The sequence below is a fragment of the Eleutherodactylus coqui genome, chromosome 3, assembly GCF_035609145.1.
Source record: "Eleutherodactylus coqui strain aEleCoq1 chromosome 3, aEleCoq1.hap1, whole genome shotgun sequence".
Lineage (NCBI taxonomy): Eukaryota > Metazoa > Chordata > Amphibia > Anura > Eleutherodactylidae > Eleutherodactylus > Eleutherodactylus coqui.
In genome coordinates, this window is record NC_089839.1 from 146,945,259 (window position 1) to 147,017,347 (window position 72,089).

The 72,089-nt window shown below is 43.7% G+C and overlaps 2 protein-coding genes across 3 annotated transcripts in view; one reads left to right on the forward strand and one right to left on the reverse strand.

The window, feature by feature from the left end:
* Positions 1-29,395: 29,395 nt before the first annotated feature.
* On the reverse strand, positions 29,396-50,666 carry LOC136621067 (protein shisa-5-like). Of its 2 annotated transcripts, none has more exons than XM_066596276.1 (5): positions 50,501-50,666; positions 41,516-41,678; positions 34,331-34,437; positions 32,786-32,962; positions 29,396-31,420 (listed from the first exon to the last, which is right to left on the reverse strand). In XM_066596276.1, exons 1-4 carry the CDS (start codon positions 50,559-50,561, stop codon positions 32,790-32,792), a joined length of 504 nt encoding a protein of 167 aa, XP_066452373.1. In that variant the 5' UTR covers positions 50,562-50,666; the 3' UTR covers positions 29,396-31,420; positions 32,786-32,789. The 2 variants fall into 2 exon arrangements, with proteins under 2 accessions (XP_066452373.1, XP_066452374.1); XM_066596277.1 differs by having other exon boundaries at positions 32,828-32,962; positions 50,501-50,664.
* A 14,663-nt stretch (positions 50,667-65,329) lies between these two features.
* LOC136619826 (actin nucleation-promoting factor WASL-like) overlaps positions 65,330-72,089 on the forward strand; it is a 7,549-nt gene continuing 789 nt past the window's right edge. Inside the window, exons 1-5 of the mRNA XM_066594567.1 lie at positions 65,330-65,439; positions 67,168-67,210; positions 68,416-68,566; positions 68,681-69,588; positions 71,176-71,275. Of these exons, the coding sequence (XP_066450664.1) occupies positions 65,336-65,439; positions 67,168-67,210; positions 68,416-68,566; positions 68,681-69,588; positions 71,176-71,275 (1,306 nt within the window). The 5' untranslated portion in view covers positions 65,330-65,335. The remainder of the gene's footprint in view (positions 65,440-67,167; positions 67,211-68,415; positions 68,567-68,680; positions 69,589-71,175; positions 71,276-72,089) is intronic.

Sequence of the window (72,089 nt, forward strand, 5' to 3'; positions counted from 1 at the left end):
AAGAGAGATAAATATGAGAGATTGATATGAGCGAAATAGATAGAACATATATAGATATGAGAAATATATATATATATATATATATATATATATATATATATATACACTACCGTTCAAAAGTTTGGGGTCACATTGAAATGTCCTTATTTTTGAAGGAAAAGCACTGTACTTTTCAATGAAGATAACTTTAAACTAGTCCTAACTTTAAACAAATGCACTCTATACATTGCTAATGTGGTAAATGACTATTCTAGCTGCAAATGTCTGGTTTTTTGTGCAATATCTACAAAGGTGTATAGAGGCCCATTTCCAGCAACTATCACTCCAGTGTTCTAATGGTACAATGTGTTTGCTCATTGGCTCAGAAGGCTAATTGATGATTAGAAAACCCTTGTGCAATCATGTTCACACATCTGAAAACAGTCTAGCTCGTTACAGAAGCTACAAAACTGACCTTCCTGTGAGCAGATTGAGTTTCTGGAGCATCACATTTGTGGGGTCAATTAAACGCTCAAAATGGCCAGAAAAAGAGAACTTTCATCTGAAACTCGACAGTCTATTCTTGTTCTTAGAAATGAAGGCTATTCCATGCGAGAAATTGCTAAGAAATTGAAGATTTCCTACAACGGTGTGTACTACTCCCTTCAGAGGACAGCACAAACAGGCTCTAACCAGAGTAGAAAAAGAAGTGGGAGGCCGCGTTGCACAACTAAGCAAGAAGATAAGCACATTAGAGTCTCTAGTTTGAGAAACAGACGCCTCACAGGTACCCAACTGGCATCTTCATTAAATAGTACCCACAAAACACCAGTGTCAACATCTACAGTGAAGAGGCAGCTGCGGGATTTTGGGCTTCAGGGCAGAGTGGCAAAGAAAAAGCCATATCTGAGACTGGCCAATAAAAGAAAAAGATTAAGATGGGCAAAAGAACACAGACATTGGACAGAGGAAGACTGGAAAAAAGTGTTGTGGACGGATGAATCCAAGTTTGAGGTGTTTGGATCACAAAGAAGAACGTTTGTGAGGCGCAGAACAAATGAAAAGATGCTGGAAGAATGCCTGACGCCATCTGTTAAGCATGGTGGAGGTAATGTGATGGTCTGGGGTTGCTTTGGTGCTGGTAAGGTGGGAGATTTGTACAGGGTAAAAGGGATTCTGAATAAGGAAGGCTATCACTCCATTTTGCAACGCCATGCCATACCCAGTGGACAGCGCTTGATTGGAACCAACTTCATCCTACAACAGGACAATGACCCTAAACACACCTCCAAATTGTGCAAGAACTATTTACAGCAGAAGCAGGCAGCTGGTATTCTATCGGCAATGGAGTGGCCAGCGCAGTCACCAGATCTGAACCCCATTGAGCTGTTGTGGGAGCAGCTTGACCGTATGGTACGCCAGAAGTGCCCATCCAACCAATCCAACTTGTGGGAGATGCTTCTAGAAGCGTGGGGTGCAATTTCACAAGCTTACCTCAACAAATTAACAGCTAGAATGTCAAAGGTGTGCAATGCTGTAATTGCTGCAAAAGGAGGATTCTTTGACGAAAGCAAAGTTTGATGTAAAAACAATGTTATTTCAAATACAAATCATTATTTCTAACCTTGTCAATGTCTTGACTCTATTTTCTATTCATTTCACAACGCATGGTGGTGAATAAGTGTGACTTTTCATGGAAAACACAAAATTGTTTGGGTGACCCCAAACTTTTGAACGGTAGTGTATATATATATAGAACATATATAAATATGAGAAATATAGATAGATAAATAAATAATAGATAGAACATATATGGATATGAGAAAGATATATAGATAAATAAACATTAGATAGATATGAGAGAGATAAATAGAATGTATATAGATATGAGATAGATAAATAGATAGAACATATACAGATATAAGAAAGATATACAGACAAATAATTAGATATCAGATAGATTTGAGATAGATAGATATGAGATAGATGGGACATATATGGATATGAGAAATATATATAGATAGAACATATATGAGAACAGATATGAGAAAGATATGTAGATAAATAGATAGATATTAGATAGATAGAATGTATATAGATATGAGATAGATAGATAAATAGATAGAACATGTATGGATATGAGAAAGATATATAGATAAAAACTTTAGATATTAGATAGATATGTGATAGATAGATAGATAGATAGATAGATAGAAGATAGATCGAACATACGCTACCGTTCAAAAGTTTGGGGTCACATTGAAATGTCCTTATTTTTGAAGGAAAAGCACTGTACTTTTCAATGAAGATAATTTTAAACTAGTCCTAACTTTAAACAAATGCACTCTATACATTGCTAATGTGGTAAATGACTATTCTAGCTGCAAATGTCTGGTTTTTTGTGCAATATCTACAAAGGTGTATAGAGGCCCATTTCCAGCAACTATCACTCCAGTGTTCTAATGGTACAATGTGTTTGCTCATTGGCTCAGAAGGCTAATTGATGATTAGAAAACCCTTGTGCAATCATGTTCACACATCTGAAAACAGTCTAGCTCGTTACAGAAGCTACAAAACTGACCTTCCTGTGAGCAGATTGAGTTTCTGGAGCATCACATTTGTGGGGTCAATTAAACGCTCAAAATGGCCAGAAAAAGAGAACTTTCATCTGAAACTCGACAGTCTATTCTTGTTCTTAGAAATGAAGGCTATTCCATGCGAGAAATTGCTAAGAAATTGAAGATTTCCTACAACGGTGTGTACTACTCCCTTCAGAGGACAGCACAAACAGGCTCTAACCAGAGTAGAAAAAGAAGTGGGAGGCCGCGTTGCACAACTAAGCAAGAAGATAAGCACATTAGAGTCTCTAGTTTGAGAAACAGACGCCTCACAGGTACCCAACTGGCACCTTCATTAAATAGTACCCGCAAAACACCAGTGTTAACATCTACAGTGAAGAGGCGGCTGCGGGATTTTGGGCTTCAGGGCAGAGTGGCAAAGAAAAAGCCATATCTGAGACTGGCCAATAAAAGAAAAAGATTAAGATGGGCAAAAGAACACAGACATTGGACAGAGGAAGACTGGAAAAAAGTGTTGTGGACGGATGAATCCAAGTTTGAGGTGTTTGGATCACAAAGAAGAACGTTTGTGAGACGCAGAACAAATGAAAAGATGCTGGAAGAATGCCTGACGCCATCTGTTAAGCATGGTGGAGGTAATGTGATGGTCTGGGGTTGCTTTGGTGCTGGTAAGGTGGGAGATTTGTACAGGGTAAAAGGGATTCTGAATAAGGAAGGCTATCACTCCATTTTGCAACGCCATGCCATACCCAGTGGACAGCGCTTGATTGGAACCAATTTCATCCTACAACAGGATAATGACCCTAAACACACCTCCAAATTGTGCAAGAACTATTTACAGCAGAAGCAGGCAGCTGGTATTCTATCGGTAATGGAGTGGCCAGCGCAGTCACCAGATCTGAACCCCATTGAGCTGTTGTGGGAGCAGCTTGACCGTATGGTACGCCAGAAGTGCCCATCCAACCAATCCAACTTGTGGGAGATGCTTCTAGAAGCGTGGGGTGCAATTTCACAAGCTTACCTCAACAAATTAACAGCTAGAATGTCAAAGGTGTGCAATTCTGTAATTGCTGCAAAAGGAGGATTCTTTGACGAAAGCAAAGTTTGATGTAAAAACAATGTTATTTCAAATACAAATCATTATTTCTAACCTTGTCAATGTCTTGACTCTATTTTCTATTCATTTCACAACGCATGGTGGTGAATAAGTGTGACTTTTCATGGAAAACACAAAATTGTTTGGGTGACCCCAAACTTTTGAACGGTAGTGTATATGGATATGAGAAACATATATAGATAGAAAGATATTAGATAGATAAATATGAGAGAGATAGATAGAACATATATAGATAGATAGATATTAGATAGATAGATAGATATGACATAGATATGAGAAATATATATAGCTAAATAGATAGAACATACATAGATATGAGAAAGATATATAGATAAATAGTTAGATATTAGATAGATCTAAGATAGAGAGACATATACATAGATAGAACATATATGGATATTAGATAAATAGATAGATATGAGATAGATAGAACATATATAGATATGAAAAATATATATAGATATGAGAAAGATAGATATGAGAGAGATAGATAGATATTAGATAAATATGAGATAGATAGATAAAACATATATACCGTATATACCGGCGTATAAGGCGACGGGGCGTATAAGACGACCCCCCAACTGTCACCTTATACGCCGGTATTCAGTGGAGAAAAAAAAAAAAAATTTATTACTCACCTCCCACGGCGTTCTGTCGCGCTCCGGCAGGATGTCGCTCGCTCCGGCAGGCTGTCGCTCGCTCCTCGTCCCCGGCGCAGCATAGCTTTCTGAATGTGGGGCTTGAAATCCCCGCTTCCAGAAAGCTAATACACACGCCGGCAGCCATGACATCATTGAATGGCTGTGATTGGCTAAAGCAGACGTGGCTTCAGCCAATCACACTATTCAATGACATCATTGAATGGGTGTGATTGCTAACACGTGCGCCTTCAGCCAATCACAGCCATTCAATGATGTCATTGAATAGTGTGATTGGCTGAAGCCACGTGTGCTTTAGCCAATCACAGCCATTCAATGCTGTCATGGCTGCCGGCGTGTGTATTAGCTTTCTGGAAGCGGGGATTTCAAGCCCCGCATTCAGAAAGCTATGCTGCGGCGGGGACGAGGAGCGAGCGACAGCCTGCCGGAGGGAGCGACATCCTGCCGGAGCGCGACAGAACGCCGTGGGAGGTGAGTAATAAAATTTTTTTTTTTACACTTTTTTTTTTTTTGTTTTACCGGCGCATAAGACGACCCCCGACTGCAGAGCAGATTTTTCGGGGTTCAAAAGTCGTCTTATACGCCGGTATATACGGTAGATATGACAAATATATATAGATAGATAGATATTAGATAGATATGAGATAGATTGAACATATATGGATATGAGAAAGCTATATAGATAGAACATATACAGATATGAGAAAGATATATAAATAAACAGATAGATATTAGATAGATAGATAGATAGATAGAATGTATATAGAAATGAGATAGATAAATAGATAGAACATATATAGATATGAGAAAGATATACAGATAAATACTTAGATATTAGATAGATTTGCGATAGATAGATATAAGATAGATCGAACATATATGAATATGAGAAACATATATAGATAGAAAGATATTAGATAGATAGATATGAGAGAGAGAACATATATAGATATAAGAAAGATATACAGATAAATACTTAGATATTAGATAGATAGATATAAGATAGATCGAACATATATGGATATGAGAAACATATATAGATAGAAAGATATTAGATAGATAGATATGAGAGAGATAGATAGAACATATATAGATATGAGAAAAATAGATAGATATTAAATAGATAGATATGACATATATAGCTAAATAGATAGAACATACATAGATATGAGAAAGATATATAGATAAATAGTTAGATATTAGATAGATCTAAGATAGATAGACATATAGATAGATATGAGATAGATAGAACATATATGGATATCAGATAAATAGATAGATATGAGAGAGCTAGAACATACAAAGATATGAAAAATATATATATATGAGAAAGATAGATGTGAGAGAGATAGATAGAATGTATATAGATATGAGATAGATAGATAAAACATATATAGATATGAGAACAATATATAGATAGATAGATATTAGATAGATATAAGATAGATAGATGAGAGAGATATTGATAGGAGATAGATAGAACGTATATAGATATGAGAAACATATATAGATAGGAGATATATAGATATAAGAGCGATTGATAGATGAGAGATAGATATAGATATGAGATAGACAGATGAATAGATATGAGATAGTTAGACATACACATATATACACATAAATACACACACAAACAGACATATACACACATACATACACACACACATGTACACATACATATGCACACATATACATACATACATACACACACACATACATACATATACACACACATACATATACACATTCATACACACACATACCCCGGGGTCTGGACCACTTCTCCGTGTGAGCAGAGCAGCAGGACAAGTAGAGGCAGCCGCTGTACAACAGGAGTCAGGGGCAGCACGATGATGACATTATCACTGTGCTTCACTTCGTGCCAGGTCGTGTGGCTGCCTCCCTCCTCCTCCTCCCTCCCCCCTCCTCCTCTGCACTGACTTCCTCTCCGGCTGGTCACAATGTTGGCGGCATGATCGCTGCGGTGCTGCCAACAGAGCGACCAGCCAGTAATGCACTGAATGTGCATAGGTGTATGGAAGAGGGCAGCCTCTGCGCCCCCTCACTGCAGTGGCTGGGTCACCATTGCGACCCCTGTGACCACGGACGGTACACTTATGCCCCCAGCACATGGACTGTTCTCACTAGTGCCCGATCCTGAAGTTGCTATAAGATAACACATATGCAGTTAATATATACTTACACCGAGAACGTCCTGGACAACAGAGCACAATACAGAAGAACTTGTAGCAACAAGCAACGATTCCACCTGAGACTAATAAGGAGATTATGAGGCCGCTTCCAATCACAAAGTAAAGACTGTTGAAAATTTAAAAAAATATTAAATGCATCCATTACACTGGTCAACAAATTTCTGCAAAAGTCGTCTTACTGAAATAAAATTAGTCAGTTCTTATCAATTTTTATGTGCTTAACACAAATATGACAATCAAAATGCAAAATTGGGTCTTTTTTTTTGTAACCTGCAATGATTGTTTACATCACGAAATGCATGCTTATAGTAACAGTCCTATGCTTAATAGCTGTTAAAAATAAAGTGATAGACTACATCTTAGATTTCTTTGCCTGTCTCTTGTACAGCTGTTTGGGTACATCTCTGTGGAGTGTCGAGCAGCGGTTAGCCAGCATGGTAGTGGACCACCTTTGTTCCATTGTTGCAATATCTTGATGAAAACGTTCGCCATGTTCATCACTAACCATACCGCAGTTATTTGGAAAGAAATCCAGATGGGAATGAAGGAAGTGGATCTTTAGAGGCATATTGCAGCCAAGTTTCTGATACTGCATCAGCATGTCTTGTACTAGTTCCTTGTAGTTTTCTGACCTAACATTCCCGAGAAAGTTTGTAGACACTAGGCGAAAGCATTCCATGCATGTTTCGCATCACTCTGCAGCAAGTTGTTGAACCGGTCATCTTTGAAAAGCCCTCGAATCTGAGGACCGACAAAAACTCCCTCTTTAATTTTTGCCTTGCTGAATGGAGGGAATTTTTCATGACGGTGTCGGAAAGCTGGCGAAGTTCGATCCATGGCTTTTACGAAGTTCTTCATCAAACCTAGGTTGATGTGATGGGATGGTAGCAGAATTTTGTAAGCCTCGACCAGAGCTGGGTGCTGGATATTCTTCTCTCCAACTGCTACATTTTGTCTGCGAGTCCATTCCTTCCGCAAGTAGTGCAAATCTCTTGCTCTGCTATCCCATTCACATAAGTAACACATGTATTTTGTATATCCCATGGAACTCGTCTCAATGCAGACCAAATGTTGGGGTAGAGCATTCTTGACTTCTTTTGCTTTGTTGTCCCACTGGAAGGCCGCCTGCAGACGAGCAGGTCGGATCCGGCAGCGAGAATTCTCGCCGCGCGATCCGACCCGAGCGCCTGCAGGGATGAGCGCGTACTCACCCGCGCCTGGCGGCTCCGGCTCTTTCATGTGCCGGCTGCCGCGCAGCCGGCGCATGCGCAGACCGGAGCCGGCGGCCGGGTGAGTGCGTGCCCCGCAGAAAATTAGGACATGCCGCGGTTTGTTTGCCGTGCGAGATTTCGCGCGGCCAAACCGCGGCCGTCTGCATAGGAGTGCGTATTGTAATGCACTCCTATGCAAACTTTCAGCGGCGGAAATCCCGCGGGAAATCCCGCGGCGGGATTTCCGCTCATGTGCAGGCGGCCGAAAGAGGAGGAACCTAGCAGAAGTAACAGTCATTTGTGTGATTGCTTGGCTCTCTCCACACCATGGAAACTGCAAACAGCATTGATGGTCTTTTGCCATTCAACCACTGTGAAAGCTGTTCTTTACCATGTAGCACAGCATATATGCGGGGCCCAAGGCTTATGTTGGGGTTAGGTGTGAGGTAATGAGCTCAGAGGCAGTGACTGATCACATGATGGGGACATCATCACTGGTCCTGTAAGCACACGGCTGCTGTCTGGCTCAAACTGTAAGGATGTTGTTACAGTCCTATTGGATTCATTTACACGGTGAAACACAGAAAATGAACTATATGAAATATCTTCAAAACGAGACCTAATAAAACATTTTTATGGTCATATTCATGTTCAGCACACCAAGATACTACAAATTAGGACCTTTTTAAGTCAGTAACAATTTCAGTGTTTCAATTTTATTAAAGTGAAACATTATTTGAAATACATCAGAGCAAGAACAATTAAAGATCAATTTTACCTGAAATAAGAAGATAACCAATATTAAAAAAACTTTTTTAAATGCTTATTTTGGGGATTTATGTTGTCCTATAATTGTCAATGCGTGACGTTAGACTGTCAATCAAGTTTGATGTCTCTCATTGATAGTGTACAGTGGGGACCACCCACTTGACAGATTCATAGTGCCAGGAGCCGTATACAAGAAGAGCCCGTATGGGCAAACAAAGTGGAGTATGAAAGAAAGACTGGCAGCAATAGAGTCATCAGGGCCACGACTGAAGATTTATACAGCCAGCTCTGCTGTCTTTACAACATGACACGTTCTTTTTAAGGTTTAATTCTAATTATCGTTAAATAATTAAAATATTCAAGGGAGAATTTGTTACACTTACTTATTCAAAATGCACATGAATTGGGACTGGTCTAGCTCTGTGCCTGGTAGAATGCTGCAGTATCGTTGTGTGCAGGTTCCTGCGCAGAATGAAGATGTACATATCTGTCCTTGATGAGAAACGAAGTCAGATCCCACATAAGGTGCGCAGTCGTTACCGAACACTGGAGAACAAGAAATAAATAGGAAAATCAATAATTCATAAGATTAATCCAGCATTATATCTAGAACTGCAATTGTGGTTACTGAGAACCGCACACATTGCTTCTCCATCTTACAACTAATGCAGCGGCAGGGACTAGAGAAAACGGTTTCAGTTCTGGAAAATCCTCTATTGTAGCAGATGTGAGTTGATGAAAAAGAAGCCTTTCCAGCCCTCCAAATCGGATCACGTCTGGATTTATTTCAATGGCTCTAACTTATGAAGTCAGAAGAGACAGGCAACCAAAGAGAAGACAAGTCAGCTTCCTGCTACATTACTTAATAATAATAAACATTACTTAACATGGAATGCTCTTGTCTTCTTGACTTTGAGAAACATTATTGCACATAAAGGTTTTCTTGAGACCCACATACTGTACATATCACAAATTCAGATCAATTTCCTGATATTGCTGCATTTATCAAAGTGTGTGAAGCTAATAATAGACTATCCAAAAAATTTCTACACGTGTAAGGAATTGTACAGTATATGTCAAAAAAAGTTAGAACTAGAGATGAGCGAACGTACTCGTCTGAGCTTGATACTCGGGCGAATATTAGGGTGTTCGGGATGCTCGTTACTCTTAACGAGCACCACGCGGTGTTCGGGTTACTTTCAGTTTCCTCTCTGAGACGTTAGCGCGCTTTTCTGGCCAATTGAAAGACAGGGAAGGCATTACAACTTCCCCCTGTGACGTTCAAGCCCTATACCACCCCCCTGCTGTGAGTGGCTGGGGAGATCAGATGTTACCTGAGTATAAAAGTCAGCCCCTCCCGCGGCTCGCCTCAGATGCGTTGTGAGTTAGCTGAGGGAAAGTGCTGCTGTAGGGAGAGTGTTAGGAGTGAGTGTAGGCTTCAAGAACCCCAACGGTCCTTCTCAGGGCCACATTTATCCGTGTGCAGTACTGTGGAGGGTGCTGTTAGCAGTGTTGCACAATTTTTTTTTTTTCAAAATCGGCAGTCTGCAGAGCATTGCGCCTTGCAGTAATACTACAGGGACAGAAGTGGTGGTTAGGTAGGGAGAGTGTTAGGAGTGAGTGTAGGCTTCAAGAACCCCAACGGTCCTTCTTAGGGCCACATCTATCCGTGTGCAGTACTGTGCAGGCTGCTGTTAGCAGTGTTGCATATTTTTTTCTTTTCAAAATCGGCTGTCTGCAGAGCATTGCGCCTTGCAGTAATACTACAGGGAGAGAATTGTGTAGGCAGGGCCAGAAGACATATATTATTGATTGAATATAGTCAGTGGGCCCTCCGTTTCCAAAAAAGGGAAAAATTGTATTTGTCCTGCAGTCTTGCGCCAATTTATTTCCTGCCTGGGAAAAGTAACTGCTCTGCTGCACTTCATATAACTGCATTTCTGTGCAACACATATCTTATCTGATTGAATATAGTCAGTGGGCCCTCCGTTTCCCAAAAAGGGAAAAATTGTATTTGTCCTGCAGACTTGCGCCAATTTATTTCCTGCCTGTGAAAAGTCTCCGCTCTGCTGCACTTCATATAACTGCATTTCTGTGCAACACATATCTTATCTGATTGAATATAGTCAGTGGGCCCTCCGTTTCCCAAAAAGGGAAAAATTGTATTTGTCCTGCAGTCTTGCGCCAATTTATTTCCTGCCTGGGAAAAGTAACTGCTCTGCTGCACTTCATATAACTGCATTTCTGTGCAACACATATCTTATCTGATTGAATATAGTCAGTGGGCCCTCCGTTTCCCAAAAAGGGAAAAATTGTATTTGTCCTGCAGGCTTGCGCCAATTTATTTCCTGCCTGGGAAATCATTGGTAATACAGCATGCTGAGGGGTAGGGGTAAGCCTAGAGGACGTGGACGTGGACGTGGCCGAGGATGCGTAGGCCCAAGTGAGGGTGTGGGCACAGGGCGAGCTCCTGATCAGGGTGTATCGCAGCCGACTGCTGCGCGATTAGGAGAGAGGCACGTTTCTGGCGTCCCCACATTCATCGCCCAATTAATGGGTCCATGCGGGAGACCTTTATTAGAAAATGAGCAGTGTGAGCAGGTCCTGTCGTGGATGGCAGAAAGTGCTTCGAGCAAGCTATCATCCACCCACAGTTCTGCGCCGTCCAGTGCTGCAAATCCAAATCCTCTGGCTGCTACTCCTCCTTCCTCCCAGCCTCCTCACTCCACTACAATGACACATGCTCAGGAGCGGGCAGACTCCCAGGAACTGTTCTCGGGCCCCTGCTCAGATTGGGCAGCAGTGGTTCCTCTCCAAGCAGAGGAGTTTATCGTCACTGATGCCCAACCATTGGAAAGTTCCCGGGGTCCGGGGGATGAGGCTGGGGACTTCCGGCAACTGTCTCAAGACCTTTCAGTGGGTGAGGAGGACGATGACGATGAGACACAGTTGTCTTGCAGTGAGGTAGTAGTAAGGGCAGTAAGTCCGAGGGAGGAGCGCACAGAGGATTCGGAGGAAGAGCAGCAGGACGGTGAGGTGACTGACCCCACCTGGTGTGCAACGCCTACACAGGACAGGTCTTCAGAGGGGGAGGCACGGGCAGCAGCAGGGCAGGTTGCAAGAGGCAGTGCGGTGTCCAGGGGTAGAGGCAGGGCCAGACCGAATAATCCACCAAGTGTTTCCCAAAGCGCACCCTCGCGCCATGCCACCCTGCAGAGGCCGAGGTGCTCTAAGGTCTGGCAGTTTTTCACAGAGACGCCTGACGACCGACGAACAGTGGTGTGCAACCTTTGTCGCGTCAAGATCAGCCGGGGAGCCACCACCAACAGCCTCACCACCACCAGCATGCGCAGACATATGATGGCCAAGCACCCCACAAGGTGGGACGAAGGCCGTTCACCGCCTCCGGTTTGCACCGCTGCCTCTCCCCCTGTGCCCCAACCTGCCACTGAGATCCAACTCCCCTCTGAGGACACAGGCACTACCGTCTCCTGGCCTGCACCCACACCCTCACCTCCGGTGTCCTCAGCCCTATCCAGCAATGTGTCGCACCGCACCGTCCAGCTGTCGCTAGCGCAAGTCTTTGAGCGGAAGCGCAAGTACGCCGCCACGCACCCGCACGCTCAAGCGTTAACCGTCCACATAGCGAAATTTATCAGCCTTGAGATGCTGCCATATAGGGTTGTGGAAACGGAGTCCTTCAAAAGTATGATGGCGGCGGTGGCCCCGCGCTACTCAGTTCCTAGTCGCCACTACTTTTCCCGATGTGCCGTCCCAGCCCTGCACGACCACGTCTCCCGCAACATTGTACGCGCCCTCACCAACGCGGTTACTGCCAAGGTCCACTTAACAACGGACACGTGGACAAGCACAGGCGGGCAGGGCCACTACATCTCCCTGACGGCACATTGGGTGAATTTAGTGGAGGCTGGGACAGAGTCAGAGCCTGGGACCGCTCACGTCCTACCCACCCCCAGAATTGCGGGCCCCAGCTCGGTGCTGGTATCTGCGGCGGTGTATGCTTCCTCCACTAAACCACCCTCCTCCTCCTCCAACGCAACCTCTGTCTCGCAATCAAAATGTGTCAGCAGCAGCAGCACGTCGCCAGCAGTCGGTGTCGCGCGGCGTGGCAGCACAGCGGTGGGCAAGTGGCAGCAGGCCGTGCTGAAACTACTCAGCTTAGGAGATAAGAGGCACACGGCCCACGAACTGCTGCAGGGTCTGACAGAGCAGACCGACCGCTGGCTTGCGCCGCTGAGCCTCCAACCGGGCATGGTCGTGTGTGACAACGGCCGTAACCTGGTGGCGGCTCTGCAGCTCGGCAGCCTCACGCACGTGCCATGCCTGGCCCACGTCTTTAATTTGGTGGTTCAGCGCTTTCTGAAAAGCTACCCACGCTTGTCAGACCTGCTCGGAAAGGTGCGCCGGCTCTGCTCACATTTCCGCAAGTCCCACACGGACGCTGCCACCCTGCGCACCCTGCAACATCGCTTTAATCTGCCAGTGCACCGACTGCTGTGCGACGTGCCCACACGGTGGAACTCTACGCTCCACATGTTGGCCAGGCTCTATGAGCAGCGTAGAGCTATAGTGGAATACCAACTCCAACATGGGCGGCGCAGTGGGAGTCAGCCTCCTCAATTATTTTCAGAAGAGTGGGCCTGGTTGGCAGACATCTGCCAGGTCCTTGGAAACTTTGAGCAGTCTACCCAGGTGGTGAGCGGCGATGCTGCAATCATTAGCGTCACCATTCCTCTGCTATGCATCTTGAGAAGTTCCCTGCAAAGCATAAAGGCAGATGCTTTGCGCTCGGAAACGGAGGCGGGGGAAGACAGTATGTCGCTGGATAGTCAGAGCACCCTCCTGTCTATATCTCAGCGCGTTCAGGAGGAGGAGGAGGAGCATGAGGAGGATGAGGAGGAGGGGGAAGAGACAACTTGGCCCACTGCTGACGGTACCCCTGCTGCTTGCCTGTCATCCTTTCAGCGTGTATGGCCTGAGGAGGAGGAGGAGGAGGAGGATCCTGAAAGTGATCTTCCTAGTGAAGACAGCCATGTGTTGCGTACAGGTACCCTGGCACACATGGCTGACTTCATGTTAGGATGCCTTTCTCGTGACCCTCGCGTTACACGCATTCTGTCCACTACGGATTACTGGGTGTACACACTGCTCGACCCACGGTATAAGGAGAACCTTTCCACTCTCATTCCCGAAGAGGAAAGTTGTTCGAGAGTGTTGCTATACCACAGGACCCTGGCGGACAAGCTGATGGTCAAATTCCCATCCGACAGCGCTAGTGGCAGAAGGCGCAGTTCCGAGGGCCAGGTAGCAGGGGAGGTGCGGAGATCGAGCAGCATGTACAGCACAGGCAGTGCAACAGTCTTTAAGGGCCTGGACAGCTTTATGGCTCCCCAGCAAGACTGTGTCACCGCTCCCCAGTCAAGGCTGAGTCGGCGGGAGCACTGTAAAAGGATGGTGAGGGAGTACGTAGCTGATCGCACGACCGTCCTCCGTGACGCCTCTGCCACCTACAACTACTGGGTGTCGAAGCTGGACACGTGGCCTGAACTAGCGCTGTATGCCCTGGAGGTGCTTGCTTGTCCTGCAGCTAGCGTCTTGTCGGAGAGGGTGTTTAGTGCGGCTGGGGGAATCATCACAGATAAGCGTACCCGCCTGTCAACCGACAGTGCCGACAGGCTAACACTCATCAAGATGAACAAAGCCTGGATTTCCCCAGACTTCTCTTCTCCACCAGCGGACAGCAGCGATACCTAAGCAATACGTAGGCTGCACCCGCGGAGGGAAGCATCGTTCTCTCTCACCATCCAAAACGGGGACATTTCTGCTTCATCAATCTGTGTATAATATTCCTCCTCCTCCTCCTGCTCCTCCTCCTGAAACCTCACGTAATCACGCACAACGGGCAATTTTTCTTAGGGCCACAAGGCTCACTCATATAACTTTTCTAAAAATTTTTTATACGTTTCAATGCTCTTAAAAGCGTTGGAACTTTAACTTGAACCAATTTTTCGTTAAACTGGGCTGCCTCCAGGCCTAGTTACCACTTAAGCCACATTAACCAAAGCGATTAATGGGTTTTACCTGCCCTCTTGGTTGGGCATGGGCAATTTTTCTGATGTACATTAGTACTGTTGATACAGCAATTTTTGTGGGCCCTCGCCTACAGTGTAATCAAATAAATTTTTAGCCCACCTGCATTACAGCTGATGTGACGTTACATCAGCTGTGTTGGGCACTGCAATGGGATATTTTTATGTACCGCCGGTGGCTTCCTGGCACCCACCCATGCTGTAGGTGCACACGGAGTTTAACCTACATGTGTCCACTTGTAAAGAACCCCAGTCTGACTGGGGCATGCAGTGTGGGCCGAAGCCCACCTGCATTTAGCACGACATTACTACCTCAGCTGTGTTGGGCAATGCAATGGGATATTTTTATGTACCGCCGGTGGCTTCCTGGCACCCACCCATGCTGTAGATGCACACGGAGTTTAACCTACATATGTCCACTTGTAAAGAACCCCAGTCTGACTGGGGCATGCAGTGTGGGCCGAAGCCCACCTGCATTTAGCACGACATTACTACCTCAGCTGTGTTGGGCAATGCAATGGGATATTTTTATGTACCGCCGGTGGCTTCCTGGCACCCACCCATGCTGTGGGTCCACAGGGAATTATAAATGCATCTGTTTCCACTTCTAAAGAACCCCAGTCAGACTGGGTCATGCAGTGTGGGCCGAAGCCCACCTGCATTTAGCACGACATTACTACCTCAGCTGTGTTGGGCAATGCAATGGGATATTTTTATGTACCGCCGGTGAGTTCCAGGGAGCCACCCATGCTGTCGGTCGACAGGGACTTCACAATAGGGAGTTGTACCTGCCTGTGTCTATGAATTAAAAAACCGCGGTCTGACTGGGGCGTGCAGACACCTTGACAGAATGAATAGTGTGTGGCACATAGGTTCCCCATTGCTATGCCCACGTGTGCAGCTCCAGATGGAGGTGGCACAGGATTGGATTTCTCATTGCTTCTGTACAGCATTGTGGACTATCGCCCCGCCCCTTTTAAAGAGGGTCGCTGCCTAGCCGTGCCAACCCTCTGCAGTGTGTGCCTGCGGTTCCTCCTCATGGCAGACGCACTTATAAATAGACATGAGGGTGGTGTGGCATGAGGGCAGCTGAAGGCTGCACAGGGACACTTTGGTGTGCGCTGTGGGGGGAGGGGGGGCGGTTGGGCAGCATGTAACCCAGGAGAAGTGGCAGCGGAGTGTCATGCAGGCAGTGATTGTGCTTTGTTGGAGGTAGTGTGGTGCTTAGCAAAGGTATGCATTGCTAATGAGGGCTTTTCAGAAGTAAACGTTGTAGGGAGGGGGGGGGGGCCCACTCTTGCCGGTATTGTGGCTTAATAGTGGGACCTGTGAACTTGAGATGCAGCCCAACATGTAGCCCCTCGCCTGCCCTATCCGTTGCTGTGTCGTTCCCATCACTTTCTTGAATTGCCCAGATTTTCACACATGGAAACCTTAGCGAGCATCGGCGAAATACAAAAATGCTCGGGTCGCCCATTGACTTCAATGGGGTTCGTTACTCGAAACGAACCCTCGAGCATCGCGAAAATTTCGGGCGCGAGTAACGAGCACCCGAGCATTTTGGTGCTCGCTCATCTCTAGTTAGAACTAATAATGCAATATTTTTCCTGTGCAACTATGGCTGACAGTAGCTTATATAAGGCCTAAACAAGTCTATAACTGTTCTTATAGTAATGACACACCGCATGGCTGAGGCTGCAACCAAAGACGGGCAAGCCTGGCCTTATACATATCACTGTTGCGATCCACAAATTAATCACAGTAAGGTTGGGGTCACACAGGTCATATTCTTGGGGGAAACCTCCCGGTTTTGCTGCAGCAAAAAAACACAAGATTTCTGCTGGGAAAGTACAGCTTCAAAACCCACGGCACTTAGCTGCAGGTTTTGGAGTGGCTTCGCCGCATGCTTTTCTGTTGCGGCCGGCTCTCCCATAGAGGAAAGCGCGGCCAGGGCATAAAAAAAAAGGGGGGACATGCTGGATCCCGGAATCTGCACCATAGCGCTGGCTTTGCCGTGGCGAATTCGCCAACCCGTGGGAATGAGATTTTTAAGAAGTCTTGTCCACATGGCTGGCTAAGGACGGAATAAGCGGCCACAGGCAAGTTTGCCGCAGCAAAATTTTGCACAGAATTTCCGCGGTAAATCCGCCCCATGTGAACCTAGCCTTAAGTTTGCCTGCAGTGCTTCCAGATTTTATTTATTTAACACTTTTGTGGTGTAAATAAAGTGCAATAACATCCTACATGCAGAAAATATACTACCGGCTATAATAAAAAGAGTCATCCTCAAATATTCTCAGTTTCCTTGTGAACCCCGTGAAGTTAATATTCTACCATAGAAAGGCCTCCTTCTCAGGGGCGTATTTGCATGTGTCAAATATACGTGTGCAAAACACAGAGAACGGAACCCATTGATTTCAATGGGTTAGTTCCCATTTCCGTATTTTGCAAGTGTGTTTCGGTTGTGTGCAAAAAAGCGCATCATACTCTACTCTTCTGCACATTTGCGCAACAAAGGTCCCCATAGAAGTCAATGAGGTGTACACAAATGTTGCGCAATACACAATGAGATATGTAATACGCTGTGTAATTCCGCTGGAAAAAGGACACATCTGGAACTCATTTGACTACATTATCCATTTCAAGCAATGCATCTTGTTTGCTCAGCGCAAATGAACAAGCCCTATAGCTGAAAAAAGTGCAGTATAATATGTTGATATGTGTGCAAAAAAGATTCATTCAATGCGCAAAAAGTAGCGCTGAGGTGTGCGCAAATACGAAGGAGCCCTATGAGTAATCACACGTTTATTTTTAAGGCCTGAGGATGATGTTATGAAGTCTGAGTCTTTGCTGGTATAGTGGCAACGTACGTAGTATAGACTGCGAAGGTTTACAGCAATGCAATAAATAAACATAAAGCTGGTTCCACACATGCACAATGTGGTGTTTTGTTTTTAACCATTTAAAAGGTATTGTCCAAGATTATTATTTTTTAAATCTAAAATCATTTGCCCCCTTCCAAAAAATAACAAACAACCATATACTCACCTCTTCTGGCTCCCTGCATCTCCTGCGCCACTGCTTCTGTGTCTGGTGTTTGTTTGCAGGCTGCAGAGAGACTCTGTACAGGACGTTGTAGCATGCCAATGACCGAGCTCAACCATCGAGCGCTCTGTCATTGGCTGCAGCAGCCTGTGTTGTCCAGTAAACAGGCTGCTGCAGCCTGTAGAGATTACATCATAAGGGAGTCCCGAAGCAGCCAGTACAGGAGATGCAGGGAGTTGAGAGAGTTGAGTGTATGGCTGTTATTTTATGACAGGGGGAGCATGATGTTAGAAAAAAAAATCATCTCGGACAACCGCTTTAATGACCAGCAATTTCTCACTTTTTCCTTTTTGCTTTTTCATCCTCACTTTTCAAGAGCTTTAACTATGTTATTTTTTTCTGTTGACATAGCTGTATGAGAGCTTGTTTTTAGCCTGGAAGAGCCATATATTTTAATCATTCTATTTAATGTACCATATAATGTATTGAAGACTGTTAACATTTTCAGGCTCTACTCTGGTGCCGATCCGGCATGAAATGCTGTTTGAAAAAGTTGTGCATGCAGGACTTTTTCGTCTGGTAAAAATGCCAGACAAGTGCAGGAACCGAACAGACTCCATTACAGTCAATGGGGTCTGTTCAGCACAGCTTGGTTCTATTATGAGACTGATCCAATCATCCAGGGGATTCCGTTTTCCTGCTTTCATAATGGAGCAGGAAAAGGGAGCCTAAAGTTAGCTTAAATGTGGTGAAATTAAAAAAAAACAAAACACTTATTTTTTAAGTTTTGTTTTAATGATGTTCATGGTATAGTATAAAGGGCATGTTAACTTTACTCAGCAGATCAGTGCACAAATGTATGCAGTTTTTTTTACTACTAGCTATTAATACTTTTGAAAATAACTGAATCTTGTATTTTTATTGCTTTTTATCACCACATTCTGAGCCCCATGACTTTTTATTTTTCTGTTGATGGGCCTGTGTAAGGACTTGTTTTTTGCCAGGCAATCTTTAGTTTTTAGTGGTATTATTTAAGGATACATATAAGTTTTTTCAGCTTGAGAAAGACCCGTTCGTTGGGTCAAAACATCGCTGTTATGATGCATTAAGAATAAAAAAGATCCTATGGATGAAATATCATTGCACCATTGATGCTGCCACGTCTTTATTTATACGTTGGATTTCTCTGGGATTAGGGCTGATCCCTGGTGGCGTGCATCGAATCCACTCCACCCAGGTTGGGGTTACCAGTGAGTGTAGCTGCTGAGCATGTCACCGCGTAGGATAAATAATGATATATTTTAATAGTTTGGACTTTTATAGACGTCACAATACCAATTATGTTCATTTTGAATTCTTTTTTGTATATGAGAAATGTTGAAAAGGGTTTTCTTTAACCTTCACATTTTTATGTAAATCTTCTAAAGTAACAGAGTCCCACATCTTGAGAAACTTCACTTTGCTGAGTCATTTCGAGATTTTATCAGAAGCAAAAAAAGAAAACTGTCTAAGAGGAAAGGAAGATAAAAAAGAGGAAAAGAAAGATACAGAAAAGCTAAAAACTGAACAGAATGAAGATGAAACATATCAAAAATGAGAAACAATAGAAAATGAGGGAAAAACAATAGAAATGATCATCCACAGGATAAACCAGTAAACAGCATAATCACATTAATTGTTTGAAAAACAGACCAAATAAGTAATGAGTAAAATAGGTAACAGCACTGTTCAGCCAGAGTTTTGCTGTACTACTCATTCAATTAGACTTCCATACGGACCAAATAACTTCAAATCTGGGTAATTTGTGCTCTATAATAGTATTTAGATGGCTGAATCATGTTAGGCTTGGCTGGGGTCCTGGGAAATGGAAGAGTTGGGGATTTCCAGCTAACAACAATGGCCCATAGAACACGAGAAGCTATCTGACATAAAGCTCTTGATAACCCTGCTGTATCAACATTACAACATAGTATCTCAAAGCTGGTGATTTGAAGGTCCTTAGGAGTATATTTGGGGAATGAGAACAAATGCGGGTGCAAGTGGAATGCAATACTCTTGTCGTACAAAGTCTACTAAATGAACTGAGATCTGCCTTATCCCACCAATGAGTCTCAAATGGGGACGGACCCAGGGAAAAATCAGAATTCAATAAAAGAAGCTGCATGTGAAAGGAGAGGAGATACATTTATAGTAAGGATGTATTCACACAGGTAAGAGCGAGTTGTGCCGACATTCTTGGGTACAACGTGTATTGCACAGCACACTGACACTCCGTCTGTGTACTGTGCAATGAGCAGGAGACCGCACATTTGCAGGTTCCGTTCTCACGCAAGACTCATGTGACAATAGAACGTGCTTCAATTTTTCCATCTCGTAGCATCACTGCGACATAAATATTGCCCATGTAAACGCACTCATTACAAATAATAGGTTGTATTTTCCTGCAAGTTTTCTGCATCTTGCAGTGAACAAAACTCACACGATTTTCTCGCCCCTGTGAATGCACCCTCAACCCCTTAAGGACCATGCATGATAAATATACGGCACTTGGTCCTGGGCTTTAATCCCGGCTGATAGCAAAAATTAAAGGCTCTGCAATCAAACAGGAGCAGGTCGGGTCCTCAGCTGTCGGACACAGCCGAGGACCCGGAGAAGGGAGAAGCGTTTTTAACTGCTTCTGCCTTCTCCTTTCCCAGTAACATAGCGTTCCTTTCTTGGCTACATGAGCACTATGTACTAAAGAGTGAAAGTTGAAGTATTACTTCCACTATTCGATACGGCGATTACATGACTGTCGAGTGCCCCATGTTACAGCAGAGCTAGCAGACCAGGGTCAGCTCAGTTAGTGACTATTGTCACTACAGGGAGGTATTTTTCCCTGCAATGTTACCTACACATTGGCGAGCCCGATATCACGCTTGCCAGCGTGTGTTTTGACGTCGATGCAAAGGATTTTTCTAGCAAAAACACCTCCCATCACTTCTGTGAAGTAGTGATCCTCTGGCGCAGCTTTCAGCCACATTAGAGGATTGGTAAATGTTTTCTATTGTTTTCAATGCGAAACCTCGCATAGCACTCACTTGCACATCACTTGATGTGCGATGTGTTTAATTTTTGCCCCAAAAGAGATGCTTGGTCTTATTTTCAGGAAATATCTTGTTAAACTTACCTAACAGGCTCAGTCTAGGTCCCTTCCGCTAATCCCCAGAGCTCTGGCGCTCGAAAACCAATCAGGGCCATCGCTTCCAGGAGGCGAGATTTCTGAGCCCCCGTAGATATTTCTGTGTCCAGATGATTGGGGCCACACAGTATGACATTGTGGTACACGTTTTGAACCCCTGTAATAGCTGCACCTATTTGCCTTAGGCCGACTGCAGACAGCCGGGCCGGATCCGGTTGCGAGAATTCTCGCAGTGGGACCCAACCCGAGCGTCTGCAGAGAGCAGCTGACACTCACCTGCTCCCGGCGGCCCCGGCTCTTTCATGTGCCGGCTGCCGGCGCATGCGCAGGGCAGAGCCGGCGGCCGGTGAGTGAGATTTCTGTGCGGGGCTCGCAGAGAAACAGAGCATGCCGCGATTTGTTTGCCGCGTGAGATTTCGCGCGGCCCAATCGCGGCCATCTGCATAGGATTGCGTTTGTTAACGCAATCCTATGGCAGCTTTCAGGGGCGGAAATTCCGCCGCGGAATTTCCGCCCGTCTGCAGGCGGTCTTAAGCCAAAAATAGCACTTTTAATTTTACGTTGCTATCTGAGGCCTTCCAAATTGTCTAGGCATCATTTTTGGGGTACATATACATTTTATATTATACATATTTTAAAATGGCATAATGTGTAAAAAAGCACTGCGGCCATAGTTTCCCATAAATATCACAGCTTTATAATTAGATTTTTTTAAAATACACATAAATTATGTGTATTGTATTATTACCAAATATGTGTATTACATAATTTAACACTGCAACTTGGGAGCTGCGATGTGGTTACATTCATCTACATTAGATTGCAATGTCATAGGGTCACAGTGCAGTCTTTGGCCATGCGACATGCATTACTGACAAATTTACTGCGTACACCTAGCCTAAAATTGACCACAGAGCACCAGAAGCATTTAGCATGAAGCCTATATGCTGCTGTCCATTAACGAAAACATTGGTAATGCCTACTTCATTACTTTTGAGAAATGACTTCCGGAAGACATAACTCATTTTGCAAACTTTTCATACATGTGCTGGCTTCTTAATATATAAACCATACTTTTAAATGCCCCCGAAACTACTGACCTTAAATAGTTAATCATATACATGCCTGCTGATCACCCAGAAAGCACATAATAACAAATGACTGACACATGGCCTCCCACAGGCCACCCATATCAGTGCCAGCCACCCCACTCCTTCTCTTACCTGGGCTGCTGTCATGATGTCATTGATGCTTCAGTGATGGAATCAGGGAATGCCTACACAGGCAAGCACCGCTGTACAGGCAACAGAGACAAATGCGGGTCCCTGCCACCATCACTGAACCACCAATGTCTTTACAAGTAATCCCAGTGACTAGCCTATTTATCTAGCACTGTCTTTCTGGGGGCCTCCCACACAGTCCCGGAGAATAGACATGCATGGCATGTAAGAAGCAAATGATGGGGGATATTTACTAATCAAAATTCTATGTTGCAACAACTTTTTACAACTACAACAAAAGTTTTTCGAAAAGTGTTCAGAAAAAGGGGCTTAGGGTGATTTCAGATCTGTGTTGGAACCTCTGACCGGAGTTTCCATCACAGATGCGGCCGAAAATGCCGTAAGAAAAAGCACTTCCATCCAAAAGCAGGGCAGCTGGGCAGAAAGCGTGCGGACCCCATTATATATGGAGCAGGGAAGCGAAATCCCCAGCACAGATGTGAAAGTACCCGGAATCAATAGGCAATAATAAATGACACATTTTGCTCCTAAATGTAGGTGTTACATGCACTAATCTTAAAGTAGTGTAAGAAAGCAAATAGTGCCTAGCGTGCCGAGCGAGTTGTGCCAAATTCATCACATGCGTTTTGTAACATGCACCTAGCAAATTTGTTATCTCCTATGATAGCACCATCCATCCTGTACATAAACACACAAACACACCATTATAACAAAGGCTACATTTCTTTTCTCTACCCAGTACCAAGCTTCCATGTTACACATAACGTTGGTAAACTTTAAATGAACCTATATAAAGACTGGCCAGACTGGCACACCAATACCCACCTACGGGCACGCACATGATGCACAGAGCAGCAATCAAGGTGGTCCCATCCATTTTATGCATGAGGAGTGTTGTTTGTGATAAAAGCTTGATCTTCTTTTGTGTCTTGTTTTCTCTAAAACTTCCAGTCCCCTCATGTAGAGATTTGTAAAACTGGTAGAAGAAGGGGGGTGGAGGGAGTGAGTCAACCCTATTAACCACTTGCCTGCTATGCTGTTCTGATTAATCTGGTCTCAGGGTCACATAAATGCATGAATAGTGGAATTCTTTCCTGCAAGAGATTTCCCCGCAGTCTTTCCAATTTTAAGGAAAACACTGCTTTTAAACAGCTAACGGTGGTATGGATTGCCCCTAAAGTAACGCCCGAGACTCTCATATGGCCGTCTGAATGCAGCCTGTGAACATGGTTTTATAATATACTGTAAGACAAGGCTGGCGAAGTTCCAGACTGCTTTGCTTATTTTTGTGGGCATGATCCTGTATTTTTATTCTGCTGAGCATCAGATCCTAGGAATCCTGAAATCGACATCAGTTGGGAACTGTTATAGCTTGGTGCATGCAATGTCTAGACATATGCAACATGCATTAAGATGCATGCACCTTGTAATAAACTTGGCATCCTTTACACAGTCTTGCACTATGGGGGGGGGGGGGGGGGCTATGTAACAATGTATTAGTACAAAGAGGCAACACAATATGTTTGGATTAACATTCATTTATTGTTTGTTCTTCTGAAAAGAGACAGATGAACATTCTACTGTGAAGAAAGAAACTGATGCAACCCATTTCCTGTAAATCACACAAAGAAAACAGAGAAACGAAACTTACAGAGAGGATCTTAAATACCCCTGGAAGTTTGTGCATCAAACTATTTTAATAAATGGATGAGTTAAGCCGCCCTTGGCCTGACACACCTGGGCCAGCCCTTCTAACTAATTACTGAAAGACTATTAGGCCCATTCACAGAGGCCAAAAGTGTTGCAGGATATCCACAGTGGAATTTGCTGTACAACATTTAGGATATGTTCACACGGAATTGCCGCTGAATTTTGCGTGTGTATGAGATGCTTTTCGGCGTGCACATCAACACATTTTACTGTAGTTTTTCCGTACACAATGCATCTGCATTTGCACATGGCAAAAAAATATGCACCAATTTCAAAGACTAATTAGTCCAATGAGTCCCAGATGTGATCTTTTTCCTGAATTACGCAGTGTTTCACACATCCCCTGCATATTCTATGCACATATCGACTTCTATAGGCACTTCTGGGGCACAAATGTGCAGGAAAATAGAGCATTTTTTTTCCTTTATGCGACCGAAATGCGTAGGAATCTACACATGTGAACAAAGCCATTGAAAGTGTGAACCCAGCCTCAGGATTCAAGATCTGCAAATGTTTCAGTGGAGAAGTAATGACATAAGGCTTTTCTCCTCTTTTTAAAATATAGATGCTATGCTCTGTGTGACTTCTTTTTTAATAGATAGTCTATTGTAATGGCATTCTTGCATTTACATCATACCTCAGGTGAAATGTGATTGTTCCCATCAAGAGACACCAAGTAATCTTGTAGATATGATACCTTTTAATAGCTAACAAAAATACATAATCTTATTGCGAGCTTTCGGACCTCTCAAAGTCCTTCCTCAGGCATAATGAAACAGATCTCGATGGGACATATATATATATATATATATATATATATACACACACACACACAAATATTCACACATGAAAGGGCACAGACATAGCGAGACTAATTTGCACTTAAAACAATACCATACAAGATGAGCAGAGAAGTAAATACTTAATTAGTCCACTGGTAAGGAATAGAGATGAGCGAACGTACTCGGATAAGCACTACTCGTCCGAGTAATGTGCTTTATCCGAGTACCGCTGTACTCGTCTTGAAAGATTCGGGGAGCGCCGCTGCTGACAGGTGAGTTGCGGCGGGGAGCGGGGCAGAGCGGGCGGGAGAGGAGAGAAAGATCTCCCCTCCGTTCCTCCCCGCTCTCCCCTGCAGCTCCCCGCTCCGCAGCGCGTTCCGAATCTTTCAGGACGAACAGAGAGGTACTCGGATAAAGCACATTACTCGGACGAGTAGTGCTTATCCGAGTACGTTCGCTCATCTCTAGTAAGGAATGTAACAGTTTTATGATCTCTACATTAGTGTTAGGGGGTGTCAAGTCTGTGTGTTATCTTTCCTTCAAGCCTGCAAATAAGGAAGATGAAACAATAACTCTGCAGCGCCACCTAAAAGGTATCATATCTACAAGATTACTTGGTTTCTCTTCGGGCTCCTTCCTGTACTTTGGCGAGAGCGATGCCAGGCTGTGATTAACGGCCCAATATCTCTCTTGCAAACCTTCTAAAACCCCTGGATGCCTTTTCATGTGAAAACAGCCTCGCATCACTGAAGGGGTTCCCTTCATTCCATTGCATTCAATGGGGCGGCAGCAGCACCAGCCCCATTGAAAGCCATGGGAGAAGATTGCGATCCCCTGCTGCAGCTGTAACAGCTGCAGCAGGGAATTGCTTGGATGTAAAACCCCTGGATGCTGTCACATCCAGGGGTTTAACCTTTTTCTCAATGGGGCCAGCCCCATTGAAAACATATGGAAACCATCACAATCCTCTGCAGCTGCTGTGACCACTGTGGCAGGGGATTCCTTCATCCCTGTGTGGATTCCGCTCATCACTGAACACTGTGACAGCAGCGGCAGGGTGATCAGTAATGAGGGGACTCTCCACGGGTGATGAAGGAATCCCCTGCTGCTGCTGTCACAGCAGTGGCAGGAAATCGCAGTGTTGTCCCTATGTTTTCAATCGTGCCGTCACTGCTGCCGCCGGCCCCATCGGGAACAATGGGCGATGTTGCAAAAAGATAAGACATGCTGTTTTTTTGTTTTTTGTTTCACACAACATTGTAGGAGTGAAAACATCGCAAATGAGAATGAAACCATTGAAATTCATTAGTTTCATAATCATGCATTTGCACTCACTCTCACAGCATGAGAAAATTGCCAGATTTTCTCGCCAGTGTGAAGGCGACCTTACTGAGAAAACAATCACATTTCGCTCTACTGCCCGAAACATTTTCTCAAATTCTATGTGCCCAGTACTTCCTCTGCCCCACAGATGATACATAGGCTTGTATGGTTCAAGATTTAGAAAGGTTTTTGGGACAATTTTCATGCCAGTCAGAGAAATCAGAAAGCACTACCTCCTGTCCATGATGTGTCTTGTATTGTAGTTTAATTCCATTGAAGTCATTATAGAATATGTATTTATTATCTTAGGTTTCTTTGATCTGTAAGTGACTCAATAAAAAGTCAGCCACATACTGTTTGTTCAGCTTTCCTTTCACTACAAAGGGGTTCTGGCACTTGTTCATTCAATGCATTTTCAGACTCCCTCAAAAAGGACTTTTTAGCATGTTTTAACCCCTTAATGACGCGGCCCCCTTTTTTTTTTCCATTTTCATTTTTTCCTCCCCCCTTTAAAAAATCATAACTCCTTTATTTATCCATCGACGTCGCTGTATGAAGGCTTGTTTTTTGCGGGACGTGTTGTAGTTTTTTTTAATTGTGCTATTTAAGGTTCCATATAATGTACTAAAAAACTTTTAAAAAATAATAAGTGGAGTAAAATAATAAAAAAAGGACATTCCGCCATCTTTCAGTGCGTCTTGTTTCTATGGCGCACAAACTACAACAAAAATGACATAACTTTATTCTATGGGTCAGTACGATTGCTACGATTCCAAACTTGTACAGTTTTTTTTGACTGTACTACTTTTTTTTTTCAAAGACATTTCATTTTTTTCAATTATTTTTTGCGGTCATCTTGTGCGCGCAATAACTATTTTTCCATCAACGTAGTTGAGCGAGGGTTCATTTTTTGAGGAAAACATACGACTTTCTGATCGCTTTTTATTGCGTTTTTTCTGGGAGAAAGTAACTGAAAAAGTGCATTTCTGGCATTCTTTATTTTTTTTCGGACGACGTTCAGCGTGCGGGGTAAGTAATGTGCTACTTTGACAGATCAGAGTTTAGGGACGCGCCGATACCAAATATGTTTTTTTATTTCCACATTTAGATTTTTTAATAGTAGATATGGCAAAAGGGGAGTGATTTAAACTTTTTTACCTTGTTTACCTGTGGTAAACAGCTGACGCCCGCGCTGTATGCAGAGAGGTCGCCCTGCGACCTCTCTGCATACATACCCCGACGCTCCAGGACGTAAATGTACGTCCTGGAGTGGGAAGGGGTTAAAGCATCACTGTCAGCTCCGCTGACATGTATATATTAGGGTGGTTTCACATCTGCGCAGGAAAATTGCTTTTCTGCTCTATTCGGGGAGCAGGAAAGGAGAATCCCCGCAGCCAAACAGTTCCATGAAACGTTAGTAAATACCTGTATTCCCAATGAAATAACACTTCTGGAGCAACTTCTCTTTAAACTTTACGTCAGGACATTCCTCTGCTAATCCTATTAGAAATTTATAAAACAAAATTGACAACTGGGTGTTATCATTCCTCTTGCCAAAGAGGCATGTGTCTGTACAGTGTGATACTATTAGCAATGATTGGAGAATGTCTTTATCCCCTTAAGGACACAGCCTATTGTAGCGTTCAGGACTTAACGATTTTTGGGGATTTTCATCTTCATTTTTCAAAAGCCATAACTTTTTATTTTTCTGTCGACAGGGCTGTATGAGAGCTTATTTCTTGAGTGGCGAACTATAGTTTTTATTGGTACCATTTTTTGGTGCATATAATGTATCGTAAAACCTCTATTATTTTTTATGAGTGCAAGGAGAGAAAACACATCAATTTTGCCATTGTTTATTTATTTTTTTACGGCATCAATCATACAGCATAAATGACATGATACATGTTTTCTGTGGATCAGTACAATTATAACGATACCAAAAATATTATTTTTTTTAGGTTTTTCCACTTTTGTATAATAAAACCCCTTTTTTGGAAATAATTATTTTATCATCGTTGTAGTCAAGTTCCATAACTTTTTTATTTTTCCATGGATGGAGCTCTGTGAGGGCTTGTTTTTTGAGTCACAAGCAATAGTTTTTATTTGTAAGTCTTTTTTGATCACTTTAATCACTTTTTAGGAGGTAAAATATAGAAAAGAAGTATTTCGTCTCCATTTTTTTACAGTTTTTGCTGCGCAGGAGAAATAGCATGCTCAAATTATAGTACAAGTCATTATGGACACGATGATACCCAATGTGGGGTTTTTCTTAAAAATTTTTTTTTTATACAAATAGAGGAAAATTAGCAAAAAAACCCCGTACACTATTCTTTTGTTTTCTTACACTATTTATGTCCCCGTAGTTGACCTATATCATAGCAGCTATGATCGCTTTTTTAAGGTATTGCAATGCCCTATCACTTGTATTAGCGATCATAGGTAATGGCTAGCCGGGACGCCTGTATCTGGCATCCTGTTGCCATGGCAATCTGTTGGCCATCCACAATTACATCACGGGGATTCGATGACGCCACAGAGGGAGCGTCCTCCTACTGTAAACTCCTTACATGCCGTGATCTACATAGATTGCGGATATAGAGGGTTAACAGCAGGGGTCACTGTCCGCATGTACCCCCACTGTTGGAGTGGGAGGCCAGCTATCAGTAACAGCCGACTCCCACTGCAGGTTGGCATGGGCTCTTTTCTGGTCCTGTACCATCAATATTTTGTAACTTTAGGTACCATGCTGCCATTACGTAACCTTACATCCTGTGGCGTTAAGGGGTTAATACTCAGTTGTCAATTTATTCCATGAATTTCTAGAAGGAACAACAGTTTTTTACAAAAAGATGCTCCAGAATTGTTATTTTCTACAGAATACAAGCATTTACTAAAGCAGGAAGGCTGACAAGTCACTATTTTCAGGATGGGTTCTGTGTGATACATAATGTGAAATACTTTGTATTAGGTGCATGTAAGCTGATGGCTATGGAAGAAAAGCAAGCAGTTCACTGTATTAGGCTGGGTTCACACAGGGTGGATTTCCCGCGGAAATTAAGTGCGGAATTTTGTTGCGGCAAATCCGCCTTCGATCGCTAATCCCGGGATTACTCAGCCATGTGGCCGAGATTTGTCAAAAATCTCGTCCACACGGGACGGTCAATCTGTCGCGGCAAAGCTGGCACTGCGGCGCGGATTCCCTGGCCGCAGCATGTCTATTTTTTTCCCCCGTTGCGGATGCGCTCTTCTCTATGGAGGAGCCGGCCGCAATGAAAAACATGTGGCCAAGCCGCTCCAAAACCCACGGCTGGGTGCCACGGCTTTTGAAGCTGTGCTTTCCAAGCGGAAATCTATGCGGGTTTCATGAGATGTCCGCCCAGAATGCATCCCGTGGGAACCCAGCCTTATAGTGAAAAATGATTTACAGTATTCTTATATAGAATTGGTACACTGAATCAAAGACAAGAAACATGAAAATATCAACATTTATTGTCATAAACCATAAGAACAGCGTTACATATATACAACCAGAAAACAAAGAAATCCAATCTTAAAAACCTCATTTTTTCATCAAGACAACTGAAACTATGATACAAAACGATTTGCAGTGCGGATGAACTTTTTACTGGAAGTTCACCTCCAGAGTTGCATCCATCTGCATCACATCTGTTGCTAAAGCCAGAAGGAGCTTTAGAGGAGTGTTTTGGGTGTCTAACTGTTGCTTTTGCAACTATACCCCCCAGATTTGCTAACTACACCTCCTACCGTCACATAAAAAATGCTAGTGGGTGACAAAGCCAGAAGAACTCTCAGGATGCTTTTACATGTAATGGAATATTTCGATGTCAAAACCCACACCAAAATCTGCCAGTCTAAAATACAAATTTTGACATTTATTTACAAAATGGCTTAAAAGGAGTTGTACCAAGATTTGTAGTTATCCGCTATCCACAGGATAGGGGACAACTTGCTGATCGATGGGGGCCTCGCACTGAGACCCTTACCGATATCAAGAATGGGAGTCACATGTCCCTTTCTGCCTGTGAATGTGGAGGTCACTTCTCCCGCCGCAGTGATGTTCGGGAAAATGGAGCACTAGTTGGGCATGTGCGGTCTGAGCTACATTCATTTCAATGGACTGACGGAAATACTCAAGCGCTTGCCGCTCGGGTTGCAGTAACCACACAGTGAGGAGGAGAATGGGACACAGAACCTGTGTTCTTGAGACTGGCAGGGGTGAGACCCCATCAACCAGCAAGTTATTATTCCCTATGCTGTGGATAGCAGATAACTTGAAATCTTAGTACAACTCCTTTAAGCCACTTTGTAAATCCATATCAAAATTTGTATGTTAGACAGGCAGATTTTGGTGTGGATTTCTCACCCGGGCGGAGTATTGCACAGAATCTTGTGAAATATTCCATTATGTGGGAAAACACCCTAAGGGGACCCTTTAATATTCCTTTACCTCTCTACTTTATTTTTCCCCTAACAGTTTGGCCTGTTCCATGTAGAAACCATGGAGTCCTGTTTTCCAACACGTTCCCATTCAATCATGTGAACAGGATATCAAGGCACAGCTGTTTTTGAAACGTATGACATTTCACCATAGAAGACTACAACTCTCAGCAATCCTTGTAAATTTATAACAGCTGGTTAGCTAAAGCTTAGAGACCATTGCACTATTGACAACATATCCTTAGGATAGGTCATCAATAATTAAATCTGCAGGTATCTGCAATTCAAAGGCCCTGTTCTCCTAGTGGCTGTCAGTGTATATGGAGCAGGTTGGTAATACAGACACTGTTCTCACTGATTTCAAGCCTGAATTACAAACCTGGACCACTGCAATGTGTACGGTGCCATCTGCGTCCTGATAGATGATCAGTCAGGGTCTTGAGGGCTAGACCCCCGCTGATCAACTATTGATGACCTGTCCTGAGGATAGGTGATCAATAGCACCAGTCATAAAGCGCTATCTCTCTAGATTATTTTGTAAAATAACAAGACAAATAACATAAATATATATTTTCTAGCCACTTGTAGGCTGTATTCACCATCCAATAGTTTTTTCCAGCTCTAAAAGATACTCCAGTGAAATGTGCCACCCTGTGCCCCTAAGCCCCACATTTGTTTTTTGGAATTTGTAACCATTTAACCATCTGTGACAAAAGAAAGTGAATTCAAGCATTGCAAAATTATCTAAGATTATATGTATATATATCTGTTACAACCCAGGAGTAGCAGAAGCTGCAGAGTTTAAGAGTGCGGAAAATAAAAGATTTCAAAAAAAGGAATGGAGATTAAAATGGACTCCATTAATGGTCTATTTAACATAAGTAGGTGCAATTATTTCTGGTGGACAGCCTTGAACAAAGTACGGTAAGGCATGTAACATTTGTCTATTTATTTGATGGTGCAGTAGTATCACTCGTTCGTCAAGCCTACAAATTGCCACAGTTTATGGTCTGTCTTCAAAAGCCAAGTTATCTGCACCTGTAAGAAGAATACAGAGTTAGGCGCCAGCTCAGGTGTTGTCAACAATATTAACAAAATTAACTTTTACTCAATTGGCCACCGTTCTACTGAGGAAATCCCCCTCCCAGTATGATACCTACTATATGTAGGGAATAAACTGTTACAACTATTTTTTTGTACTCTATAAGATTGTCAGATGCATCTACTTCCACTTTTTTTTTAATTTCCAACTTGGTAAAATGACCCATAAGTATAGAGATATGAGTCGACCAATATTGCTCTGTTACTGTTATGCTATTCAGCAATAAGTTCCTATAAACCAATAGCAAATCCCACAAACTCAAATAATGTTTTAGGTCGCCAAAAGAGGTATACAGAGGTTGGCCAAAAATATGGAAACACCATATGAAATGCATGCCTTAAGTTACATGGGATTATAAATCATATTTTAATAAGAAATCCAGAGACCAATTGTAAGTGGAGGTAATATGAGACAGATACTGCCGGGCAGATGTGAACACTTGCCCAAGCAATAAGGTTCTATTAGTCGGGGGTTCGAGCCACTGAGCTGCTGTCACCCGTTGGCTCCCAAAACCACTGAGAGCAGGGCAAGAGGTGAAGTAAACATAAATTTGGCGGGATAGCTCTCTGCCAAGCAGGGGTTAAAAGGGCAGCTCAGTGCTAATAATTAAAATCCCATGCATTTCGTATAGAGTTTCCATATTTTCGCCCACCCACTGTATATCCAATTATGCTGTAATTGCTGCAAAAAATTAAGCAACAAAGAATGACATCAAAGATCAATTCTAAAAAAAAAAATACGGTAAATAGTGATAGATTATGCTGCTATGCCAAATCTCCAACAAGCTTTAGCGATCTCCCCCTGAATTAGGTGTTTATGCTGGACATAACACAGAGGCGTCTATTTAACAAGTAATCATTTTTTCAAACTTGCAGTCTACTTAAATTGAGTTGAGACATGTCCCCACATTAATTTATAGGAAACACCCTCATCCTCAGAGTATCTGTTGTATGTACTAAGATGTTCGGAAGCAGTTGGGACACAAAAGGGTAAAATACATATTTGTCAATCAGTGCTGCTGCAAGGAAAGGAGCTTGATGCAAAAGTAATGTGCACTAGATTGGTTCTGCACGCAAAGATTAGTAGTAATACCGTTCATCCCTATAATCCTCGGGTTCCTACATCAGAATGTAATATTTATACAAATATTACAAACAGACGTGTTAACGGAAATTAGCATGGTCATGCATGTGCTTACAGCATACAAACATGCAGCATGAAGGCAACAAGAGCTCACAAACTAATGACAGCTGAAGAAAGTTAGTCTTGCAGATACAGAATGCTGACTAAAACTTACTTACCACCTTATTTAGTTGGGTAAGTGGCATAGCCCGTTGCCTCACCTGGATATGGTGGTGGACACTGTACAGGATATGCAGATGGGTTTGCCACAGGTATGTATCCTGCTGAAGGCGGGGAATATGGAATTTGCACCATGGGCTGATGGCGAATAACATTAGTGACTGCCATGGGTCTAGCTGTAGGAAGACAATAGAGTGAACATACATTTTGTACTATACAGACTGAAAGTACAATAAATCAGATTTACCTTTGGTGAATGCAGCGCAACATACAGTGTAACTGCAGAAGGAACCATTGTCAGCTATACGTTCCTTAGAAGAATTCCTTTGTTTATAAGATCTAGTACAGGGCAAGATACATGTAGTAGAGCACATATGGTCAAACTCAAGGTCCATCCAAACTGTAATTTTATGTGGCCCATGAGTTCCAGGCGCAGAAAGACTGACTCTTCACTTTCCCTGGAGGACACAGCCAACGCTTAGTAGAGGGGCCAGCGGGAGTATGGCAAGGGGGTACCATTATGGATTCTGAGCTCCGGCATGCACCTCCACATCACTCTGTTCACCAACTCACAGGTCGTGGCAGAGCTCTGACCCCCTACCCAGACCCCCTAGCCATCCTCCAAGGTAGGAAGCTTGGTGTTAAAAAGGTGGAAGCGGAGAAACCCCATCATAGTGCATAGAGCTCCTAAGAAGTAGTTACATTTAGGTTTCATTCACACAGAGAGATGCAGTTTTGGTTCATGCGTTTTTACATGGACCGAAACTCTCCATATTCACTGCGTGTTTGGATCTTCTTGCATTATTTTTTTTTTTTGCACCAGCTCTTTAAAATCGCCCACAGACGTCCTAGACATGCTATATGAAGACAACAGCTGACTCCTCCCTCCCGACTCCTGCTCTCCTGTACATGCATTGTTAGCGTAGGAGCTGGGAGGAGGAGTCAGATGTTATCTTCATACAGTACGCCACTTCTGCAAGTGAATTAAAGATGCTTGTAGGATTGAGTTGTTCACTGCGGGTGCGCTGTGATTTGTTAAAAAATAATATTGCATGTATTTCAATAGGAAAAAATAAAAATCGCATCTCACTCGACTGCAACTCGCATGTACATGTGAATGTGATGCAATTTTTTTTTCTCACCCATAGAAAACAATGTGCGAGATTTCTGCGGACTCGCAGAAAACTAGAACATGCCCCAATTTTTCTATTTCGCAATGTTACTTCAAGGAAAAAAAATGCACATGTAACTAGACACATTGAAAACAATGGGGTCCATTTCAGTGTGAGTCTTGTGCGTTTTGCAAAGTGAGAAAGTTGCTCATGCGAATGCGCCCTCAGAGAGTGATGCAGTCTACCCAGTAGTCTAGTGATTGCAGGAACCATTATAGTGTATACCCCAGCTGTGTGCAGAAACTCCTCATGAGCCGCTGGTGTGGACAGTATATGGACCCGAGACAGCAGGAGAGATGAAAGACCTGGAGAATATGAGCCCAGAAGGTCTGAGACAACATTCCTTCACATATGCCACTTAGATGTACTTACGCTGTGAGCTTCCAAAGCACATACACAGGGACTTGCAGCAACAAGCGATGATTGAGGCAACCACTATTAAGGAGATTACGAGGCCGCATCCAATTACAAAGTAAAGGCTATGAAAGAGAAAAAAAGTATTAAAGCTTGACTCAGTTGAATGCATCCATTGTTTAAGACACTCCATTCAAATAGGTTTGAAACATTAATAACATTATCAGGTATGAGGAAACTAGGTGATAAGTCTGACAATGAGAATTTTTAAAAGGTCACTTCAGTATTAACCCCTAAGGGACTGTCTAACAACCCCTTTGAGGAAGCAGCTGTTTTAGGCTTTTAAGAGGATGTACTGTATTTTTAAATCATTTTTTTTGTGTTAAACTTATTTTTAAGAATATTTGGTGTTTTTATCTAAAAACAACAAAAAACAAAAATAAAACCCTGAAATCTTGCAGTTTTCACTCAGGCCACTAAGCTTCATAATAGTCTGACACTTCCTGTTCCTTAGAGAAAACATTTCAGCAATCATCTCACTATACTCACAGGCATTACAATGAAAGGTAACATCTATAAACATAGATAACACAGGCTCTACCATTCACAATAGGTGACGAGCACAGCTCATTCCTTCCCCTCTCTACATAGTGACTGGTCAGAAAAATAAAAACAGATTAGAAAATTTTTTATCAGTATTTAATTTTCATTTTAAAAAATCTAGGTGACATTTTTGTTAAGAAGACAGAATTTATAAGCTTTTGTGTTGCCAAATATGTGATACAGGGTCATGGACGCTCTAGTAGCCTGTTGGGCCACCTCAAGCTTGGATGTTGCCATTTTCTGAAAAGGGGTTATCCCACGACATCAAATCACCAATCACGAGAACGGGAATCCTCTGTCCTCCCATATGAATGAAGTGATGACCAAGCATACTCGTTGCTGCTCCACTTTGCTCCATGGGACTACCAAAGAAAAGCAGATTGCACAGCTGGGCAGTCTCTAGCAGGCCCATAGAAATGAATGGAAAAGTAGCACACATGTTCAGCTGTCACTCCAACACCAAAGTGGTCTCCGTTTAGGTCCTTAAGAACCAAAGTGTTTCGGTCCTGAAGGTATAGACAATTTTATGCATGTGGTTGTTGTTTTATGTCCCCTTTTTTTCTTGGGCTGCAAAAATTATTTCTGCAGTGTTTTTTTTCATGACATATAGAACTATTTTAATACATCTTTTCACACATTTTTTTGCATTTGTTTCATAAGGGGGAGTGTACAAAAGTTTAATTTTTTTTAATTTACAGCCCTTTATTTTTAAAATTAGTATATTTATGCTAAAATAACGTTTAGGTATTGGTACCCCTTTTTATTTCGGACGTTTTGATAACTTTTACAGTCTCTGATTACGGGGAGGATATTACCACAGTTTTAGGTTGGTGTTGGTGGTGTGTTTTTTTTGTTTTTTTGTTTTAAATATATTTGTATTTTATTCTGTAATTTTTTTTTTTACTTGTTGTTGAAACAATTTTTTAAATCCATCTCACCCATTATGTCATGTAAGATGCCTGGGGGACAGTCACACTGTCATTTTTTTTAAATTTCACTTTTCCACTGTAACTGGAGCATCCATAAGAGCACCAGTTACAGGAGAAAACATCCCTTAACCCCTTGAGTGGCACGCCCGGAAAAGTTCCGTGACGAGCTCCACTGCTCATAGCAACATAGCCCGGAAGATTTCCGGGCTATGTATCACTATGGGAGCTGCAGAGCACAATGCCACAAGCTGTGACAGTGTGCTCTGCCTGCACAGACCCACAGAGAACAAAGCAAGGGCTTTGAAAAAACAGCAGAAGATATTGCCGACATGTCGGCAACCTCCTGCTTTGTTTACAGGTTGCCATAGAGACCATCGGCTTGTCAGAAGCAAGCCGATGGTCTCTGTGGCAGGGAGAGCTGGTTGTTAGCTGTCAGAGGACAGCTAGGTACTAGCTCTTACAGCAGAGATCAGAGAAAACCTCCGATCTCTGCTGTGTTAACCCTTTACATGCTGCAGTCTATGTGACTGCAGCATGTAAAGGGTTGTCACTGCAGCATGTAAAGGGCTGTCACCATCGGACCCCCCGGAATGTGATCAGGGGTCCTGATGGGTCCCTGTGGAAGTCCCCTAAAGGGACAAAAAAAACTAAAAAATTTTTAAAAAATTTTTAAAAAAAAAGGTAAAAAAATTATTAAAAAAATAAAAAAAACACTTGTCTCCCTTTAATTTGTAAAAAATCAAAAATACAATCACACATGTGGTATCCATGCGCGTCGTAATGACCCAGAGAAGGGCGTTAATACATTATTTAACCCCTTAATGACATGGCCCCTTTTTTCTTTTTTCCCCATTTCTTTTTTTCCTCCCCCCTGTTTAAAAAATCACAACTTGTCCCGCAAAAAACAAGCCCTTATATGGCTGTGTCAATGGAAAAATGAAAAAGTTATGGCTCTTGAGACGCAACTGCAAAATTAGTTGAAATTCAATGATTAGACCATTTTAAAAAACCTGCCCTGGTGGGCACGACAGGGTGGTAGGAAACCCGCCACTCAAGGGGTTAATGTGACAATAGTTACTGGCAGAGCTAAACTGGACTCTCCTAAGACCATGCAGCTCTACCACGCCGGAGGTCATCAGCGATCGCTGGGTCCTATAGCAGTAGCATGACTGATAGAACTGGCATTGTGATGCATAGCGTGTCTTCTCTCTGACTTGTTAGGCTTGTAAATAAATACTTGTAGGGACAATACATCTAGTTAGGTAAGAGGCACTATTTCTCTCTTTGGTGAACATTACCTCCTCTTATATATTCTCGTTCTATTGATTTATTAAAAAGCTTATTATTGAAGCTTTAGTTGTTTAGGTAATCTTTAATAATACATAATTATTATTATTAAAGGGGTTGTCTGAGTCAATAATTTTTTAATTCGTGTTTCCCATATGTAAAAATAAAACATCCCTATACTCGCCTCTCCTGACTTTCTGCAGTTCGACCACTGTAGCTCCAGTCTCCCCTCTGTTGTTGTGTTGATAGGCTGCAGTCAGCCTTCATACGGGACCTAATATGCTGCTGCAGCCAATCACAGACCTCAGCACTCAAACACTGAGGCCTGTGATTTGCTGCAGCAGCATGTGACATCTTATATACTGGCTAACTGTAGCTTGTCAACACAGACCCAGCATGGAGGATGGAGTTACAGGGAGCCAGGAGAGGTGAGTATAGGGATACTTTATTATTTTTACACATGGGAAGCACAAATGTAATTATTTTTTTAATTAACTAGGGCAACCCCTTTAATGAGGTTGTCCAAGGGGGTTTAATAATAATAATCTTTATTTGTATAGCGCCAACATTTTCCGCAGCGCTTACATAGACAGGGGGAATACAGAAAGACAAAAGTACAGAAATGACAGAACCACGGTTATATAGTAATCAGTTGATGGAAACAGTAGGGGTGAGGGTCCTGCTCCAACGAGCTTACATACTACAAGTAATGGGGTGATACAGAAGGTAAAGGGGCTGGCGATGTGCGCGGTATGGCAAGGTGGAGAGTGAGGGATTCTATACACATAGACAATAGTCAGACATTTAGCTGTGTGACGGCAGAATCGGTATGACTGCAGGAGCGGTTTATGATGGGTAGCAGGGATTGCAGTCAATAGGTCAGGGAACATGTTATCAGATGGAGTACAGAGGGGTTTGTTTAGGGTTTGAGCGTCTATTATAATTAGACACCAATGTATTTATATCTGGTAATAAAAAGGTACACAAATCAGCTGTACTTCCTGAATAATTTAGACAAGATGACCCACTAGGGGTCTCCCCTCCTCCTAACGTGCTGTCCACTGTCTGCTCTCAAATGATTGTCAAGAGAAGTGGAGACAAAAGAACAGGGTGGGAGAGGAGGAATGAGCAACCATGGTCATTGAAACATAGTGTGCAGAGCAGGGATGGTAGAAAAGGAAAGACACCGACACAGACCTAGTGAAGGAGCTAATGGGTAGTTTTTTGCTACTTTTTATTCATATGTACATTGCTCAAACTTGCTCTGCATTCCTACATGATGATATTATGTCTGTGTGTTACAGACAGTTAGTGAACAGTATCTGTGGTTCTCTATGCACAGTCTATAGAACACAGCACACTAGCCAGTCTTCACCCATCAGTACAGAAATTATTGATATAATGGTCAAATATAGTGTTATTTCTCATATACTCACATATGACAGCTTATTCGGAAAAGTGAGGTGCACTCTAAAGTAGGTGAAGCATTAGAGTCACGACTCATTTATGAAAATTTTGCAACACTTTTTTTTTTTACTTGGAAAACAAACCATGTCCTACATGGCATTGTTTTAAAATTATGACATTCTCATCAGCTGGGTGTCTAACCTACTGATCAATCTGGCACATATTACGCTAGGTGAAAACCCGATACTGTGCTTGTATGGTGTGCCAGTATTAATCAATTTCCTCCATTGTTTGCTTCCAAATGTCATCATATGCTTCAAGTAAAAAAAAAAGGTTAGAAAATGTTGACTAATTATAGAGTACACACACACAGTCAAAAAAAAAAAAAGAGTTCAAGCACCTAGAAGAAATTGTCAGAATTGGTTGGGAATTTATATATGTGATTACAATGTTGATATAGGGAGGGGATAACAATATCAGAGCAAAAGCATCATTTATTGTGAAAAACTGACCTCTTGAAGGGAAGCTCAAGTACCCAGTTATACCACTTCTAGCTTGGATACAAGATGTGATACTGGTGGTCATGGAGGCTCTAGTACCATGTTGGGCCACCTCTAGCTTGGATGTACAATGTTATGCATTGAGGCATACAGGTTCCGTATAGTATCCTGCAGCGTATCGGTCCACATTTGCTGCAACTGAGCCTCTAGATCATGCAAACTCATAGGTTGTCGAAGTTGGTGCCCGAGATGGTCCAATACATGCTCTATTGACAATAAATCAAGCGATTTGGCAGACGACGGAAGTGTGACAATGTTGTGGGGACATTCCTGTGACCCACTTATGTAAGCAGCCGAGCATTATCCCGCTGGAAGATGCCTCTTGGAAGCCGCCATGACAGACAACACGTAGCTGCATGATGTACTGAACCTATTGCTGAGCTGTCATTGTCCCTTGTACCACTACTACAGGGTGACTGACTATTATATGCGATGGCCCCCCAGATCATCACACTAGCAGGGGGCAGTGTTTCGCTCCACAGCAAAGACAAGATTGAGGCGCTCACCCTGAGGTCTCCAGACACAAACATGGCCGTCGTTAGTGCCCAAACTAAACATGGATTCATTGCTGAAAATAACCTGGTTCAACTCCGTAGCAGTCCAGTTTTGTCGTCCAAGTCACTACCGCAGACAGAGGCAATGGTGGGTTGGTGTCAAAGGTAGTACATGTAATGGGCGCTGTGAGACTAAATGCTGTTAGAACTGCTTGTGCTTGTCGGACAATCAGACGATCCTTCCTAGTGGTGGTTTAGTTGAGGGTGTCCTGAGTGCAGTCGACTTGTGTGCATGCCATCACTGGTCCCAACATCCCCTAACAGTCTGGTCAGAATAGCCCAGGTGTCGGCAATATGTCGATATGACTATCCAGCTTCTCACATCACAATAATGCAGCCCTCTCAAACCCCATTAATGGGGTGAAATCTCTTCAATTGAGTTGCAAAAATGTCTAGTGGTCAACAAGCGCCACATAAGTGGAAAAAAGAGGTCACTACACACAAGGAGCCTCCGAGAGCCTTTTATAGAACAAGTGTTGAACCACTTTTGGGGCCTCAGGGGGCAAGAACGTTCATCTAATCACACGACAACTCTAATCATTTACATATCTGCCTGAGATGTAACTGCATGCCGAGTTTTGCAGCAGATATATATATATATATATATACCGTGTTTCCCCGATAGTAAGACACCCCCGATTGTAAGACGTATCGGGGGTTTCAGGGGGGGTCGGCCAATGTAAGCTGTACCCCGAAAGTAAGACATACCGTATATACAGTGGAGAAAAAAAAAAATCATTACTCACCTCCCCCGGTGTTCTGTCGCGCTCCGGCAGGATGTCGCTCGCTCCTCGTCCCAGCATTGCTTTCTGAATGCGGGGCTTGAAATCCCCGCCTCCAGAAAGCTAATACACACGCCGTCAGCCAGTTACAGCCATTCAATGACAGCATTGAATGGCTGTAATTGGCTGAAGGCGCACGTGGCTTCAGCCAATCACACTATTCAATGACATCATTGAATGGCTGCGATTGGCTGAAGGCGCACGTGGCTTCAGCCAATCACACCCATTCAATGATGTCATTGAATAGTGTGATTGGCTGAAGCCACGTACGCCTTCAGCCAATCACAGCCATTCAATGCTGTCATTGAATGGCTGTAACTGGCTGACGGCGTGTGTATTAGCTTTCTGTAGGCGGGGATTTCAAGCCCCGCATTCAGAAAGCAATGCTGCGTCGGGGACGAGGAGCGAGCGACATCCTGCCGGAGCGCGACAGAACGCCGGGGGAGGTGAGTAATGATTTTTTTTTATTATAAGACATACCCCGAAAGTAAGACATAGTGGGGCTTTTGGGGATAAAAAGAAAGTAAGACACTGTCTTACTTTCGGGGAAACACGGTATATATATATATATATATATATATATATATATATATATATATGCATGCAATGTCTGCATTGGTGGTGGGAATTGGCAAGAGCACAGTCCATATAAAGTTCATTCAGCTTTAATTTTAATCCAGCAACAGAAAAATCAGTGGAAAAATAGTCACTTGCAGCACATAAAACTTTGTGCAATAAACAGAAATAAAACACCTTCCTGCCCAGCTGGACACTAACTAGACAGCACTTTGCTCATCTAGTAATAACATAAAGCATTTGGCTGCAAATAATCAGAAGTTCACAGTGGACTTGTGGTCACTCCCCGGCTCTGACCCAGACTGCCTGGGATTACAGCCCTTTATGTCCCAGTACAGAGCTCAGTGGAAACATCTGAACTAATTGAAACCAAGAAGTCCTGTACTACATTTTCATCTCACCCAAGCTACATATCAGGTGAGATGTGCACTCCTTCCAGTACCCGTCCACTCACATGCCTACAATATATTGATTGCATAGAATGAAGATAATTTGTTACACTTACTTGGTCAAAATACACATGAATTGGGCCTGGTCCAGCTGTGTTCCTGGTATAATGCTGCAGTATCGTTGTGTGCAGGTTCCTGCACAAAATGAAAATATGCATGTCTGTCCTGCATGAAGAGCAAGGTCAGATCCCACATAAGGTGCACAGTCGTTACCGAACACTGGAGACCAAGAAACAAATAAGAAAATCAATAATTCATAAAATTAATCTAGCATTATATCTAGAACTGCAGTTATGGTTACTGAGAACCGCACACATTGCTTCTCCATCTTACAACTAATGCAGCGGCAGGGACTAGAGAAAACGGTTTCAGTTCTGGAAAATCCTCTATTATAGCAGATGTGAGTTGATGAAATGGAAGCCTTTCCAGCCCTCCAAACTGGATCACATCTGGATTCATTTCAATGGATCTAACTTATGAAGTCAGAATAGACAGGCAACCAAAGAGAAGACAAGTCAGCTTCCTGCTACATTACTTAATAATACTTAACATGGAATGCTCTTAGCTTCTTAAAGGGGTTGTCCCGCGCCGAAACGGGTTTTTTTTTTTTTCAACCCCCCCCCCGGTCGGCGCGAGACAACCCCGATGCAGGGAGGTAAAGAAAGCTTACCGGAGCGCTTACCTTAATCCCCGCGCTCCGGTGACTTCAATACTTACCGCTGAAGATGGCCACCGGGATCCTCTGTCTCCGTGGACCGCAGCTCTTCTGTGCGGTCCATTGCCGATTCCAGCCTCCTGATTGGCTGGAATCGGCACGTGACGGGGCGGAGCTACACGGAGCCTGCATTCTGCACGAGCGGCTCCATAGAAGACTGCAGAAGACCCGGACTGCGCAAGCGCGGCTAATTTGGCCATCGAAGGGCGAAAATTAGTCGGCTCCATGGGAACGAGGACGCCAGCAACGGAGCAGGTAAGTAAAAAACTTTTTATAACTTCTGTATGGCTCATAATTAATGCACAATGTACATTACAAAGTGCATTAATATGGCCATACAGAAGTGTATAGACCCACTTGCTGCCACGGGACAACCCCTTTAAGGGCTAATGACCACGGACGGATTTCTGCCACATTTCCCGCGGTGGAAATCCGCGGTTTTATTCCACAGCTATTATGTTCTATTGAACCTAATATCTTTCTGTCTTCCAATGCTCACACTGCGGAATTCCCACCACCAGCACGTCATGTGCTGCACTGCGCATGCGCGCCGGTTTACTGGACGGGACTCTCGCGGCAGATACAGAGAGGGAGAATGGGGTCTTTGTGGGGCGCCGTGTCGGACTCCGCTGTGATATTCCACTGGCGGAGTCTGACACGGCCTTGGGCAGGAGGCCTAACTTTGAAAGACATTGTTGTACAAAAAAAGTTTTCTTTGAGACCCACATACTGTATATATCACAATTTGACATCAAGTTCCTAATATTGCTGCATTTATTAAAGTGTGTGAAGGTAATAGACTACTAATGTGTAAGAAATGGTTTGTCCCAAAAAAGTTAGAACTAGAAATGGTGAAACACTACAACTGCAATTATGACGACATCAACATTTCTTTTGCACAATAAAACAAACTTTTTTTTGGAATTTGTATTTTTCCATTGACACAGCTCTGTGAGGGCTTGTTTTTTTGCGTGATGAGCTGTAGTTTTCAATGGTACCATTTTGGGGTACATACAGCTTTTTTGGTAACTTTTATTCTGTTTTTAGGGAGGTAAAATAAATAATATAAGCATTTTGCTTGCTTTTTTAGGTTTGTTTGGTTTTTATACAGTTTTTGCCGTGCAGGATAATTATTATGTTCAATTTAATGTACATGTTGTTACTGATACGATAGTACCAAAAATGTGGGACTTTCTTTTTTACTACAAACAGGGGAAAGTGCACAAAAAAGGGGTTTTTTTGTTATTTTTTATGTCCCTGTAGGGTAGGGGACTTGCTCAGATGATGCGTTGCAGGATTTTATTGTAAGCGATAAGGCATTGCAGTACAAGTGAACATAGGCAATGGCAACATGGGACACCAATATCTGGCATTCTTTGGCCATGCCAACCCATCGTCCATCTGCGATTATATAAACAGCAGCAGATATCTCAAAATTAGATCCAGCATCCATGTCTATGTGTGTCTCTCTCTCCCCCTCTGGCTCACAGTCCAATGAGTGGGATGTCTCATCCTCCTGCCCTGCAGTCAATCATGAGAGAGAAGACAGTGGATAGCTAGTTAGAGGGAAAGGGGACAGAACTTTAAAGTGATTTTTCAGAACAAAATTGTTATTTTAGGTAAATAAATAAATAAATAACAGTCTTTCTAATTATCTCACTGGCTATGATATAAGCACAAGTTGTTTGAAAAGTTAGTGTCCATTTAAGCACCTTTTCAAAAAGTGTTAAAGGTGTCCCATTAGAAACATATCCTTTCCAAATGCAGCCCTGGGGGTGATGAGCTAATCTCGCCAAGTGCTGCTCCTACCAGTAAACTGTTAATTCTGCTGGAGAAAGGTGGAGCCAGCCAGGTGACAAATCTACTGTTTTTCTTTTACAACTCCCATGCAAACCTATGTGTCTCCATAACAGAATACAAAACAAACAGTATAGGGTCATTCCAGAACAAATCACCCAAGGGGTAACACCCAACAATGTCTGATTAATATTAAATTTTGCACATTTATTCATTACTGAAACATATAAAAATCTAGGTTTTCAGACCCGTCAGGTCAAGAAATACAGGAGGGTCAATTTTCCAAAGGTCACTGAGAAGCATGATGTTTGATAATTCATATCTCGAAACTAATGGGCGTAGGAAGATGTGCAAGGTGTCATTCTCTTCATAAAATTATATAGTCTCTATAGAAGTTCAAGATAAATTGGATTAAAAATGTAAAAACTTTTTTAGGAACTGAGCCACTCCAGAGAGATAGCTGAGAAAACGTATATATATGCCCCATAGATTGAAGTTTCTTACCATGAAATTTCAAGTGGGCGTTTTTTTTTTGTAATTAAGAAAAATTCTTGCCGCTTACTGCCAATAAAATAATGCATGATTAAGGATACTGTTAGGTGATAGATAAGATATGGTGCGATTTATTATAGCGTGATCCGCGGCGATAAATTGCAAGCATGACACACTTTCCATTGGGATGCCGCGATTCTCCATGATGAACACATCATTAAGATAGGTTAATCGCGGAAAATCGCGGTGACATTAGTGCCCCCCACATGACAGTATATTGCAATGTCCGTGGACAGGCGGCCAAAGATGAATTTTTAACAAGAGTAAATCTCTCCAAAGCGTCCCTGCAATTTATAGTCTGAAGGATCTCCACTCCTTCCCTGTCTGTTCCATGTGTAACCAAGAGCAAAACAGTGATAATGCAGCAGTGAGCTGAGCATTATCGTTTATGCTGCATACTCGATGGATGATGAGCTGATCGTTTATCGCTCAGTATAAATAGCGTCTGTTCAGTACTGAATGGCCGCTATGTTAAGTCAATGGAGAGGAGAGGGGGGAGTGAGGAGAGAAATCTACTCCAGCTGGCCTGCTGTGAGCCAGAGATACTAGTTTCCGTGCAGCAGCTAGTATGTGCGGGGACGAGTGTCAGGCATCGTTTGCCCGACATTCGTCCCGTCTAAAAGGGCCTTAGCCTACCCCAGCTGCAGGTATTGCCTAATTTTTTCTCTCATCTTTCTTTTAATCCCCCTCTTTCCCCACTCAGTCTGCTGAATCGTGTCTCCATCCCCAGCACACAAGCCATCTACAACAGTGAGATGATGCGGAAACTTACTGGCAGTACCAAAATCAATATAGTTGCTGAAAATCAGGCCCGCCGCGGATTCTTCATGGAGAATCCACAGCGGGTCCCTCCTGCCCCGCGGACATGAGGCCTAAAAATAAGAATAAACTCACCTGTCCGGACGCTGCGGATCTTCCCTCTGGCGTGGCCGAATCTTCTTTCTCTGGCCCGGCGGATGTGCTCAGCACGCCGGCAGCGTGCCGCGCGCATGCGCCGGACACATCTGCCGGGCCAAAGAAAAAAGATCCGGCCGCGAAGGAGGGAAGATCCGCAGTGTCCGGACAGGTGAGTTTTAATTCTGGTACGAGTGTTCCGCGGATCCAGACGGCTTCCATAGGCTTCAATAGAAGCCTGCGGGAGCCGTCCTCGCGGGAGACCCGCACTAAAATGGAGCATGTCGCGTTTTTTTTCCCGCACGCGGATCCGCGCCTGAAGGGAAAAATGACATCCGTAGGTATTTAACTACCTGCGGGTGTCCAATGCATTCCTATGGGGCGCGGATCCGCGTGCGGGAAAAACGCTGCGGATTGTAAGTCTTAATATAGCCGTGGACATGAGGCCTAAATCCCCTTAAAAGCAAACTTTTATCAAAGGGGTTTGTCACACTGTCTCGCTGGGAGTGTTCATGTATAATATTGTAACGAGACAGCGTGCATGCGCAGTCTCGGCAATAGCATAAGCGTCGGCATTCCCTGCTAGACAGTGAATGCTACGTCACTATTGACGTAGCGTACACTGACCTGCAAGAAGGAGAATGCCGGCAATGGACGCTTCGTCACCGGAAGAAGAAGAATCGGCCCGCTGGAGGTGACGTGACGTGACCCAAGGTGGGTGGGGTGGGGGGCCAGGAGACGATCAGGGAGGAGAAGATCTGGTAAGAAGACTGACAGGGGGAGGGATAGGTAAGTACTGATTTTTTTTAAATGACAGAACCACTTTAAACTTTGAGAGATTATGTGGAAGTGAATGGAGAGTAAGTGCACAGAGAATTACTGCTACAATATGCCAGGAATTCAGGGGTTCAGTCTCACAGTGAACTCTCCGTGCACAGAGATGGCATGATTGAACCTACAAGTGTGCAGGAAGATATATACCAGTATGCGGTCCTCCTGCAACACTGGCTAAAAACAGGATCCAAAGACAAAATCCATGTGGACATTTCATAAGTTCTGAAGAACTTAATGGGACTCATTCAGATAGAAGTTCTATTGAGCCACTCCCCATTCCCTTTATTATTTCAGATTATAATATTATTATTATTATTATGTGCAAACAGGCCCTGTGGCCAGAAAAAGCACAGTACAATACGTCAATATGCAAGCACAAAAGTCTAGCTCATAAAGCAAAAACGTTGCGCTAAGGCGCGTGCAATTATGCTTATACTCATGTGAAGCCAGCCTTACTTGCGAATTTGCTCAGGATATAACCGTTTGCATTGCAGTGAAAATCTGCAACATTTTGCAATACAATGAGCAGAACGCATAGATTTTTTTCCTTGACATGTGAATGAGGCTTTGAAACCCCCCTGGATTGTTTTTTGACAAAGAGTGTACATAATATAGGAGATTTATGAAACTGTCTAAATACAAAGCTGACTTTTGCCAATAGCAACCAGTCATAATGCAGCTGGTATTCTGCTCTTGAAAAATGAAAAGTGAAATCTGTGCTGTGATTGAGTGGAACAGGTTACCACAGGAGGTGGTGAGCTCTCCTTCACTGGAAGTTTTCAAACAAAGACTGGACAGACATCTGTCTGGGATGATTTAGTGATCCGGCACTGAGCAGTGGGTTGGACCCGATGACCCTGGAGGTCCCTTCCAACTCTACCATTCTAGGATTCTATGATTGGTTACTATAGGCAACAAAGCCTGTTTTTCTTTTATAGTGTGATAAAGCTAGGACTACATAGCAAAGTGAATTCAATGACATTGTGACTGATAATTTGCCCCAAGTCAACAATCACAAAAAAATCCAGCAACTTTTGATTTCTTGTGATTGTCATGATGCTGACGACGCAAGTTGCAAGTCACAATGTGATTGCATTAATTTACATTAGACTGCAATATAGCTGGACCACAGTACGATCTTCGGCCACACAATGTGTGTTGGTTTAGGGTTACACAGTGATTTTGGTCATAATGTGGGTTGTGCGAAAAAGGTCACTGTGTAGTGCTGCGATATTGCATTGTCATTGAACTGAATGGAGTCACAGTGTGAGTCTCAGGTTGCTACAACATCCCAATCACAGTAACCGGTAACTCCACTCTCACAGGTCTGCAGTGTCACATAAAAAAAAAATCAGCGTCTGGGATCTGCATCCATTTTTCTGATGAGGTTTACAGCCAAGTAGCTTCCATAAGTATAGCCCATTGAAACAATGCGCTTTACCTGTAGTAGCCGATCAGCTGAAAGCCGCATTGCACAACCGTGGCGTTTCACAGTAAAATGGATATACTTTTCTGGCAGCATTTTTGAGGAGCAATGAACAAGCACCTCAAAATACAGTAGAAACACTGTGGATGTATATTAAAAAAATGCGATTTAACCCCTTAAATTGGTTCTGTCATTAGAAGACAAAAATCCTATACTCACCTATTCCTCCCCCATCAGTCTTCTTCCCGCATCTTCTCCCCGCTGATCTTTTCCTGTGTCCTGCAGTCCCCCGGGTCACCTCACCTCCAACCGGCCGAATCTTCTTCCGGTGACAAATCGTCCTTTCTCGGCAGTCTCCTTCCTTTAGGTCAGCGTATGTTACGTCACTAGTGACATTGCACTCATAGCCTAGTAAGGAGTGCCGAGCTATTGCCAAGACTGCATATGCACACTGTCTCTCTGCAATAGTATATAAACTCTCATGGTAAGACAGCGCACATGCGCAGTCTCGGCAATAGATCGGCATTCCTTCCTAGGTAGTTAATGTTACGTCACTAGTGATGTAACCTACACTGACCTGCTGGAAGAAGAATGTAGAGAATGGACGCTCAACTACAAGAAAAAGATGATCCGGCCAGCTGGAGGTAAGGTGACCCGGGGGACTGGAGAAGATCAGCGAGGAGAAGATGCGGTAAGAAGACTGACGGGGGAAGAATAGGAAAGTATTGTTTTTTTTTTTAAATGACAAAACCCAGGGTGTTTTGGTCCCAAAGCACCAGATACATTTTAGGGATTTTACCCATGTGGCAGATTTGCTGCCCTATTTTTTTTTTACCCAGATATTTTTTTCCGTGACATATAGGGCTATTTTTTATATCTTTTTTACTGGCCTTTTTCTCGTTTTATTCGGGTTAAAAAAGTCATGTTATTTTTTTTGTATTTAGTTATTTATTTTTTAAATTGGTATGTTTATGCTAAAATAAAGTACAGAATGGGTTCCTCATTTTGTTTTGGATGTTTTAATATATAATTTGTATAGTTTTGGATTGCAGGGCGAATGTAGCAACAGTTTTGGTTGGTGTCGGGTCATATTCTTGCTATTTAACCAGGAAAGAAGAAGGTAGAACTCGTTAAAAACTACTTCTCACTTCTCCTCCAAGTACTATGCTGTGTCTGACAGCCGAGGACCCAAGCTGCTCCTGCTTAATTGCAGGAGCAGAGGCTTTAATCCTGCACCATATTTTTACTATTGGCCGGGATTAAAGCCCAGGGTGGTGTTTAAGGGGTTAAAAGCATTGTGCAATCTAGTCTAAATGTTTTAGATACTTTTTACAAAGTTTTGAAGAAAAGTGTTCAGAATAAGTAGTATGACTTAGGCCTCATGTCCACGGGGAAAATCAGGCCCGCTACGGATTCTCCATGGAGAATCCGTAGCGGGTCCCTCCTGCCCCGCGGACATGAGGGATGAAAATAGCAATTACTCACCTCTCACACGCTTCGGATCTTCGCTTCGGATCTTCCCTTCTTCGGGGCTTCATCTTCTCTCCGTCACGGCCGGGTCTTCTTTCTTCGGCCCGGCGGATGTGCACGGCACGTCGGTTGCGTGCTGCGCGCATGCGCCGGCCCGAAGAAAAAAGATCCGGCCGCAACGGAGAGAAGATGAAGCCGCGAAGAAGGGAAGATCCGGAGCAGGCGAGTATATTCTGATTTTAGGTCCCGCACCTAAATGGAACATGGTCCGGATTTTTTTAATGCTCCATTTTAAAAAAAAATCACTTTTATTGACCATCCGCGGGTATTTATCTGCCCGTGGACATGAGGCCTTAGGCCGCCTGCAGACGAGCGGGTCGGATCCGGCAGCGAGAATTCTCGCCGCGGGACCCGACCCGAGAGCCTGCAGGGACGAGCGCGTACTCACCCGCGCCTGGCGGCCCCGGCTCTTTCATGTGCCGGCTGCCGCGCAGCCGGCGCATGCGCAGACCGTAGCCGGCGGCCGGGTGAGTGCGAGCCCCGCACAAAAATAGGACATGCCGCGGTTTGTTTGCCGCGCGAGATTTCGCGCGGCCAAACCGCAGCCGTCTGCATAGGAGTGCGTATTGTAATGCACTCCTATGCAGACTTTCAGTGGCGGAAATCCCGTGGGAAATACCGCCGCTGGATTTCCGCCCGTGTGCAGGCGGCCTTAGAGGTGATAATAAATGACACCAAGGCCTCGGCACACTTTTGTTTTAACCGTATAACACATGGACAGCATACAGCCTCATAATATTTAATGGGACAGCAAAGACTACAGAGTTTTTCACACATATACGGTCTCCGTGAAAAAACGCATCGTATCTCCTATTCTTGACTATATCACAGATGACAATTAGGATACGCAAATGCCAGTCAATGTGCTGGAAGTGCATGCATCAGGCAGCACACATATAGGTCTATGCGGTATCCGATGCAAGTTGCACCTGAGCCTCTTGGGTGCAACTCAGGCCCACGGTAAGCGTGCACCCGGGCTGAAAGGAACTGGTCACCTGGGAACAGCACCATAAAGTTATGGGTTCAGCGCCCAACAATCGCCCTATATAGAAGGGCTCACAAGTGTATCATGTCACATGCGTTCTGTAACTTCATGAACCCTACAAAGTTCTCTCCTACCATATCGCCATCCGTCGTTTACATCAATACACACCTATAAGCATGCAGTTTACAAATACTACCATTCTTTTCTCCGTCCTGTGCTGTTTGTTTCCTGCCACGTTATGTTACATAACATTGATAAACTTTACATAAACATGCAGAGACTGGCCAGACTGGCACACCAAAACCCACCTACGGGCACGCACATGATGCCCAGAGCAGCGATCAAGGTGGTCCCATCCATCTTATACATGATGAGTGCGGCTTGGATCCTCTTTTGTGGCTTCTTCTCTTGTGCTGTTTTCTCTTCACCTTCCTGTCCCCTCCTGCAGAGATCTGGAGCACAGAGAGAAGAGGGGGTGGGGTGTTCTCCATTAACCCCTTGTCTGATTACTCTAGTCTCAGATAATCACTGAAAACATTCCTGCAAATAGATTTTACTGCAGGGAGGAAAGGTCTGTTTCTAAGCAACTAATAGCAAAGACCCCCCCCCCCCCCCATTTGGGGAATAATACTTTAGACTTCTGTCACAACAGACTTTATTTTTGGCTTTTTGGTGTTCCAAAAAATCCTGAATTTGTTTTTTTTTTAATCTCCTAACCACTTTTTGGTGGTGTTTATTATAAGAGTCCTTTGGTTGTTCCCTCGGAACTCATCGCCCATTTTTTTTAATGGCGCCGGAAAACACATCCCATGGCATGAGGTATGCACACGAGTGCAAAGAGAGGTTTCCCATTGTAAACTGGATGATCACTACTTTACCTGAAGTGATGGGAGGCGTTTTTAAAGTTAAATCACTCGTTGTTGAGTGTGATATCGGGCCAAGTCTCACGGAATGATATCATGCTCGCCCGTGTGTAGGAAGCCTATAATAAAAAATCTGACAAACAGCATTTTGAAACACAAGGGTTAATATCCACAGAAGATCTGCAAGTAATAACGTTGCCAATTCTGTACTATTGAAGTGTGGATTTGGCCAATGTGGATTTAAAGCTTATTGCTACGGGTTTCAGGCTTCAGACGAACATATGCACTAATACGCTTGTCTCAGCGCAACGTATTTGCACAGTGAAGGAGCTTGATTTGCGCACGTGTCTGTGCATAGTACTGTACGTTGATGCGCATGCAACCCCGGCCCCATTAAAATGGCACTTAGACAAGGGAGGTCCAGATGTGTTCTTTTCCCCGCGGTTTTGCGCAGTGTTTCACACATTGCCTAGCATATTGCACATGTGTGCACATCCCATAGACTTCTATGGCGCCCTTTAGTACAAAGATACGCAAGAAAATAGAGCAGTTACCTTTTTGCACAAAATTTGACATAAATGGGTTCTATTCTCGGTGTATTCGTATGTATGGTGTGATTCGGCCCGCTGTTTTTGTAGCGGATCTGCTGTGGATTTTAACCTTTGTATTTGAAGGGTTGAAATCCGCAGCATGAATCCACAAATTAACTAAGCAGACTGTAGATTAAGAATTTGCAGTGTTTTTCCCAAACACTGTTGATTCCTTGCAAAAAAGTTCCAAGTGCAGAAGATTTTTAGAAATCTCCATATAACTTGTAGAGTAAGATTTCACAGCATTTCCAACATGTGTGAAGCTGGCCTTAGGGCGGCTTCACATGGGCAGATCCACTGCAGACTCCCGCAGCAGAAACCCCACAGCAAACATGCTGGAAAACCGCAGCAGCCAAGTCAGCACTCTAGGGCTCACGCCCAGGGGATACACTTGTGGATTTACGCCGCGGGAGCACCGCTGTGGTAAACAAAAAGTCTTCGCTGGTGATCGCGGAAAAACGCACATTTTTCTGCAGTCTCCATTGAATACTATATTAATGGAGACCTCTGCTGCAGAAAAACTGGGTGAAATAGAACATGCTGCGATTTTTTTCCGGCAGCGTAAATCTGCAGTAGAATTACGCTCGTGAGCACTGACAGGCAGAAAAGGTATTAGGTTCAAAAGAACCTAATAGCTGCGTTATTCTGCTGTGGATTTCCGCAGCGGGGAATGTGGCAAAAGTCCGTCTGTGGGCATTAGCCCTAAACGGTGTGGATTTGGCCGCGGTTTTAGTAGCAGCACTTATGCAGATTTAAACCCTTGTATTTATCAAAAACACAGGATTTGTTGGAGAAATTTTCCGCTCCATGTGCGGTAGATTTTAGAGATCTGCTCTCCATGGCTTGTACGGTATCTGATGCAGAATTTCACCAGTAACACACAGGAGCAATAGTCGGGTGGTAGCCTGTGGGATGGCTCATGTGCCCAACAGTCATCCTGTAAAAAATTATACCTTTAGCGACTGAAATGAGCCAGTTAGCAAGCCGCGTGCTGTGATATTTTTGCGCTACCAACGAGGTTATTTGGCGCGCATGTCAGCACGTAACACCACATTTTTTCTGCCCGCAGGGCATGATTCTTGTGTGCTGGACCTAAACACGCACCTCTTGAAATGTTTAATTTGTCTAATGAGTTTCAGATGTTTTCCGGCAGAATTGCGAAGTGTTTCACGAATTTACAAGCGTATTGTGTGCACATTTGCGCACCCCCATTGACTTTTATGAGGACCTTTGGTGCACAATTCCTCGGAAAGTTATGTCTTTTTTATAAGAAAAAAAATGTACGCTCAAAATACAGAAATGTGAATGAACCCATTAAAATCAATGGGTTTTATTAACTGCGTATTGTGTGCGCAAATACGCTTGTGTGAAGCCGGCCTAACGATTTATGTCTTTCAATTGAATTCAAATTGAACGGGTGAAATCTGCGGCAGAGCTACAACAAAAACTGCAACAAAATCCGCAGTAAATCATTGATGTGTGAACATAACCTAAGGCTAACTCCACATGGGCGAGCGCGATATTGGGCCGTGATATCCAACATGCGATGTCCCCGCAAAAGCAAGGCGTTTTTATATCAAAACCGCATCTCATCACTCCAGGGAAGTAGTTATCCTCAGAGGATCACAGAGTGTCTCCTATTGCTTTCAATGGGGAAACCTCACCGCACCGCGTATACCCTACATGTGGTGTGATGCTGCTGCCGGCCCCATGCGGGAAAACACCGCTCATGTGTATGACCCCAATCAAAAGAATAGGGTCCATATTAGTGCGTCTTGCAACACAAAAGTATCGCCTATGTGGAGCCAGCCTTTGGGCTTTTACCCACTAGCGTTTTTTTTTAACACTGCGATATTGTTGCGTTTTTTCAATAGGACTTTTTAACGTTAAAAATAAATAAATAAAAACCCGCAGCGATATCGCAGTGTTAAGAAAACCGCTAGTGAGTAAAAGCCCAGAGCCTATGTTTACACGGAGCGGGAATTTTGTGCGTTGCGAGATGCACAGAACTTATAATATCAATATGAATGATGAGTGAGGCTGTGAGGAAATAAATCGCAGCATGTTCCATCTGTCAGTGTTCTCTCGTAACGCCTCGCCCATTGTTTTCAATGGGACCTTAAAAGACATCGCTTGGCACTTACATATCGTAGGATGTGATGTTTCCTATTGAAATAAATGGGAATCACTTGTGATCCTCTGACGCACGTGAAACATGCGCCTTCGGATCAGAACTTCACAGAAACAATGCGAGGTGTTTCTTAATGAAAAACGCCTCGCATCCGCATGAAAAATCTAAACTTTGACAAGCGTAATATCGGGCAGAGCTTCTCGCTTGCCTATGTGAATCCAGCATTATGCAGATGAAGCAGTCAGGTCATGTTATTTCACCAGAACTACTGCATCTTGCTGTGCTTTGGCGCCAATTTGGCAATTTTATGGTATTTGCAGAAAGATTTTTTTTTTTTTTTAATGGACGTGACCATTACTACCCTGAGGCGTAGCGCGATATTGGGCCAAGAAATTTGGCCAGTATTGCGCTTGCCAGCGTGCATTTTTCACGCTGATATGAGGCATTTTTTTATTCAAAATCGCCTCGCTTCTGTGAATTTGCGTTCCTCAGGCGCATGTTTCAAGTGTGTCCAACGATGATAAGTGTTTGCCATTGATTTCAATGGGAAACATCACATGGCACTCGCGTGGACATCACATGGCATGTGATATCTATAAAGGTCCATTAAAAACACGGGGCGAGGCGTTCCGAAAGAACGGCAAAAGATAAAACATGCTACGATTTTTATCCCTGCCCGCTGCAAGGGAAAAAAATATTCGTGCGAGTTTTAGGGTGCTTGTAATGTTAAAATCGTGATCACGCAAGTCCCATAGACCCCTGCAGAGAAAAAAATGCTGCGAATTTCGCAGGGAAAAAAAACGCTAGTGGGTAGGCACCCTTTTGCATCTCATAACGCACGATTCTCGCCTGTGTGAATGTCGCCTAACTGTGAAGATGGTTTTGTCGTGAGGACGCTGGCACAGCTGCGGCCGTCACGCTCCCTCCCTCCTTTTTCTGGGCGTGATGTCTGTTTGCTGGGAACTGAAATCTTCTCTGTAAGTTTCGTTTCTCTGTTTTCAGTGACTTACAGGAAATAGGCTGCAATCACATTGTCTCACAGCAGAAGAATGTCTGCTTCAGAAGAACAAGCTCGGGCCACTTCAGACTTCCTTTCAGCTCAGTTGACAATTTCCGTTTCTTTCACAGGCCGGATTCACACGGCCGTATTTGCCCACACAATGCGCAGTCAATAGAACCCATTCAGTTCAATGAGTTAGTTCGCAAGCGCGCATTTTGTGTGCTGAATTCTATTGCGTAAAAACCCTGCAACAAATGCAGAGGAAAGAAGAACATACGAAGCTAATTACACGAATCGGTTATTTCCATAGCTTGGATCGTGGTTACGTGTTTTTTTTTTGCACACGCAAAAAGTACAGTAAAAACTGCAGAAGCGCACATAAAAACGAAGTGCCCAATGTGCAAATACGCACATAAATGTGAGTATAGTGGAGAGGGGCAGGAGCTCAGTTCCTGCTCTTGGCTCTTCCATCCTCCCCCCCCCCCTCTGCACACAAGGACACCGTATATCGGCCCGGCGTGAAAACCGAGCCGATATACGGTCATCTGAAATAGCCCTAAAGCTGTTTTCACATGACCGTGAAAATCATGCGAGATTTGTGCGTTGTGAGACGCACAAATTTCGCACGAATATAAACCCTGTTCTTTTGAATGGGGTCATATACATAAGCAATTTTTTTTGCGGCACGTCCTATCTTTGGGCATGCTCTTGCATCGCATCACCCATTGTTTTCAATGTAGCCAGCACAGCATCACACTACGTAATAGGTACACGCGGTGCAAAGCGATGCAAGGTTTTCCCATTGAAAACAATGACCGCTGTGATGGACGATGGCTACTTCCTCAAAGTGATGTGAGGCGGTTTTGATGCTTTGCATCTACGGGGAAAGCGCATGTTGGTGAACGCGATATCGGACTGCGATTCATGGCCTGATATCTAACTTGCCCGTGGGAAGTTAGCCTTAGGCTAGTTGTACACAGCCGAGTGCTATATCGAGCTATGAAACTCGACCCGATATTGCACTCGGCATCGTGTGTCTCCCATCACTTCAATACAATTGCGATTCTCGGCAAGTGTTTCCCCATTGTTTTCAGTGGGAAACCTCACATCGTACGTCATGTGATGAGTTTTCCAGCCCCTTTGAAAACAATAGGCGATTCGTTCCAAGAGAACGCCCAAAGATAAGACATGCCGCAATTTTTTTCTGCACCACGATGCGTGAAAAAAAACATTCAAAAGAATTGGGTTCATATTCAGGCAGGATTTTCTCAGCCGTGTGAAAGTGGCCAAAGGCCGGTCTCACGCAGGACGGAATATCCACAACAGCATGGATTCAGCCCCCAAATCCGCACTGCTAACATACGAAATTGAAAGTAGCTGAATCCTGGCAATTTTGCATAAAAATCTGCTGTCTGCAGTGCGGATTTTGGTGCGGTATTAAGGGACGGCATATTCCAAACGCTGACTATTCCGTCCTGCATGGAAGGTCCCTAAAACTATGAGGCCATTAACAATTTACAACTAGTGAACACTTACTTCATTAGCAAGCTATACAGACCTGGATCACTGGCCGGGGTGTCAACAGCATCATTGCCACAACCGTCGCATGGCAGCCATGATGTGGCCGCTATGTGGCACTATACTCTTAAGACTAGGGCTACTTGACAGGGGTTGTGCAGTCAAAAATCACTATGTATGTGATCTGGCCCTGATATTGAAGTGAACGGGATCACAATGTGAGACGCAGCTGGCCGCGGGTCACAGACTGCAAAAAAAATCCAACTTCAATAAATGTTTAACAACCCACATACCACAGTCGTGGCAAGCTGTGCAACCATCATGGTCGAAATCCGCAGTATAGCGTTAGGCTTTACTCACACGAGCGTTTTTATGGCCAAATATCACGACCATCTGAGGCATTGGATTCCAATGCATTCGTTCACATAGGCAATTTTGCGCGGCGCACAATCACAAGCTGTGTAAAAATAGCACACACAGTGCCAATTCTGTCAGGCATTTTTATGCGTGCCCAGAAAATATAGTTCTGGTTCTATCTTTCAACCGATATACGCTGGCGGCTCCCATAGACTTTTATAGGAGCTGGAAAAAATAGTGAGGGGGAAGGAGTTTAGCAGCGTCCAATGCAGGGAAAAGCTTACAGGTGGCATTTAATTTACTATTTAGGCATTTGAAGTAATTCCGAGGATTTTTGCCGAGCGAGGGATTTCCAGGCTGCGGCAAATTTTTTGTTACTAGATCATACCCGGTCGTGTGAATGGACGAGAAAACGCTAATTAAGCTCGGACTTGATCACGTCATTTCTTCATTCACGCGATTTTACAGCGCATGCACATGACCGCAAAACTGCATATGCTTGTGCAAAGGAGCCCTCAAGAAGTGGTGGCCACTGTGCTCCAGCTACTTACCTCTCAGGTGAGGGTGATCACAGCAATCAGCCTGGTTGGTTAAGTAGACTAGTACATACAACAGTGCAGTTCCCTAGACAGTGCTGGCTGGCTTGAGAACTATGGCGCTGTTTAACATGATTAGTGAGTATGCCAGTGTATTGAGAGCTGTAATATATGAGGGTACAGCAGGGGCACATGGAGTCCTGATGTGGCTGGGGACTGCATGATTCTGCTGGAAAAAACTTTCACCCACAAATCCACATGACCCTTACAATCGCTGCATGGATTTGCAAGTGAAATTGTTGCCTTCTGGTAAAATTATAAAGCCGCTTTGCAGTGAATCTGAAAAACCACAGTGGCTGTACAGCAATGCCGCTGTGTGCCCATCCGTAGGATACTATTACGTAAGAGTTTGCCGGGCTGCAACTAGGCTTGCAACTTGAGCCCAGCAATTGCTGTAAACTTGGATGTTGCATGGTGGCAGCTAGCACTCATGTGTCTCCATACAGTGTAATGTTGGGTTTAGCTGGAGCGATAATCCCTCAAATGAGTGAATGTGAACAATAATCGTTCAGCCTAAGGCTCCTTCACATCGCTGATCATGATAGTGCCGCGGCAAAACCACACCTTTTTGTTTAGGTGTTTCCTGAGAATCAGCAATGCTTTTTCTTGTGACGCACCGCTGTCGCCCATGATTTTCTCATGTGAGTTTCTAATGATAAAAGTGCATTGCATGAAAATCGCAAGTTAGTGCGTTGCAAAAAAAAAAGGAGGCTCCGTAGGGAAACGTGAGCTAGGAAAATTAAAAATTGTGAAAAGATAGATGCTGGTCGTGGTTTTTTTGTTTTTTATCCTGGCACACTGCGAATGAGAATAAAACCGTTAAAAATTTCATAATGCTGCGTTTTTTTCACTCACTCTCGCATTGCATGATTTTGTCACAAGTGTGAGGGCACCCCTAAGGGCGCATTCAGACGACTGTATATATCGGCCGGGTATTCATGCCGGCTGATATACGGCGTCTCTCTCTGCAGGGGGAGGAGGCTGGAAGAGCCGGGAGCAGTTTTATGAGCTCCCGCCCCCTTTCTGCCTCCTCTCCGGCCCACTGCACTATTTGCAATGAGGAGGTGGGGTGGGGCTAAGTTCAGGGAATTAGCTCTGCTCCTGTCCCACCTCTCCTCATTGAAAATGGTGCAGGGGGTGGAGAGGAGGCAGAGAGGGGGCGGGAGCTCAGCACTGCTCCCGGCTCTTCCAGCCTCCTCCCCCTGCAGAGAGAGACGCCGTATATTGGCTGGGCGTGAAAACCCAGCCAATATACGGCCGTCTGAATGCACCCTAAATGTGAGACGACCACGAATGAGAATCATTCCCTTGTCTTCGTCTGGTATCTGCAGGCATAAAAATCATTCTTGGATCGTTTGGTTTACATAGCAATCCTCCAGTCCTTATATGCAGGTGATGTATGTCTAATCTATATGTTTGTGTGTATATATTAGCTCATTGAAATTACTTTTTATGCTTGAAAAAAGCTTGTATGAGTTGCGGACACTCTGTGAATAAATTATCTTTATGAAACGCCAAGATCTAGAATCGATATACCTGCTGATTGTGGGCCCTTGGTGATTATACTGCTTTTCTGGAGTAGGAGTGCACTCAGCAGAGGCACCCCTGTGAAGTAAGTGCTTCCCATACAATATTGAGTCTACAACCTGGAGCGCTGGGATTTTTAAGCCTTGACCTATGCTCTGTTTCTTTCCGATTTCTATGCTCTGACTTCCATTGATCCTCTCCGCCACGGGATGTCCGGAGGACCAGTATTTGTTAATCCCTATTTCCACCTACCAGGATTGTGGATGTACCAGAGTCCCCTTAACAAAGGGGGACCCTGGTACGTCAGGGTGAGTTAATGCGTGCATTTTTTTTCTCGCCTACATCCTGAATTACTCGCGAAAACCGCCACCCCAACCTATCTCTGGACCATTACTTTGCTGCTTGTTATTTAATTATTGTCCTTGTAATCGTTTATTCAGGGATCAAACGATTCTTGTTTGATTGAGACGACTATAGATCTGTCTGTCCAAACAGGCTGCACGAGTGTGAATGAGTTAGCAGTGACATTGCTTGTTCAAATAATAATCTGCTCAACTAAAAGGACCCTAAGTAGATTCACAGGGGTGATGGGGTGTGGCTCTTGTGTGCGATTACCCCCTAGTGTGCCAACATGTCAGAGGTAATAGTCATATGTAGCAAATCTGAATTTATTTTTTCTTCTTCTAATCTGTGCTCACGTTGCAGGAACTTTCCTTGGTTTCCTTCTTGGAATCCGTTTTTGGCTGAAACTTGTTTAGAATCTGTATGTGTAATCCTCACCTAAGGGCTTATTCAGATGACCGTGTATTCACGCCCAGCCGATATACAGCGTCCCCCTCTGCAGGGGGGAGGAGGCTGGAAGAGCCGGGAGCAGTGCACTGAGCTCCCGCCCCCTCGGCGCTATTTGCAATAAGAGGGGTGGGGGTGGAGCTAAGTTTCTGGTGGAGAGGGGGCCGGAGCTCAGTGCACTGCTCCCGGCTCTTCCCGCCTCCTCCCCCTGCAGAGAGGGAAGCCGTATATCGGCTGGGTGTGAATACCCGGCCGATATATGGTCATCTGAATAATACCTAAGGTCTCTCTTCCACAACATGTATGCACAGCTATTGTAGTTGTGTCCAAAAATTTCACTAAAGGGTTCCATAGACTTCTATGGGAGCTGAAAAAAGAGAGGGGAGGGAGTCTAGCTGCGTCCAATGAAAAACTTTACAGCTGGCTCTTTCTAAGCATTAGCAGTCATTCTGAGGTTTTCTGCCGATCGGTGGATTTCCGCTGTGTTAAACTTTTCTGTCTCCATGCCACAGCTGCCCATGTGAATGGCCAATAATACAGTAATTAACATCAGGATTTGATCACGGCTATACTATTTTGTGGACAGATGAACGTAAGAAAGCATACAGTCTGGTGAAAGAGGCCTAAAGGTATAGTCCCACATTAGCCAGATTTACTAATGTGGTTACACCTAGATCTTGTGACTACAACAACATTTGCAGCATTTCTGATGCATAGCTTTGCTTGACAAGGGCTTGTGGCTGTTTGGGGTTAGCTACAAAGGGGGCATTACTTAACTGCAGCAAGCATCAAACCTTGTGCAACAAAGTGAAACAATGGTGGATCCACAGTGTATGAACACACCGTTGGGGCTCATTCACATAGCCGTGATTTCACACGTATTACACACGTAAAGCGTGGCAATGTAGTACATAGTGAATGGAATCAATGAAAGTACATTGATCCACGCAACCTTTTTACGCATATGGCTGTGTGAATGAGGCGCAAGTGTAAATCTCCCCATAAATGACCGGAATAGGTTCTCTTAGCTGTATCTTCTAATGTGAAAATTAGATCAGTACTTGAACTCTGTTGCAAATTTCAGCCTCACGCCATTATTCTGCTCTGCTCAAAAATTTTGATGCCTAAGTCTTTCAGGTGCAGCTCCCATTGCATCCGTGGGAGCTGTGCTGCAGTACCAACCCGGGCTACTGGGCTTTGGACAGCTTTTTACACTGACCACAGTGACTGTGGCCCCAGTGGGAATGCAAGTGGCAGGTCCTCGACTATCATCTGATGACATGTCGGTCAATATTTATATTTATGTAATATAAATATAATAGAATTGCCTGGAATTCCACTTTAACAGAAACTGAGTCACTAGCCATATAGATCATCCTGTAATATAAACAGTGAGTGGAAGTGAAGAAATACCAGTTGGGTGAGGTTAAGGATACTGTTGTCAAGACTTGGCAATATTTAATACTGTTCAATGGAATAGGGTGGCACCCCGCTGGAATGTTGCAAACGTATTAAACAAATGCTTTATTCTTTTCTTACACAAGTAAAGTGAACTTGTTTACTGTTTTGAGTTGTACAATATGTTGGCGTTGGCGTAGTTCTCACCCACCATGTGTGCAACGATTGCTTAAAACCAACTTTGAGTTTGGATGTTCTCTATGAAGCCCAGAAGACTGTCACACTACTTAACCCCAGAGGGCCAGGTTGTGATCACATGGCTATCAATTGCCCAAATCTTTGGCTCTCTAGGAGGCACGCCCCCTCTACAAAAGTCTACAATACCTGGACTTTTCTTATGGGGTTGCAGACAAGTGGCTGGTGCAATTGCTCAACAAGTCCGTTGCTCCTTGTGGCCACTACCCATTATGGAGTTGGCTCCTGACCATCCATCCAAAGTTGTGTACGTACAAATGTGCCGCTCAACAGTTTTTCTTACTAGAGAACAGTCTCTGACCACTCTTTGCCTGAAGTTCAGTCCGAGTCTATCTTTTAGATTGGGACACAGTCTCTAAGGCCAGTCTCGCACGACCAGATTTTTAATTGCTTTCTCCAAAAAGATATAGAAAAATCCCACGCTCCTTCAGGAAAAAGTACTCCAGGGGAAGGATATTACCATAAATGAGAAAATCCTCCTTTATTCAATACTTAACAGTGCCAACTTGGAGCCAGGATGACGGCTGTTTCGCTAAGCCGCAGAGTGGGACGTCATGCATCTCAGTGTGCCTCGTTTTGTTGAGTCAATTCGTTCTATGGCTGGCGTGCCAGGTGCCTCCCTTTAGACGCGAGAATGGCATCAACAGAGCATTTGCGGGGCCTTATGGTGCTAAGAGGTTTTTTCTTCATATGTCTGGTTCTGTTCAGAGTACGCCTTATAGGGCAATATCCAGACTGATCCAGGGGCACGCTGCGGTCCTCCTATGCTTTTTTTTTTTTTTCCCCCTCCACCCTCCTGCACTATTGCTTACAGGAGACCATGAAACCGTATATCCACATACTGATTTCAATTCTTAGCGCTCGTCCCTCCTGCTACAAGATCTTGCCATAAAGGGTCCAGTGAGTGCCACACACCAGTGTTCTCTTGGTCAGTCATGTGATAGCAGTGACATGTAGGGAAGGAACAAACCCTAGTTGACAAGCCAGAGAGATGCCATTTCCAGGGCTAGAATTCTTCAAATACCATGGCCTTCATGCAGAAGGCAGATGTGGGGCCATTGTCAGTCTCAGTGGGCTGATACTAATGGTGTTTTTGAGCCCTGTGTCCATCTCCCATTCGCTCTGGTAGCGGTAGTTACCATACATTCACCCGGGAGGCTTCTACTGACCCTTCATCAGTGGGGTTGTCATTATCAGCAGCCTGCTTAGCTGAGTTTTTACAGTCTGTTTTTCTGCGGACCCTGCCACTCATCTTGGTCGACGGCTAGAGGGACCTCAGCTGTTTGAAGTTTCTGCTCCATTGTCGCTGGTGCTGACATCACGGCTGGCTTGCCTTGGCTACTCTTTATCCTTTCAGAGCAGGAGACGCTACCAGCCAGAAGTTCTCTTTTGTCAGCAGAAGAAGAAGGTCCTATCAACCTGTTGCATGTTACCTCATCGCATGTGGTATCGGGATCCGCGTCAATGAAGACTTTGACTTAAAATAGCGGCTAGTCCATGGGATGCACCAGTCATGAGTGGACTCGGTCTAGCCTCGCAACACTACCTCTCGGTTGGCATTCGTCGGTCTGCACTGGATCTCTGCTCCTGCTCTCTACAAATTAAGTTGTGTCCTTGGTTTTCCAAGGTGGGATCCTCACACTGTGTCCGCTTCATGGCCTACAGGGTCACCGTGCCAGGGACATCATATTTTCAGATGGACATCGGGTGCCTTGTCTGAAGCTCCTTGTTGGGAGTTTTCTCTCCTGGTGGGTAGATGGGACCATTACTCTGGCCCCTTTTATGCTCAGTTTGAGCAAGCTGGATGCCTTGACATCTGTTAATGCGAGTCACTGGAAAGAGCTGGTTATGCTTCTTTATGCCTATGGCTTCTTATATTTTCCCACCCCCTTTGGGTACTGCTCTAGAACGTCCTAAGGTCTTTGCTGTTCCCCCCCCCCCCCCCCCCCCCCCAATGATACAGGCAAGAAAACAAGATTTTTGTAAGAACTTACTGTAAAATCTCTTTTTTGTCTTGTTCCTTGGGGAACATGGCACCCACCCAGTCTTGTGTTAGGACTGTAACGTATACTCCTCTTGTTTGGAGGGTCCTCAGTGCGTCGCACATGGGTTAGCATAAGTTGCAGTTCATGAGTATTATTGATTAGCTATTATTGTTATATCCTACTGGCTGCTCCTACTGCTTGCATAGAAACGGAGTTAGCTAGATGCCTGCAGGAGGGGTATAGCTAGTGGGAGGAGTTGACACTTTTATGCTTAGTGTCGCCACCTAGTGGCAGAAGCTATACCCAAGGTCTTTGTTGTGTCCCCCAATGAACAAGATGAGAGAGATTTTACGTTTAAGTTATTTTAAAAAATCCTGTGTTTGCCCCTACCACTAACGTTGTGGTGCAGTGTGTGAGTCACAATGCTCATTGTCACGTCAGCATAAGGCTCCTAGCACAACGTTCTTCACTGACAATGCCTACTGCTCTTGAAAGCAGGCATCCAGGAAAACCCTATCTCTGATGCTAACTATGTGGACAGGGTATGGAAGCATGTTTAGAAGCACAGGCTAAAGGACCTTTTTGGGGCTCCCGTCAACGGACAGATTTGCATTGCAAAGTACAGAGTGAGATTCCGCCTCTGGACTCTGCAGCAAATCTAGCCTCATAGCATGCAATTAAAAAGTGATTTCCTGCCCATGATAAGAAATTGCAGCATGACATGATTTTTGTGCACGCTACACACTAAAGGCTTCCATTGAAGTCTGGGACAGGAGCATGAATATTTGCCTTAACATTGGGGGGGGGGGGGGGGGGAAAGAGAGAGAGAGTCTGACCCACTTGTGGACAGGAGCCCTTATGTGGCTTGATTGTTGGGCAAGAATGTTCACCTGAATGTTTGCCTTATCGGGCTGTGTGAAAGGACAAATTAACTGTCAAATAAGCAGATGCTCATTTATCAACTAATATCTTTTTTGTGAACATAAAGGACTCGCTGATTGTCGCTGTGTCTCCAATTGTAAACTGAAGATGTTCAGTCGGACAATGCTGGCTCTAGTTCATGCCCTAATAGTCTCATCTGCCTATATAAAGGCCCAGTAGATGGGTGCAGACTTAATCAGGTACTCCTCTACTGGAGCAAACTGCCCTGCCCTGAAAGGACCCTAACCGGTACACAGACAATGGGGCAATAAAGAAAAAAAAAAATCACAATACAAACCTAGCATGTCAACATAAAGTGGAAAAATGCCTCTTAAAAGCACATGTATAGTAGACTATTTATTCTATAAAGGGCAGTGGGTTACCTGTAGTTCCACCCCCTTACAACTGCATACAAGAGAAAGGAATCCCAGACCATACATATCCAATGTTGTTGGACCATAGGACTTTTTGCAGTATGCAAATGAGGGAGATAAAACAATACCTCTGCAGCACCACCTATTGGAAGTGCAGAGGTATTGTTGCATCTCTTATTTGCATATTATCAGGAGCATGAATGGCCTTATAAAGGCCCATTTAGACCCAATGATCGCTCAAAATTCTCTCAAAAGCCATCTTTTGAGTGATAACTATTGCATCTAAACGTGCGGCCATCGTGCACTATTCGTTCATTGCTGACTTGTAGCTTGCTAAAAATCAGCAATAACTTATCAGCACCACTGCTGCTAGCATTCTTTCAGCAGGTATCTCACTTGGAGCTCTCAGCAATAGCTCCAAGAACAAAGCAGCTGTCAGCACTCCTGCTGTTCTGAGATATCAGCCCAGCGGGACACCAGCTGACAGCTCGGAGAACAAAGCAGCTGCAGTTCTCGGAGCTGTCAGCGGTGTCCTACTCTGCCTGAATGGACCTTTCAAGGCAAAGATGATCACTCAAACTGTCGTTTGAGCAAAATTTTTTCTTTTTGCGGTCTATCTTTCAGTGTAAATGGAGCTTAAGTCTCCTCACTCCACGTTCCTCACTTTCTACAGTTCGTAAAACCAGTTGTACAGAGTTCATGCATGGTTGCTTTAAGTTTAAATTACAGTTTTCAATTCAAGTTTGAAGTAGAAAAAAACAACTTTTCTTACTATGTAAAACTTTTAATCTTTTATCTCTCCTTATACAGGCTCTATATTTCAATCATCAGAGGCAAAAATGGATAATGGTTCAGTTTATTACACACCAAAGGAGTCCCTTACAGGGCGAGCTCAAAAAGGAAAGCTGAACAAATTGGACATTGGCTCACCCACTAACTTTCAGTAAGCCCTGATTTATTCTCCATCTATTAGGGTTGAACATATAGAGGAGGGAAGTGTGATGCAAATGTTTCCTCTAGAGTATTGGTGGCCTACAAGGCATCTTTAAATTCTCTAAGGGCTTAGGCTATGTTACCACGTGGAATTTCTCACGTTTCTACGTCATTTTTGATGTACATGTTAACTGCACATCAAAACCTCCTGAAAACCACATGCACTCTTGTTTGAAACCACATTTTGCGATCTGGCTTTCAGCAAATTGACTTCTACAGGTGAAGTACGTGATATCAATGTGCTTCACCTATAGCAACGACAGCCGTGCCAGAGGATCGCTACCTTCCCAAAGTGATAGGGGAGTATTTGACACAAACTCCTCGCATCCGTGGGGAAAACACACATTACCAATTGTGATATATTGGGCTGTGAAATTTGGCCTGATCTCGCTCCTGTGAAGTTGGCCTAAGAGTGCGTGAGCTTGTCATCAGCCTTTTGATGTGCAATTAACATGGACATCAAAAAATGCCAGAGGAATGCAGTCTTAAAGGAGTTGTCCAGATGTAAACTATTTATGGCCATAACTTGCAGAATAGGATCTGCTTTCCAGGATTTCCTCTGATCAGCTGTTTGAGTCAGTACACTTATGCAGTGAGCCAATCTTCTATAGGAATCTTACAGCTCCGTTTTCCCTGCAGTAGTCAGGCTTGATACTGCCGACAAAGTCCCCATTCACTTCAAGCTCTATCGACAATACCAAACCTGACCACTGTAATGGAAACGGAGCTGTCTGCTTCCTGCAGAAATTGGCCCAGTGCATAAATTCACTGACCCAGAAAACAGCTGTTCTGCAAGGGTCCACTGCTTTAAACCCCCTGATCTACTATTGATGACCTATCCTGCAGATATACCATATATAGCATAATTTGACAACCCCTGTAACTTCAGGGGTGACAATTGGTGTAGACTGCAAGACAGTTCTGTTGGGAGTTTGTCCTGAAATCTCTGTATGCAATAGACTAGCTGCACATAAGAGAACTGTACGTAGATGACTTGGACAGGGTCTTTAGCAGGTGCATGGATTCCTCAAAGTGGTTAGGATCTGGTGATAGAATAGTGCAAATGGCCATTTTAAAATTGCATGTCATTGACTAGTGACCAATTAGAAGCTATTCTCAATGGGTGACAGAATGCCCTCCCTCTCTGTAGACCAATTTGCAGAGCTATGGTGCCTTTAAATAGGGAAAGAGGGCTTTTTACAAAACCTTTTGAGGCTGTGTTCGCATTTTGCAAGGCGGTGTGGCCAACGTCCCATAAAATGTAATGGTTATACAAACTTACAGGCGTGTAAATCCCTTGCTAAGATCCGGCCACAAACTGGTGTACTGCAGCTATGCCTTTATGAGTTAAAGTGTGCATTGAGTTAAGAAAAAGTTACTACCCTGATAAAATCCCATGCTGCAAGTGGTCTCCTACCAGTCTGCCACCTTGTGCATGCCAGTATGGCTCATCATTGCTGCTGGTATGCAAGCAAAGAAAAATTGAGAACTAGCACAGGGGATTTAACAACGGAGTACAGATTTCCGGTTATTATTGAAATGCCCCTCTTTAACATACATTTTTATATTAACTTTTTTAACTTCTGTTACAAAATGTAATTTTTACTTAGCATGAGTTTTTGGCCCTTAATGTACATATAATCTAGAAAACAGAAACTGACTGTTTTTCTCTCAACAGACATGTTACCCATGTGGGGTTTAATGCTGTGCCTGATTTTGATGTAAGTTCTATTTCTGGTATTGTATAGCTGTATTTTTAAGCTTGTAATGGATGCCTACAATGTAGAATATCCACAGTATCCTAACTGGCCAGTGTGAAGTGCATTTTTAATGTAGATATTGACATAAAAGGAACCTTGATGATGAATCTTCTATAAAGAATGGCTGTAGCAATAGATCAGTAGAGTGGCTGTATGTAGGCATAATGCATGGTGGGTAAGCAAATGAATCCTGCCACGTATTCTGTAACCCACATATGTATTTCTGCAGTCTGGAGAAGAAATACTTCTGTTAACTGGAAAATACAATGGGAAAGAATAAGGGTCCGTTTAGACCTGCAGATTTTCTTGTTTAAATAAGCTACCAATATTGGAGTTCGCTCATGCCGCCTGTTTATACAGGGAGATGCATCGTTGGTTGGTTCAAACGAGAAATCGTTCAATTGTCATTCACTTAGTTCAGTCATTAAAATATGCTGTATATCAGTACTTAACACCTTAAGGGCTTATTCCGACGTGCATATATCGTCTGGGTTTTCACGCCTGGCCGATATACGCTGTCTCTCTGCAGGGGGAGGTGGCACGGGAGCAGTGCACTGAGCTCTCCCCTTTTTCGCTCCTCGCCTCTATTTGCAATGGGAGGGGGTGGGGTGGAACTTGCCCCCCCTCCCCTATCCCGCTCCTCCCACTGCAAACAGTAGCTCCCACCCCCAACTGGGAGTGGTGGGTGTTTGTATAACTCTCAGACTATATTGACATATCAGACCTCTCCCCAGGGGACTTAGGGAATGGCTGACCCCTTACATTTTTAGATACCTTATCAAAAATCTGTATTATGGCATCCTTGTGCTGTAACTCTGTGCCTGTATTGGCTTTGTAAGTGGGCTTTAGCTCATGAATGTTTAAATTGGGGTGAGGAACTGTACAATGCATGCCAATTTTATGGATAAACATGCTTTATGTGAGTACCACATGAAAGTATAGCATAAACAAAGGATAATACACTTGACACATTCTTCCAGCATGTTTCTGGCTAAGACTAGCCTATGTTGGTCAATAGGGCTGTGAATGTTCCTTTTATTTGTGTTGCTGTATGGATTCTATGTAATTCATAGTGCAGTGTGTTTCAAAGTTTCAACTTATTATAGCTTTGCTCTAGAAGTATAAGTAACATGTGTGGGGTTGTGTTTGCTTTATTTTCTCTCCAGGCTAGTTCAGAAATGGAGTTAAAGACGTTGTTCAATGTGGCAGGTGTCAAAGAGGAACACCTTCAAAATCAGGAAGAGCCACATAGAATATTTTCTGTACTACAAAAGACAGGTGGCATGGCAGCTGTGAGGAAGCAGACACGAAGAATGAGTGTGTATTAAAAAAACAACTTTGTTTTCAGAATCCACCGAATCATCTATTTTGAGTTAGAGGTGGTTAAGGTCACTGTACATGCATTACTAAGAAGTGTTCTCTTCTCTGCAGCGTCCGTGGACAGGTCGAGCATGCGTACTAGACTCCGTAATGTGTCGTCTTCCAGTATAGCCTCATCTAAAAGACCAAGTTGTCTTGACCGGGATTTTCCCCATGCTGCAAAAATATCAACAATTTTGGAACGCGGTTCTCCACTCCATCTTCCATCTCTGAGTAAAGTGCCGCCACCTATGGAAACTCCTCCTCCACCTTTCAGCCTCTTCCCATCAATGAGGCCCCTTCCTCACAAGCCGCCATACTTGGCTGAATTATCTCAAAGCTTTTCTCCATCGGGTAACTCTTCTGTGGGTCGCTATTCAAGGAAAAGATCCATCCCATCACAACCTCTTCCTGCTGAAAATATAGGGAAAACTCCATCCCCTTTGCTTCCAGTTGCACAAGGTGTTGGTTCAAAGATTAATAGTCCTCCCCTTCCACCATCTATTCTTGGCCATTCCTGTCCCCCCTCTACAATAAATGTGGTTTCTCTACCCCCATCACTTCTTCCTTACATTGATGGCTCTTCAGATACAACCAGTTGTGTACCTACCAATTTTCCTTCATCTATCCCATGCACCCAGCCACCTATCGAACAAGATGTTGAATCCCCTCCACTATATGCCAAATTTAATTCAAAGGCTATTGCCTTGTGTAATCCCAAAGAATGTTCGCGAAACACAGATCCCACGTCTGCTGCTATACCACCTCCTCCACCCCCTCCCCCAGTCACATTTAAGAAACAGTCTCCTGAGAATCCCCTCTTTAATAGATCTGAGCTCTTATTCGCTTCGCAAATCAAGGAAACCAATAACTCTGCATTCAAACTTCATGAAGATTTCGCTTCTAGTAAAGAACTTGAGCAACAGACTAATCCTGCTATCTTCTTGGACCAGATCAAGCAAGGAGTCCAGCTGAAATGTGTAAGTGTTCACAGACTTGAGAAAAGAATGGCGCTGTAGCTGAGCACGTTATGCATGACGTAACTACCATTGACACATAAGATGGACCTACATATTGGAGTAATACTAATGAAACCCACTACTTTGATGGGCTGGATGACCATCTAATGTGTATCGGAAGTCTTGACTTCCCCCAACAGCAAATGTCAAGACTTCCTCCAGTGTCAGAAAAGTGTGGTGCCCTGCAACTTGCTTGGTTAAAAACATCCTCTAGTTTCACAAAGGAAATGGACACCAATCGTCCATAGGCAGTTATGTTGCTGCTCATACAAATTGCACAAGAAAAAATGCAGAATGTTCTATTTTGGCACAAAATTAACTGGTGGTATTTTTATGGTGATGGTAAGAACTCTTTTTGATATTGTATATTTCTTGCCTTCTTACAACCCCCACTGTCTCGTAGTGTTTGGGTCTGCATCGTTACACATATGCAATGTATTGCATATGGACAGTGTTGTATACACTACCCATTGAAAAGAATGGTTCACACTGTGTGATGCACGTTGAATAGATCATGCTGCAATCTTTATCACATGCAGATAATGAACAGATGATGAAAGTCCATGTACTTTCCTTGACTCTGTTCACTGTGCATTACGCGGCCGCACAACGCATGTAATATGCACCAAAATCAGTTGTGTTAAAGACTAGCGCTGTGGGTACCCAGTATAGCCACGTGCAAAGATTGCGGCTATACTGCACTAAAGATCACAGGAATGGGTTAATTGTGGTCACTTGAATTGTCCCATTCACACGATTTGTGGTGAGTTATCCAGCTCCTATAGGAGTCTAAGGAAAATATGCACTAAAGATAGGTCAGGTCCCATCTCTGCGCGCACCATGGAGCTTGGATGCGACCTTGCAGTTGCGTGTCCTATCTTTTTTTTTTAGGTGCACGAATTTAGCGTGTAACATGCTTTCAAGTGAATGTTTCTATAGGAAACCATTGGTTCCTATAGAAGCACTTTCGGTGTGCAGCTATACTGCGCATCCACAGTGCTTGTGTTAACGAGACTTAATTTATTTGCAGCTCCCCTATAAGTGCAGGTTTTGAAGCCAAAAAAGTCTATCATACAAGCAAAAAAAAACCATCCACACTTTTTTTTTTTTCTTTTTCTGAATCTACTCCTGGTTTCAGCTTTGAAAACTACATAAACCAGAAGAGACGAAGGACCATGCTTTTTTTTTTTTTTTTTTTTTTTTCCCCTTCTGCTATCAAAATTATTTCACCCTTCCCCCATCCCAAAATCTTTTTTTAAACTGGCCTTTTTTTTCCCTTTTTGGGCTTCATATTAAAAAAGGTCCAAGAAAGATTTTACAAATTATGTGTGGCTTTGGACTACAAGGTACGTACAGCAACTTTTGGTTGCAACCGTGTGTGTTCCACATGATGTCATAAACCTACTGTGCTTGGTCCTTAGGGGGTTAAACTGGATCGTTCTGGTCTGTCTAGTTTTCGGTGAAAGCTAAACCTACTAACCTAAATTGTTCATCTAGTCATAGGTTTGCATAAAATTGTACCCATCTTCATAGACGTTTGCTTTTCAGGTGACCCAAACTGTGAAATCTGAAAATTCAGAATGTGTCAACATCACCACAGCATTAATGGATGTCATTAAAAGAAGGCACAAGGCTATACAGTCCTCGGGTATGTAAGCTACAGTGAACAGACCAATGAGAAGTCTGTATACACTATGGACTTGTTACAGAGGACAGTGCTCTGTATTTCAGTTTGATACAGGGCAAATATTGATCTGTATCTGACCAGTAGAAAATGCCAATAAACGGACAAATGGGTTATGTTGCGTGTTTAAAACATGGCTGTGAAAAAATGGACATGTCAATGGATACATAGTTTTATATTAGCTCCATATTACAGTCTGTAAAATATGAAGTTAAGTATGATTGTCTGATGCCTTGGGGTATGTTTATATGTAGCAGAACTTGTGTGCATTTTGACACAGATCTGCAAAAGACTTCACCCTTTCAGTTGAAGGGGTGAAATCCATTGTGGAGCTGTGCCAAAAACAGCAAAAAATGGTATGGAATTTTTTTTTTTTGGTGGATCCACACCAAGGTGTGCTACGTGTGAATGTACCATTAGGCCTCATGTCCACTGGACAACTCTATTTAGTAAATCCGCTGCGGGTGTCCCGCATGCATGATTTGCGCCCATAGGGATGCATTGGACACCCGCAGGTAAGTAAATGCCTGCGGATGTCCTTTTTTTCCCTGCCGCGCAGATCGGACGTGCAGGAAATCACCCGCAGCATGCTCCATTTTCTGCGGGTTTCTGCACGGACGGCTCCCACAGGCTTCCATTGAGGCCTATGGAAGCCGTCCGTATCTGCAGTACACCTGTAGCTGAATTTCTGCTCTGCCACGGGAGAGCAGGAGTTAAAAAAAAAAAAAAAAATGCACGGCACTCTGCTAGCGTGCCAAGCACATACGCAGAGCAGAAG

Coding starts and splice junctions, on each gene's coding strand:
- LOC136621067 (XM_066596276.1), bottom strand. CDS start 50,561: ATGTATAAGATGGATGGGACCACCTTGATCGCTGCTCTGGGCATCATG. Junction 41,679..50,500: donor CATCATGTGCGTGCCCGTAG/GTGGGTTTTGGT, acceptor CTTGGTCTCCAG/TGTTCGGTAACGACTGTGCA. Junction 32,963..34,330: donor GTGCTTTGGAAGCTCACAGC/GTAAGTACATCT, acceptor GTCTTCCTACAG/CTAGACCCATGGCAGTCACT.